Source organism: Medicago sativa, chromosome 6 (genome assembly GCF_051527215.1).
Source record: "Medicago sativa cultivar Bolivia chromosome 6, Bolivia_mono, whole genome shotgun sequence".
NCBI lineage: Eukaryota > Viridiplantae > Streptophyta > Magnoliopsida > Fabales > Fabaceae > Medicago > Medicago sativa.
This window is the reverse complement of record NC_140754.1, coordinates 97,335,391-97,396,338: the sequence shown is the minus strand read 5'-3', so window position 1 is coordinate 97,396,338 and position 60,948 is coordinate 97,335,391. Positions and strand designations below refer to the sequence as shown.

Here is a 60,948-nt window from a genome sequence, read left to right as displayed (position 1 = left end):
ATAGTGAAAAATCATCACATATCAGAAATGTCATTTCAAATGTGTTGACACTTTAAAACTATCACATATCATTTATCATACCTAAACAATAATTATTGATTTATTAAATAAGCGAATCAAATTTTTTTTTTACATATTATCTTTGATATATGTTATATTTTTTTTATAATTCTCTTGTTCAAATTTTCTTAGGAACAGTCAAAAATGATCTTTCATGTCTACTTTTTTGAAAAATAATTATACCATCTTTTTTCATACGCTTTATATATTTTTAAACAAAATAAATAAAGTTTCATACATATAATTATTATATCAAACTAGTGTGCAGACATAAACTTTGTAAATACTTATCCGCTCTTTTTGTTTCACTATTATGATAATATGTGTATATATTTTAACCTAAAGATCTCCGGTGTAATTTAACCTATATTTTATTATGTTTCTTTAACGTAATTTTGTTTGCAATCAATTATCTATTTAAGAAAATTACATACAACGTAAATAATCAAATTAATCAAATTTAATAATTAACACATGAATAAAATCAAGGATGATTTTGTTTAAAGTAATTGAACTAGAGCTATATTTATTATTTTTATTCCATTAAACAAGTATAATATTTCGTATTTGAATTCTTCTCATTTTTTGGAACAAACATCTTTTTATTTTTAATTAAACTGCTGCATATTTTATTTTCCTCTCTCCTTCACATTCTCTCTTTATCTCTCTCTCACCCCTAACTTTTTCTCTTTCTCTCTTTCACATTCCATTTTTTCGCACTTCTCATTCTTTATTAATTAAGAATACATCTCTGTTGTCAAAAAAAAAATTAAGAATACCTCTCTCTCTCACACACATGTTCTCTCTTTCTCTAACTTCTTTTTCACTCACTTTGACTGTATTTTATTTTACTCCTATTAGAAAAACATGAGATATATCAACCGTTACTACATAAAAAATACCAAATAAAATTTTGTTTGTGATAAATATAAAAATATGGGATAAATATTTGTCACTGTTACATAAAAAATTGTATTAATAATTGCTACTAATAAATATAAGAAAATTGGACAAATATTTGTCACTAATATATAAAAGAAACACGAGAAGAGGTGCTCCCCTTTCAAAAAAAAAAGAGAAAGAAACATGAGAAAAATATTTATCACCGATCATTAAGTTAAATTTATTAATTTTAATATCTTCTAAAAAAATAATTATAATATAATAATTTAATAAAACACATTTATTTATTTTTCTTCAAAAAAATTTGTTTTTTTGTTTTTGTTTTTTAGTTGCACCCAAATTTTTATTAATGTTTATTATTTTACCGACATAGTCCTTAGTTCATAGTTTACAAAGCATATATTTTAATCATCCAACAAAATAAAAATGTATTTTTATCATTGTAAAGAAATAAATCAATCCTTCAACGATTAGTATCCTCAATCATATTTTTTTTTTATTAGTCGTAGACAAGTGTTATTTGTTGTAGATCAAGCAACTAAAACACAAACATCAACTTTGTAAATTGCTCTTTAATTGCTCACAAGGAATATAGTCTAACAAACTCACTTATTATAACAACATTCTTGTAGAAGTTTATCCGAAAGAGCACTTTGTATATTGAAATAAGAAGTTTATCGGAAAGAGCATTTTGTATATTGAAATAAACAAGGTAAAATATTCAGAGTATCTACTCCCCTCAACGAATCTACGGTCATTCAGAGAAGCATAAAGATGATATATCTTGATTCTGCGCAACTGATTACAGTCGAGTACTGATCATTAACATCAACAAATCTTTCAAACTCATTTAAATGCGAGAAGCATGCAGAGGCTACACAACCATATGAAGAGGAATGTCTGGAGCAACAACACCGCCATCAACGAGTCTTCTATGCTTCGACTTCAATTGGAATGATATTATATCAATTGTATTCAATGATATTTTAAAATAAATTTTTACACAATTTTTAGCTTAATATATTGTTGATCTTAATTATCAAACAAAAATCAGCAGACCCATATATATGCACAATTATTTTGCTAATTTTTCTAGTTTAAATTTATTGCAAGTATTTAGGATAAATTGTAGTCATGTATTTTCGTATATTGTCTTCAATTTATTTTTATATTTGAAAGAAAATTAGTATAGAGCGAATGGATTTCCTAAATTATGACCCTTTTGGTGACTTAGGTCATGCTCCTCTGGAGTGTATTCCCATTCATAAAGGAAAAACTAGTGTTTGGAGTGAATCATGCAACATGAGAGCTTGTCCTAAAAAAGAGTAGAGATCCACAATATTTGGGTTTGTTGGGTTTGTTCTAACATCAATGGTTGTAATAGCAATCACAATCTTACAAAATGAATTTTTTAGTACTCTTGAATCCATTAAAAAAATGTAAGTAACATATGGTGTATAGAATGCATTATCTTTTTACAAATTCAAACATTCTCATACTTTGATACCTCAAACCACAGAGGAAGTAACGACCAAAAAGAGGAAGATGACAACTTATGGAACAATCTCAGAAGCCGAAGCGACCCCATCAAGTCCAAACTTACATTATATGTTACAGAGGCAAAAGAGCGCTTCCAAGCCAATATAGGCGTAACAAGACCATGGAAAGAAATGATCCAATTTTCTCATTTCAAACTTCCATCTTCTTTCTACGACACAATTCAAAGAATCAACACCAACGCCAAACATTTTCGCGCAAATTACGTTATCACCATGTTGCTTACTATTTTCCTTAGCTTACTAGAACACCCTATATCATTGATCATATTAATTGTGATGATGATTGCATGGTTGTATTTATATTTCTTAAGAGTTACGCCTTTGGTGATTTTTGGGTATCAGATTGATGAGAGATATGTGGTTATATCTTTGTTGTCGATCACCACCGGATTACTTGTTCTAACGGATGTAACACATAATGTGGAAGTTGGTATGTGTTTTGCCCTAGGTGTTGTGTTGATTCATGCGGTGTTGAGAGAAACAGAAGATTTGTTCACGTTGGATGAAGATTTAGGGATTGTAAGAGGTGTTAGAGAAGTTGTCAAAGTCCCTCTTAGACAACCTGGTTCCGATTCTTTTACCATGCCTCCTTAATTAGATTATAATTTTTGTATTAATTTCCTTGTTACTATATAAGATCAATCAATATATATTGTCAATTCCCTTCTTGATTGGTTGGTTGATTCATTATCAATATTATTATAATATATGTTCATTATTCAAATTGGATTCACTTTGTTATCATTAATCTCTCCACACTTGTTTTAATCCCTCACAATGTAGTCTCTTGGATAGTGAAGAAAATTGTTTTTTACATTCATTGTGATAAAAACAATAATTCAATTACCATTGATGGTGCCCACTATGGAATTTGCATATATACATAAATGTTATTTATAAAGTGAGGATAAGAAATGAGTATACCACCAAAATAGTCTTTGTAGAGCGTGTTCAATTAGTCCCAGAGATAATGAATATTTCAATTTGGTCCTCGACTATGTACACCATTTTTCAAATTTGTTCCTCCGTGAATGATTGTTACTAAACTTTTCCGCTAAGTTGAATGTTAACAATTAAAACGGTCCCTGACTTTATAGAGCGCTCATAATTTAGTCCTTAAGAATATGAATATGTCTCCAAAACGTTTCTCAAATTCATCCTTCTATGAATGTTGCTTACTAATTAAAGAGAAGAATTAAAAATATTAAAACTGTAAAATAAAGAGGAGAATTATGTGTCATAACCTTTGTGAGTTTATTATTCTCTTTGTTGACACTTTATCTTCTTCTCTACAACATTATGCATTGTGAAGAAAGTACTCGTTCCTCTTTGCTGACACTTTATCTCATTGTGCGTTTATTAATCTCATTGTTCACTCTTCATCTTTCATTCCATTATTTTATAAAAATATTTCTTTAAATATAGCAATGATAACAATTTAAATTGATTTGATTGGTGTGGAGACATGTGTAGTGATGATTGTAAGATGAAGAATTGTCGTTTTCTTCATAGCACACAAATGTTGTAGAGAAGAACATAAAGTATCGGTAAAAAGAAAAGGGGCACGAGGGTTAACAGGATAACTGAATAACCTAATACTTCCTCTCAGTACCATTATAAGCAAAAAACAATTTTTTAAATTTATTAAATAATTAATGTATTTAGTCTATAATGAAACATAAAAAAGGTTTTTTTTTTTTTTTTTTTCCTTTTTTCTTATAACCAGGACCAAAGGGAGTGTAATTTCAAATAGTAGCTCAAGACATGTAGTGGGAGCTCCACCTTTATGTTTGATATTTCCCTCGTGCTCAGTGATTTGGAGTGATTTGAAAGGTCGGTTTGTCTAGCAACAATCCGTCGAGATGCGGAGTGGGGTACTGTTAGACTCTAATGCTCAATTTAATAGAAAGCAAAAGTGAGAGGTATTGAAAGGATAGAAATTGTGTACCTTAATTTGACGGTGAATGATGCCTTTTATAGGCATTGGCAAAGTGCCATTATGGAATTGATGAGAGGCCATTGCGATATGGAGAAATCCAATGGTTAACCATTAAAGCTTGACGAGTCGAAAATGACTTGGAACATTTTGGGTCGGATCCCTCTCTTGTTTTTCAGTTCATTGTATTTGGGCTAGAGCGCCTTTTGAGTCTTTGGTCGATCCAAAATATTTAATTACATTAATTCATTCAAAAGAAAATAAAATGTCAGGACAAGTTAAATTTAATTTTGAATATTTTTTGGTTATGGTTTCTTAGTTAAAATATTTTGCAAGTGAAACAATGAGATGATAAAACTTACCAAGACTAAACATGGACATGCGAAGGCCTACATGTAATGGCAAGCAACTCAATATTGCACCTGAAAAGAATGGAATCAATAATGAAGGGTACACCATTTTTAAATAAGATTTACATGAATGAAATAAGAGACTAATATTTAAGGCCAGATAGCTTGGGCAACAAGACATCTAAAAAACGAAAACGCATTTATTCGGAGGAGAAACTATCTCGTACGTGAAGAGGAAAAGAAAGAGGAATCATAAGATTTTGGTGAAGATGTGGTATCCAAATCACTTGTATGGTTACTCTTAGCTCATCTAACCCAATTAGACCCTTCCTCATAACTCAATAGTGGTATCAGCAAGGCTGACTCAAAGGCCGTCAAGGCGGGACTAAAGCAAAGGGCCCCAAAATTTTGGTGTCACGAAATTTAATAATTCATTCAGGCCCATCTTTAAGTATAATGGTTAATTAACAAAAAGAAATTGACTAGAAAGTTGGCTTGATTTAGTGGTTTCACGCTTCACCGATGTTCATGAGGTAGCGAGTTCGAGTCTTTTACGAACTATTTTCTACGAACTATTTTCTATTGAGAACTCGCTACATATTACATAAATAGGTGCATCATTTGTTCTACGAACTATTTTCTGTTGAGAACTCGCTACATATTACATAAATAGGTGCATCATTTGACATTGAGGCAATCATTTTATTGTGTCAACAAAAGGATGTTAATTATATGGAGAGAGATGTTGTGACGTGTCAAGTGTGAGTTATCCCACATTTGATAGTTGAGGTTGAAAAACATATAAGTGAGAGGATCCTTAAATTCAAAACTTTAAAATTTTGGGTGAAGATATAGTGTCTAACTCACACTCGCTACATATTACATAAATAGGTGCATCATTTGACATTGAGGCAATCATTTTATTGTGTCAACAAAAGGATGTTAATTATATGGAGAGAGATGTTGTGATGTGTCAAGTGTGAGTTATCCCACATTTGATAGTTGAGGTTGAAAAACATATAAGTGAGAGGATCCTTAAATCCAAAACTTTAAAATTTTGGGTGAAGATATAGTGTCTAACTCACTTGTGTTGTTGGGTCGTAGGCCAATGTAATGATCTAATCCAATGAGACTCGCCCAACATTAAAAGGTTACTACCATAATCCAAAGAATTAGCATTTTGAATTTGAGGTGGCTTTTTTATATGAGTTTCAAGGTCATAATAATGATAACTAATTTCATTTTGTGAGTAGAAGGTTGTTTTTGTCTTGCTATATCTTTTTCTATGAAATTTCATATACATGAAATGTTCACCTAAACTCTCATCTACAAAAGCTACATGAATATGATTTTGCTGGCCTTATACATGCAATACTTTCTCTTTGTATTCAACATAACATTGATTGTGCTCCATTGAGACAAAACATAACCAAAACTATGGTGGTGCAATACTTTGGATTTTTTTATTTTGTTTTTTTGTCTAGTAAGTTTTTATTATTTGTTATGTTTTTAAATTTTTTTGGATAGGTGAAAAAAAGTTGGCACCAAATTTGAAGGATCCGAAATGAATGCTGAAAAAAAGGATCCCATAAAATTTGAAACAATAATTATTATCAATATTATTATGGTAATATATTATTATTGTAGTAATTTTTGTTATGACCATTATTATTGTAGTAATTTGTAACATCAATAAGGAAACAATTTGTGTCCATAAGCATGCAGTATGCCATGCCTTACTTCCCGGTCATCAATCCTACGTACTTCCACCTCTCTAGGGAACCCCTTTAGACCATTTCCATCATTCTTCTTCATTCATCTGCTGCATTTCTATTTTCTATTTTCAGTTTCAGTTTCTCTCTCTATTTTCAATCAATACTTACAATTCAAGAAAAAGAAGAAGAAAAAGAAGAAAGAAGCTATCATGGATGACCGAAATATTGACGACGATGAGAAGGAGTCTTTGGCCGGGTTGAGTTCTGTTCCACCTCGTCGCAAAACACATTCGTATAGCCAACAGCTACGAGACACGTCCACACACAAACGGCATCATCAAGTCCGTAAGCACAGTCTTGATGATAGCCTTATATCGAATAACATCGTCGAGTCTTCTTCTTTTTACGAGGAGTCTGACACGGATGATGATGACTTTTTCGCTCATTCAAATTCTGTTGGTGCTGAGGACTTCATTGAAAGTGGCGGGATTTCTGATGATTTGTCTCATTATCAGCCATTGCAGGAATTTATTGGGAGCGGTGGCGGAACTGGAGTCTTTAGGGCTCCTATTAGAGCGGCCGTTCATCCTGGGAGACCGCCATGTCTTGAGTTAAGGCCTCATCCGTTAAGGGAGACTCAGGTGGGGAAATTCCTCAGAAACATTGCATGTACCGAAACACAGTTGTGGGCTGGACAGGAATGTGGGGTGAGGGTGTGGGAGTTTCAAAAGGCCTATGAACACGGTTGCGGTCTGGGTGGAAGGGTTAGGAGGGGAGATGAGGACGCTGCGCCTTTTTATGAATCAGGTGATACCTCTCCTACATTTTGTTTGACCGTCGACAACGGGAATAAGATGGTCTGGACTGGCCATAAGGATGGCAAGATTAGGTCATGGAAAGTGGATCAACAATTTTCTACCCCCTTTAAGGAAGGTCTTTCTTGGCAAGCACACAGAGGTCCCGTTCTTGCCATGGTCATAAGTAGCTATGGTAGGCCTCTCCCTCTAGTAGTATTTTCAAAATTAAGTGTATGTTTGGCGTTGACAAAAATTGATTTTGACTGAATTGATTCTATAAAATTGATTCTGGCTTAAAGTGAGTTAAAGGTAAAATGATTTATGTTTGGATACATTCGTGTTAAAGTGAGTTGAACAATAAATTTGAGTGTAAAAATCAATTCTAGAATAAAAAACTTCAATTTCTAACTTCAAGTAAAATCAATTCTCACCACTTACTTGCTAACTTGCTTACTGTTTCTTCGTCTAGGCGATCTCTGGTCAGGTTCCGAAGGGGGTATTATTAAGATTTGGCCTTGGGAATCAATAGAAAAATCGCTTTCTATGTCTCCAGAAGAAAAGCACATGGCAGCCTTACTTGTGGAGAGGTCATTCGTTGATCTCAGAGCTCAAGTCACCGTCAATGGTGTCTGCAGTATATCTTCTCAAGAGGTTAAGTGTTTTCTGTCTGATCATATTAGAGGTCGTGTTTGGTGTGCTACCGCTCTATCCTTTTCACTCTGGTTAGTATGACTCTTCCTGTTCTTATATTGTATTCAGATTTAATGTTGTAATTACATCTCCGTTCGGTTGCATCAACCCATTTTAGTATCGTGTTTTTACTTCGTTAACTTTTGTTGTTACTAGTGTACTGTTTGTGTTTCCTTCTACTCGCATCAACTCCAAATGAATTCGAATAACTTGGAATCTATAATTGTATAGGGATGCGCGTACGAAGGACCTTCTGAAAGTATTTAACATTGATGGTCAGGCAGAAAATCGAGTTGACATGTCATCCGTGCAGCAGGATCAAGCAGTAGAAGACGAAATGAAGGTAAAGTTTGTTTCCAACTCAAAAAAGGAAAAGTCCCAGAGTACTAGCTTTCTGCAGAGGTCGCGTAATGCAATCATGGGAGCAGCAGATGCTGTCCGTCGAGTTGCAACCAAGGGAGCTGGAGCATTCGTTGATGATACTAAAAGAACTGAAGCCCTTGTGCAAACAAACGATGGTGTAATTTGGAGTGGATGTACAAATGGCTTACTTGTGCAATGGGATGGTAGTGGAAACCGTTTGCAGGATTTTAATCGCCACCCTTGTGCCGTCCAATGCTTCTGCACTTTTGGAACACGGATATATGTAGGCTATGTGAGTGGTATTATCCAAATACTGGACTTGGAAGGAAATATAATTGCAGGATGGGTGGCTCATAATAGTCCTGTGCTTAAATTGGCTGTTGGCAACGGTTCTGTTTATAGCTTGGCAACTCACGGTGGCATACGTGGATGGAATATTGCATCTCCAGGTCCCGTTGACAACATAATTAGAACTGAGCTAGCCTCAAAGGAACTTACTTATACAAGAAGGCACAGTATCAGAATTTTGATTGGCACATGGAATGTTGGTCAAGGTAGAGCTTCTCAAGAAGCACTTTTGTCGTGGCTTGGGTCCGTTGTATCAGATGTTGGCATTGTTGTGGTTGGTTTGCAAGAAGTGGAGATGGGTGCCGGTTTTCTTGCAATGTCCGCGGCAAAAGAAACTGTAAGACTTTATTCACATTCTTAATCATATATTTAAACATTAAATATTTTGTGAAGCCTTGTTTGCTTTATAAGTTAAGCTACCTTATTGATTGAAGATTTTTTTTATATCTTTAATAAACAAGTTGATCATCGATGAATATTTATCGTTATAGTAAAATAGGAAAATCTCAGTAACAATCTTGTGTAATGTGTACATTTTATCCATGCATTTACTACCTATATTACAATTGTAGGTAGGTCTAGAAGGAAGTGCAATGGGACAGTGGTGGCTGGATACAATAGGAAAGGCCTTGGAAGAAGGAAAAGCTTTCGAGCGTATGGGCTCTAGGCAGCTTGCTGGCTTGCTTATATCTCTTTGGTGAGTGAGTGTAAACTGACTAGTCCTGCTTCTATTCTGTTCTTCATGGAAAGGCTTCTTAGTTCTTCGTATAAGTACGTACTCTAGATTTCTATCTTTCATAATGTTTCCATGCTTATATTATGAATTGATATTCCTCAATTAGGGTAAGAAAGAATCTTAGAAAACATGTTGGAGATATTGATGCTGGAGCAGTCCCATGTGGTTTTGGACGTGCCATCGGTAACAAGGTTTGTTTCAATTTCCATGAATACTTGATATTTGTTTGATAAGAATATAATACTCTAATTCTGCCATTGTTATCTAGCATTCGCCTGTTATTTGTATATACTCTACGTTGAGATTAATATACAAAAAAATGAATTGATAAATTTGTTTAACTTATGAACTTTTTCCCTCTTGATTGAAATGAACACTTACATCGCAAAAATTGATCATGCAGGGAGGAGTGGGTTTGAGAATCAGAGTCTACGATAGGATAATGTGCTTTGTGAATTGTCACTTGGCCGCACATTTGGAAGCTGTTAATCGGCGAAACGCTGATTTTGATCACATTTATAAGAACATGGTCTTCAGCCGATCATCCACTCTACTTAATACTGCAGCTGGTATGCTACCATACCTGTTCTTGTATTGCTCTCTTGCCTTCTCCACATATTTATTTTGGCTACTTTACTCTTGTGGCTTGCCATTCATCCTGTCTGTTGCAGCTGGTGTCTCTACTTCCGCTCACATGCTTCGCAGTACAAATGTGAGTCCATCCTTAATTAGTTTCTTACAGTTTTAGACTATCTCCTTGCCTCTCCATCAATATGATTACCAAACAGTTACATGGTCTTCATTGTATCATAGGCTATGGGTTCCAGCTCAGAAGATGCAAAACCCGAGTTATCTGATGCAGATATGGTGGTATTTTTTGGTGATTTCAACTATCGGCTTTTTGGTATATCGTATGATGAAGCCAGGGACTTTGTTTCTCAAAGATGCTTTGATTGGCTTAGAGAAAAAGATCAGCTCAGGGAGGAGATGAAAAACGGAAAAGTTTTCCAGGGAATGCGCGAGGCGGTAATTAAATTTCCTCCAACATATAAGTTTGAGAGGCACCTACCAGGTTTAGGAGGTAAATAAATTATCAACTCAATGAACATGGCAGTTTCAATTTTGCCTTTTGTCTATATGGATTTAACAGATTGTTTCTTGGTTAAAGTGACTAGATGACAATAGCGTAACCTCCGTACAATCTTGCAGGGTATGATTCTGGGGAGAAAAAGCGAATTCCTGCTTGGTGTGACAGAATAATATATCGTGATACTCGACCAGCTGCAGTTTCTGATTGCAATTTAGACTGCCCTGTCGTGTCATCAATTTTACAGTATGTTGCATCGTTAAAATAGGTTTTTATTTTCCATTTTATCTACTATTAGGTACAATTTGTTATCATTGAAACCATTTAACAGGTATGATGCTTGCATGGACGTGACTGAAAGCGATCACAAACCAGTTCGATGTAAGTTCAACGTGAGAATTTCTCATGCTGATAGATCAATTAGGAGAAAAGAATTTGGTGAGATTATGACATCAAATGAGAAAATCAGATCTATGCTTGAAGAATCGCGTTATGTTCCAGAATGCAACGTCAGCCCGGACAATTTAGTCCTTGAAAACCAGGAGGCTTCATTTTTGCTTATTACAAACAGAAGTACAAAGGATAAGGCTGTATACAAGATCACTTGTGATGGCCAGTCTACAGTCAAGAATGACGGCGAAGCACCTGATTATATCCCAAGAGGTGCCTTTGGCTTTCCTAGATGGCTTGAGGTACTATACCTTTATTTAAACACTCATGTTTTTTTTGGCTTATCTTATTCTTTCAAAATAGATAGTGTATTACAATTTTTCTCTCTCACAGAATGCATAATTTTTAACATGTTCAGTTTTACATTATAACATAAACTAGCATGTTTTTTCTGTATGTGAAAAAGAAAATGACCTACTTGTTAAAATTGCTGAGAATAGTTTTATGTCCTTTTGTAAATATAGTGTATGTTTCATGCTTACTTTACTTCAAGATGAAGATAACTGCAGTTATCAATGAAGAAAATTTAGAATAGTTTTTTTCCTAGAGTGTGCTTTTTGAGATCTTATGAAAAAACCTACATGCTGTCCCGCGTCCTTTCCGACGGCATTATATAATAGAAAAACTAATTAACTTTGCTTTATGTTGCTTCCAAAGTTATAAACTTCCCTTCCGTGATGTTTCGTTTTTGGAAACTCGGTATCCGGTCTTAGTACTGACTAATCCTACACTGATGCCTATTTTAAAATGTCTTAAACTAGGTGTCTCCATCGATCGGTATAATTAAACCCGAGCAAACTTTAGAGGTTTCGGTACGTCATGAAGATGTGCATGCCTCTGAAGAATTAGTAGATGGGATACCACAGACCTGGTGGAGTGAAGACACTAGAGATAAGGAAGTGATTTTAGTTGTTCATGTTCAAGGCAGTTCATCAGTCCAAACTAGCAGTCATAAGATTCATGTGCGCCATTGCTTCTCAGGAAAGCCGACTCGAACTGACTCAAAATCCAACAGTGCAAGAAGAAGTCATGTAAGCTAATTGCATAGAATAGTTTAAGAAATTTTGTTTAACAAAGAAGGAGAGAAATGTTAATAGCATATATGCAAAAGATTAGAAGCATTGTTGAAGAAACAAAAACAAATGTTATAAGTCTCAGTACAAGTTAGTTAGACTGAGGGTCTTAAATCCTTCTTTGTGTAAATTTGGTGAAGAAATTTTGTGAAATGCATAATATACTATTTTGCTGCTTTTAATTATTAATTTTTGGTGGTTTTATTCTTCTAGTTTTATTAACATTTTTCGGGTTGAGAGGTGTTCGACGAAGCAACATCTCAAGAACTAATATCTTTGCCTTCACATTTGCTTCACTTTGTCGCGGGGTGCTTAGATTTTTGTGTGTTAGTGTCACCGTGATTATAACAAAATTAAACTTCAGAATTTCAAAAAAATCACCATGTGACTGTGATTTCGTTAAACTCAACACAAGTCATGATCCGTTGATATCAACTATTTCCCAAAACATGGTCCAAAAAGTAACATACTAGAAGATAAAAGCATCAACTTTAAATATGATGACATTGATATCAACTATTTCTCAAAAGTAACATAAAAAGGCATTTAAAGAAAGACACTCCACTCCACACTTCTTTTACGTAGGACAAACATGTTTTGCACCATATATGATTGTGCTGACAAGGAAGAGAATGGATCCATTCTTGGTTTCCAAGTAGATTTCATTCTACTGTTGTTACTATGTCTATTTAATTATCTAGATTGTTAATAAGGTTTGAATGATTAAGATTTTCATTCTATATTTTGTCGAATTTTATTAGTGTTTACGGTGATTTTTGGTTAACAAAGTGTGTCAAACCAATCACAAATAAATGTTTAGTTTGTGCAATCACGAGATTTTGGACGAGTTTATTAGTAACTCGGGAGACTTTATGTCCGTGTGTGTTTCTAGGAAGTTTTACGGAGAAAAAGAGAAGATAAAATTTCTAGAGATTAAAGACAATAACGTCCCCACTCCGACGTTCACGTCTGAGCTTTTGTTTTCACTTTCTTCACTGGAGATCCCTTCCACAATCCCGTACATCGTCCCTTCCTCGTCGGAGTCCACTGACGACTCCACCCAACTTTCCAAATCGCGTCTTCGTCTGCCTCCTATACTTCACTCTTGCATCAAACATTTTGAGTTGAACTTTTACTTCACAGAGAGAAGATTCAAGCCAAAACTCTTCAAGTTTTGCATATTCCTTCTTTTGAGCAAACAACTGACTTGCTCCCCAAGGCAAACTCAATTCCTTCATGGGGTGTATAAGATAACCATATCTAAGGGATTTGATTTAGTCTAAGTTAGTTATAAACCATTCATGCAATTTTCTATTTCTATGCTAGTGACTGTTAGTTAGTTATGTTAGTTACCAATAGTCATAGCCCTTATCCTATCTATATATAGATCATTCTATCAGGCTATCACTCTTGTAATTCATTCAATACAATACAATCAATAAATAAAGTATTATTCAGTTCATAGCAGTTTTCCTAATAAATTGTACTCTACCTTGACTGCTAGATTCTAAAGGGTGCACAACGGTGAGGCGACGACGACAAAGGACATCGGGCACAATGGGGTAGGTGATGGGGTGTGCAACGACGATATTATTATTATTTTTAAAAAGTCAAACTAGTCTATCGAAACTGACACCGGAGAGAACCGAATCACAACGCCGATATTGTTCCGTACAGCTGAGGGTGAGCAGGGCCATATCTGAGGCAGAGCGAAGAGGGTGACCATCCTAGGCCCCAAAAAATAAGTATGAAATTTGGGCCCCAAATTTTTTTTTAGGGGTCTATTAGACCCTAAAAAAAGTTGCTTAGTTTTTTGTATCAAGTTTGATGTTTGTATATATATATTAGTTAGGATCCAAATATTGTAGGTTCACCCTAGGCCACAAAAATCTCAGAAACGGCCCTGAGGGTGAGCGAGCAACTACGGCAAAGGGTTCGTTTTTTAAAAACAAATTTTCTTTTTATTCATTTTTTAAAAGCAAATATTCTTTTTATTCATTTTTTAATAACAAATTTTCTTTTTATTCATTTTTAAAAGCAAATTTTTTAAGAGCAACGTAAGAAACGTATTGAGATAATGACAACAAGCTTGTGTTCAGATCAAAATTTATTAAAAGCATATTTTCTTTTTATTCATATTTTTTTACCTATTTTCGATTACCAGATTGAGAGGTGTGTTCGACAAAGCAGCATCTCAAGAATTAATATCTTTTAAAAAAAATTTTTTTATAGATTGTATGTCTTTAATAAAAAAAATCAGAGGAAGTATTTATTAGTGTGTGATAAACTAGATTTTTTTTAAATAATCCAGGAAAAAAAAATAGAGTTAAAATATAATTTTTTTTGGGGGGGGAATGAGTTAAAATAACATATCAAACCATATGGGACCACATTTTGACAATGGACACTAAGATTACTAATAATAGAATTCATTTTTGCTTAACAAATGCATATATATCTAAGAGTAATGATATTTTGACATCCATTTCATGACAACTTTGTTGACAATCTTGTTTTTCTCACTTTTTATTGGTCAAAAACAATGGAGAGAGAAAAAGGAAGAGAGAGGATAACAACATCATGTGAGTATGAGAGAGAAAGTTATCAAAAAGTTGTCAAAAAAGTGGTTGTTAAAATATCATTTCTCTATATCTAAATATAGGTGCCTTGTAAAGATTATAATTTTTAATTTCACCGCATCATTCTTCATAAGATAGCAATTGCCAATTGGTGTGTGAGAAGAGATAAAAAGAGAGGTGGTCCAAAAAGTACTGATGCCACGTATCTTTTATGTCCATACTAGAAGATAAAAACATCATCTTTAAAAAGGATGACATTGATATCAACTAGTTCCCAAAAAGTAACATGAAAAGGCTTTTAAAGAATGGCACCCCACCCTTCTTTTAAGCTGGACAAACATATTTTACACATGACTATCAATCTATCATGATTGTGCTCACAAGAATATGGATCCATCCTTTAGTCGGAAATAGATTCCATTATGTTGTTTTTACCATGCAGATGGTGGATGATTAACCCTTCAGATTATTCGGTTTTTGAGTCGGATATATAGTTTTAAAAAATGAATGATAAGATGATTTCGTGGTTTGTTAAAAAAGTGTAATAGTTAACACTTGTTTGGTTCTACGGCAAGGCAATGAAAATCACAAATAGAATTTCTGCTAACACATAAGCTAAATTTTATCGATTCTCAAAATCGGGGCAATATTCACATTGAAACGCGATAATTATAGTGTGTACGTATAATCAAACACGCGCCTAAAGTGATAAAAAAAAGTCATGAGTTCAACTTTTCTCGTTAACAAAATTAAAAATAGGCTTAATTACACCACAGGTCCTTTAAGTTTGACGTTTGTAACATATAGGTCCTTTAAGTTTGTTTTGTAACAGATAGGTCCTTTAAGTTTGATGTTTGTAACATATAGGTCCTTTAAGTTTGTTTTGTAACAGATAGGTCATTTAACTCTGTAACAGTGTGCAACTAAGTCCTTCTGTTAACTCACCGTAAAAAAAAAAACGCTGACGTGACTGTGAAGTCTGTCAATTTCATCTCCTTTACTACACCCAGTTTTTTTTGAAGAATCAGGAGAAGATAACCGAAGGAAAGAAGACAACAGTTCTACCACACGAAATCTAATTGTTGGACTTTATAAGTTCTTGTCCAAGATTACCAAGTACATTGCAAAGGCAATAACTGAGATGATGAAACCGATGATAAATATACTCAACTCTCTATATAAGAAATTGTTATCATCTATCCTGCGTTCTTCCCCTGCAATAATGCTGGTATTACACTTGGAAGCCATTGATTTGACGAATTCAAGCTTTGGTATGAATAAAAATGGAGTCAGGGTTTGAGAATTGGGGAAATGTAAGGGTAAAGGAGACGAAATTGACAGACTTCACAGCCACGTCAGCGTTTTTTTTACGATGAGTTAACAGAATGACTTAGTTGCACACTGTTACAAAGTTAAAGGACCTATCTGTTACAAAACAAACTTAAAGGACCTGTATGTTACAAACGTCAAACTTAAAGGACCTATCTGTTACAAAACAAACTTAAAGGACCTATATGTTACAAACGTCAAACTTAAAGGACCTGTGGTGTAATTAAGCCTTAAAAATAATACGTTTATCAAGTTTAGATCAACTAATATTATTGTAAGACGATATTAATACCATGGACATTAAAATGGGATCATATCATATCAAATCTTTTATGATTAATATTATACATCATACTATCCATGATGATAACTCCTTGTTGGATTGCAATAATCAATTACACATATCCACTCAAATAATAAAATAAAAAATAACAAAATCAATTAGATTTATTATTAGAAGTGCAAAGAACCACATTGAAGCTACATTGAGGTGCGATGGACCTAAGAAACAGCCTTGCCGTATCCTCCTGTTTCACCACCGCATCCTCTTTCTCCACCAACACCGCTTCCACCAATTCTCCATACTCCGCCGCACCGTCTCCGGCACCGACAATAAAAGCCACCAAAGCAGCCTGAACCGGTCCCATGCTAGGATTATAAGCTGCAGATTCCATATAACTACCTTTATAAACATTCCCACGTGAATCCAGTAAAGCCACACCTGAAGGCGAGTCACTGTACGGCGCATGTGATTCATTCGCCGCTTTCAGTGCTGCATCCTTCAGGTGTGGCTTTATTGAATTTGTGATCGAACCTTCTATTTCTATAAAACACAAATCATTGTGACGTGGTTCCAAGAGAAGAGGAACATGTTTAGGAAGAAGATCATGAGGACCAAAGGGATGAGAAAGGAATTCAGAAAGAGATGTAAACTCATTTTTCGCAGTTTTCTTCGAATCAGATGTTATGAGGAGAGGAATATCTCCGACGCCACGGATTTCTTGAAGAAACTGGCGGCAATGGCCACAAGGTGCAGCGGATACAGCAAGGTATTGAATTTGAGTTTCTTTGTTATGAAAAAGGTTTGTTAAGAGAAACTGTTCAGCATGGATGGTATGGTGGAAAGGAAGGTTAGGGAATTCGACGTTGACGCCGATGAAGATTCGACCGGAGATTCCAACAGCGACGGCGGCAACGTGAAATTTGGAGATAGGGACACGGGCTAATGGTTGGGATGATTTGACAATGATGGGAAGGAGTTGGGTTAGGGTTAGGTTTGTTGATTGGGTTAATGATTTTGCTTCTGATGCTTCTATTATGAATTTAGGTTCTTCCATTTTTTTTCTTCTCTTCTTCACACTTTTTTTAGAACTATTTTGAGTTATGGTGTGTGAGTGTTTAGAGAAATGAGGAGTGGAGGGGGAAGAGAAATGATGGTTTTAGATGCTAATTTATAGTGGATGAAGGGGTGATATGCAAGCTCCTCCTATTATCCAATAATTTGAGAAATTAATTTAAAAAAATGAAAATGACAAACAAATACATTTTGTTTAAGAAGTATGAGAGAAGAAATCCAAGCTAATGAGTATGGGTGGGAACAGGTCAGACCGTCCAACATGGACGTATAGTCTAACCTATTTAAGACGTAGTTCGGCCCAACTCGTTTAATAAGAATGCTAAACTCATTCTTTTTATAAAAAATTATTTAATTAAATAGACTACGATAAAGATTGTACTAGAATTTGATACCCTCCAAATTGAATTACATTCAATGGATTGTACTAAGAAAAAAAAAGAATTACGTTCAATGATAGCACATGAAAAAAATAATTAACAATCTTGAAATTACTTAGTAAGCTAGACTTTAGATAGAGTTACTTGATTTTTACATGTGCATTTTCTCATATATATGCAAAGTGCTTTGTATACCGTAGAATTTTTCTTATACAAATTTGTGTTTAATAGTATATTGCAAGATCTACTTCTAATTGTTAATGATGATTATTATTATGTATTATGTATATGTATGATGTATCTTTATCTATCAAATTTAAAATGTCACTTTCTTCTTGACTCATATCTTTGTCTCACACGACAAAAAGATATGTCGAGTGAATGATAAACTAAACTTTGTGGGACATCCTCATCCCTAATAATTGAAAAATGTCATATAGATGTGTTCGGAATTGGTAGAGAAGGATGCTAGTGACTCTTACTTGCTATCTTTGCACGCAATTATATAATAAACAAATAAATGTAAACCACATTCAATCTATCGTTTTGTTATAAATAATAGCAACTTTACGTGTTGTCGTGTAAGAACAACTCAAATGGTAGATGCGAAGATATTTAATATGCAAGAAGAGCTTCGGTTGCATTTGCGTGAATTTCTCTTTAAATTTTTTTAAAACAAAACAAGTAAACAGTTCTAGCTCGAATTAGGTTTGAGAGAGTGGTTTATCATTTCCATGATTTAATGTAATAACATGTTTGATATGTCGTTAAAATAATCATTATCCAGAATTACTTTTTTTTTTGTATTATCAAGGCCCTTTATGCTAAGCACATAACGATTAAAGCAAAAATATATATCCAAAAACACTTGGATTATTTGATAATAAATTTATTTCAACTTCACTGAAGATTTACACTTCACATCTAACCTTGAGAATGTAACAATGTCCAATTCAAAAAATGATATTTGATTAATAAATACATAGCTGGACGAATATTTTGGTTGGTTAGCTAAGAGTCTTTACAAGAGTAGTTAGTTACCAAGAAGTCTAAGATTATTTAAACTTTGAAAAAAAATATTACTTACAAAAAAAACCTGCTAGTTCTATGGCATATTAATTACGTTTGTCTATAAAATAAATAATATTTTATTTTATAATTATTTTATATTTTTAAATTATTTGTAAACCTTTTTTTTTTGGGGGGGAAAATGAGGGCTTAACGCCCAAGAAAGGAAAGCTACAAACAACCTACAACTCTAGATGTAGTAACATCTATAAAATCTGTTGGTGATTTCCAAAATAATGGAATCACTTTAAATCAAAAGTTGTAACTCTTCATGGGAATCATTCATATACATTGGAACTTTTCGCAAAGAGATGCTTAATGAACCTTTGCATTGATTCAAGTGTATATGATTATAACCTTTGACAAAGGGATGTTTAATGAACCATAACATTGTTTCAAATCAAATGGGTGTTTTCTCTCATATGAAGGGTCATATAATGCACTATAAATGCTTGGCATTTGGGCATTAGTTGGACACACAAAAAAGAACAACAACATAATTCTCCATCATTCTCTTACTCTAAATCATCCATCAATTCTCTAATGCATGAGTGAATTGCTGGAACCATAAATCTGTAAAATACTGTTAGGAGATACGCTTGGTGTGGTTGTGCAATACACGTCAAGGAACTCATAGTATCCTGAAGGGGATTCGCCGGTCATTCCTTATTGCATCCAATATACAGTTATTGGTGGGGGCGAATCGAACCTAAAGGTTAGTATGGCAACCCCATACGCTTTGAGTTTGCATGCATAACCATTAATCTTTTCAGGTTTCAAGTACAGCAGCATCTTCCCAACAATCAAGATATACAACAAATCTTTGGAATTTATGTGCACACTTCATCATAGTCATCTTCATCATCTTCTTGGTCAAGTTATTGCAGCAGACCCCCAACTCAAGTTCCAACAAAATCAGCATAATACATAACACTAAGTACGTTGCACAGGAAACTGCTCATAAAATATCATATATGTTCCTTGATCATAACCAATGTTCGTCAATACATTTGAACATATATTAGTTTCGTGGAACGAATCACAAACTTTTAAAGATGATCTTGCAACAAGTCTTATATGAAAACATACAATGTTCGTCAATACATTTGAACATATACTAGTTTCGCAAAACGAATAACAAACTTTCAAACATGATCTTGCTAGTCTTGTATGAAAACATATCATGTAAAAAAAGAAAATTAAAATATTTATTTTTCTTAAGTTTATCTCTCTCAAAAAACATTGAAAGAATAAACAGTCATTTAATATTTCAATAAAAAATATATAATATTTAGCTTCTTCAAAAAAAAAATATTTCAATAAAAAATTTAAAAACACGCCCACCGTGGGGCTCGAACCCACGACCACAAGGTTAAGAGCCTTGCGCTCTACCAACTGAGCTAGACGGGCAATTGTCTTGAACATTTCATTTAAGTGAATAAGTGAATTTGTGCCAACAGCTGATACTATTTAGTTTATTTATTATAGATAAAGTACATTCAGGGATCTTTAGTATAACGTTATACCAGATTAATCATTTAAATTTCTTAAATACAAAATTGTCCCTTTTTTCATACAATGTTTGCAACATTGTCTTTAAATGTTGATGTTGTATATATGTCCAACTCAGATAAAAAATATTTTTTTCAAAGTACAAACATTAAACTTAAAGACTCCTTTAAAGTTTTAGATATGATTTGTGCTTTCATTAAAAAAAAAAAAAAAAAAGTGCTGCAGCACACATTATATTGTGTGTTGATTCGTCATTATCTTTTAGATAATAGTCCTGTTATATCCATGATGATAAACATTAGAACTTTGTTCAATATTTTTTGTTACACAAAGCATATACTTCTAATTGTATTTTTTTTTTTATATATGAAGGGATATATAGTTGTAATTTTTTTATGATATAAGATACTTTTTTTTAAGAAGCTAATCAAAATTATATTAAAGAAACAGACAGTTCCTCAAGCACAAGGTGTGCTTATGAGAAACTGTTAAAAATCAATTACACCAATGTTAAGCCAGAACCAGCCAAAAAACCGAAAAAAATTACATTAATGCTTGCATACAACATAAAGGGTTTAGCCTCCAAAAAGAATAGTCAAAATCGAACAAGGCATAATGCGATTTCAGCCACCAGAACGTTTGGAGTTTCACCTTTTCTGCAAGAGTCTCAAGCTTATCTGGCCTGTTTTGGAAAATCCTGTTATTACGGTCTTTCCAAACAACAAAAAGCACCGAACTCCATAAAATAGCAAACACCGTCCTTGAATTTTTGGAAAAGTCTCCAAGACCACAAAACTGATAAACATGCGTACAAGTTGTGGCATTAAAAGCCGATTCAAATCCTAACCATTTTGAAATCAATAGCCAAATACGTCCGTATACATCACACCGAAAGAACAAGTGATCTCTGTCTTCTAATTCACCACACAGGGCCGCACATGATAATTGAGCAGCATCAATCGCACCTCACCTAAAGAGATTATCCTTGGTGGGTAGTCTGTTTAAGAAAAGTCGCCAAACAAAAAGATTCACCTTCAAAGGAACTGCTTTAAGCCACAAGAAACTATCAAAAACTTCATTTAATTTGGTATCAGACGCCGTCAAAAAAGAGTATGCTGATTTCAAACACAGACGTGACATTTATATATTTACTTATGGTTATATGTATGGTATTAATTAAAATGTATTTTTTAAAAAAACAAATAATTAAAATAAAATAAAATACGGTTGATGTAAGCTTGCAAGCAATAATATTATATGTCCCGTTTGATATGTTTCTTGTGATTAAATACTTGTAACCACATGTAACCAAAAAAAATACTTGTAACCACATGGTCCACAATCCCAAGAATGAAATATAAAATGTTACATCCCGATAGACCCACCTTACCTAATCACCCACAATAATCACCACATTCAAGAGTTCACTCATACTTGATTTGATTGTAACAAATTAGTTCTAGTTCTCTACACACATTTCTCTTTCTAAATTCTACATATCCTGTAGTTTTAAACGAGTAGAACTTGTTTTGTTTTGTGGTGGTATATTAAAGTTGGAATTTGAGATAACTGATTAGGACGGGTGGCACTTTGGTGACATTAATGTCACCGTGCCATTGCATCTGGACCACACATTGCCATTGCCATTGCATCTGGACCACACAACACATCTAATGTCACCCAATATGTGGCCCAGATTTAATGTCACCGTGACATTAATGTCACACAAGTATTTCCCGATTAGGACCCAGCTGCTCCTCTCAACATTGGGTGATTGCTCTATAAGTCAAAGTTGCTCAACTCTCCAAAATAAGTCGATTTAAAATTACGCTCCAATTCAGAAAATAACGATTGTGTCCTAATTTTTGATAGATTTTATGCGATCGAGACCAACGAATGATAAATTCAAAAGAATTTTGAGCAATGTAAGGAATCTATAGAGCGATCACTTTTACTCGGTCTTAAGCTTCAAGAACCAATATTTAAAGAAAGTAATGCTACGAACACTTATTTTATAAGATCTTAATATATATAAATGTTAAACAGTTCTGAAAGGTTTGCCCTAATTCTGATCCCGCCTTTTTCGGTGGGTCTGAGTAATATTTATGAAAAAAAGAGTTTGCAAGGAATCGAACCAGGTACCATATGCTTACATTTTACGACTATAGCCACTATGCCATTTCTCTTTTTGTTGAAATATTGTTGCTTCCAAAAATGAAATACATGACTAAAATATTTTTTTTAAAGCCCCAACCGCCCTAGCGGTTACCTCTCTCATAGCAGTTATTTTTTAGTAACTTTATTGATAGTAGTTCTTTTTCATTTTTTTTTTGGTGTACGCTAACTACGTGTTACGATATTAAAGTTGCATCTTTAAAATTGTAGATAATTTGACTGATCCATATGATAAATTTTTTCATTAGAAACTTCACTTTTTCCTGCATTATATTACATGAAGTTTTTGTTCAGAGTTTTTATTTGCAAAAATCACTACTGTAGACTATAACATTACTCTGTTTTGGCAAAGTAACGACTTTGATTTTATATTCATTTTTGTTGATTTCCATATTCATTTTTGTTGATGCAAACTAAATGTTGTTAATTTTCTTCTTTGAGATTGTGTATGTCGATCACTCTCAATTGTCATTTAGTTTGATTGTTTATGAGTTTAAATGTAACTCTACGATTAATAGTATAGCCAATTTGATATTTTATATATGAAACTCTACAAAAACCCGTGCATCGCATGTTGACCACCAAGCCACTTGCTGTTTTTGTGTTATCATTTGCCTTCCACTACATGATATCCAATATTAAACTCCCTTTTCAAATTTTTTTTTTCTTTCTTTCCAAACGGTTTTGAACCATTTTTTCTCCTTCGCAATCTAAACCCAAAAGTCGGCGGTTTTCATCCATTTCTTCCCCTTTATACAGTAACTTTTTTTTTTCTTCCTTTGATGTGTATTTTGAACTATTTAATTTGCTCATTGTAGTCTTTATTGAAATGTTATACATAATAATATAATCTTTGCTAAAAAAAAACTAATAATATAATCAATCTGATGTTTATATATGAAAATCGAAATAAACCCGTGCATCGCACGGGTCAGGGTCTAGTTTTTTCTAACACTTAGATAAAATGTTTGTGAGTTCCACCACTTTGAAAATGGATCTATGTAGGCTCTGTTTGGTAAAAACAGCGGATAGCTGATAAGCTAGCTGATAGCTTATAGCTGATGACTGATAGCTTATAGCTGATGACAGATAGCTGATAAGCTAATTGAAGTGTTTGGTAAAATTAGCGGTTCAACTAGCTGATAAATGTAAAATGACATAAAAGGGTATTTTTAATTTATAATAAAATTTATATCAATTAATATTTAAGTATTTGAAAATTCTTTATTTAAATATTTTTTGAAAAAATACTTTAAATTTATTAACTTAATATATCCTTTATATTATATAAATATTTTCATTTAAGTGTTTATACTTTATAAAACAATTAAGTGTAATAATAGACGGTTATTGGAATGTATTATTATTATTATTATTATTATTATTATTATTATTATTATTATTATTATTATTATTATTATTATATTATATGTATTATTAACAATAATTGATAGTTACACTAAATATAATCTTCTTGAAGAAAATGTTTAATAATTATCATATGCATGCTAAATAGATGTAAAATATTTTTATTTAGTTGAAAATAACAAAAGGTATATTTTCATCAATTGTAAAATACAGCTGAAGGTATATTGATTTGCACGTTAAAAAAAGTATATTTGGTTTGTAAAAAAAAACTAACAAAACCGACGGTATGCCGTATAAAGAAAAGAAAAAAAAAACAAGGAAAGACAAGTGCTTATTTTTTTTTTTTTTTGAAAAAGAATTGGATATTTGTTCGCAAGAGACACAGTAGTATTTATGAGGAAGTTATATTAATAAATTGTAATGGGTAAAAATGGAATTTAGTTAGAATAATAAGGGTAGAAATGGAATTAAAAGTGAGAAGCTATAAGCTATAAGCTCAAACGCTACTTGGAATAGCTTCTGAAAAATAGCTTATAATCTCGTGAAATAAGCTATAAGCTCATGATGAAAAAGTGTTACCAAACAGAGTTTCTTTTGTCAAACGAGCTTATAAGCTATAAGCTATGAGCTATATGCTCATTTAAGGGGCTTACCAAACAGACCCAAGTAGTAAGACCCATATATATTTTATCCAATGAAAAAATAAATTTTAGAAAGAGGAAATGAGTGCATTAAAATGACTCTTTTTTAATGATTAGGAAAAGTAAGAGGTGCAAATAGCAATATATGTATGGCAATGAGATGGAAAGAGGATAAGAAGCCACGTAATATGCATGTAAATCACAAACTCACTCATGTATGATCCTTTGTCTAAGGAAAATCCAACGGTGACAGTATTACCATGTTCCTAGATAGACTAGACTAGACTAGACTAGATTTTGTAGGTAGCAAAAAAAGGTAACAGTAGCATCATCATGATCATTCATGTCTGCTAAGTGACTGAAGATGACCAATTTTGTTGGACTAAGGTTACCAGTTGTGGCATGTTATTGGGCCACACCCACACCACATCCTCGTACTGTTTCTTCTTCATGTTCTTCTCTTTTAAACAAGACATTTAAGAATGCTCCTCGTCGCATGTTATTAGGCTTTGGAGCATCTTCATTCTTGTCTCACTTTATCACTAACATGTCTGCTTCTGGTTTCAAATCCTTCATTGCTTCTGCAAAAATAACCGCTGGTCCCTCTGTTGATCAGGTATGTCTATGATAACAATATCACCTTCTTTTCATTGCATATTTCAATATTCTATACGCACGTGTCTACACCGATAGTAATTTAAGATGAAAATGACATAATTGAATGTAATTACATGCGTAGTCGGTGTGGTGTCTGAGACACCTTTGATAAGATGTGTAGGTGCTTCATATATATGTAGTGTATATTTAGTTCGACTTCTAAAGGGGCCAGCATTGATTTTGAAGTGTAGAATTGATTATGATGTGTTAGTTTGCTTTCTAGTAGAATTGATTCTGCCTCAATAAGTGATTCTTGAAGCTAGGATTTGTAGCTTTTGGTTCTAGAATTGATTTTTACATACAAATTTATGGTTCAACTCACTTTTATTATATGAATGTATACAAACACAAATCATTTTACATTCAACTCATTTTTAGTCAAAACTCAAAATCAAATTTACAGAATCAATTCATCCTAAATCAATTCTTGTCAACGCAAATTCAAACATAAAGGTAGAATTGAAAATTGGCAAAAATTCAATCATTTTTGTTTTTCTAATCCTTTGTCCCATCCCACTATACCTTTTTGTAGATATTGAAGAATGTGGAATGGCCAGAGCAATTCCCCTTTAAGGAGGAGGATTTCCAACGTTATGATGAGTAAGTTCAAACATGTTGGAGATTGATATTTTTCTGTCATTAATTAATTGTGTGCTGCTGTTTTTTCTGTCATAATTAAATGTTGCTTGTTTAATTTAGTGTCATAATTATATTGTTGCTTATTAAGAAAGTAAACCAGTCCTTAGGTAATGATGTCTAGTATTCTTAGGTAATGATGACTAGTGCTTAAGAGTAGATTTAGTGTACTCCCTCCGTCCCGGAATAACTGACCTATTTTCTAAAAAAAAGTGTCCCAAAATAACTGACCCATTTCAATTTTCAATACAACTTTCATCATTCCCAATACAATATAACACTAAATAATACTACTTTTATCATTCCCAATACAATATATTTCACTTTCCCCTTTATTTATACATTTTTCTTAATCTGTGTGAAATGAGCCAATGGGTCAAATAAATTGGGACGGAGGGAGTAGATTTTATGTTGAGTCTTACAAGCAAGCTTATGGCTTGGCTCTATATATTTGTAGTGTATGCTTAAGTTTAATGTATCAAAGTATCTTAGCTTTTAGTACTTTGTTCTCAAAACTTTATTATCTTTTGATTTTCTGGTTTTTTCTTCTTTCTTCTCCACCATTTTGAACCTTAATTTTCTGTCTTGAGCTTATCGCTTCTGCTGCCTTTGCAAAAGCTAACAAAACAACTATACTTTGGTTATGTTTGGATAAACAACTTATAGCACAATCACAAATGCTTATCATGATAAAATTAACTTAAATTGTTTTCATATAATAAGCTATAAGCTGCTTCCATAAGCTATCTTGAAGAACTTATGAAAATAAGCCGAAAACAACTTATGAACAAATTCATAAGTTCTTCCAAACAATCTAACAAAAATTATACCATAGATAAGTTGAAATAAGTCAATCCAAACAGGATCTTACATTTAAGTACAAAGCTAAACCATTTCATAAATCTTACCCCAATTACCCCCTTAATTTTTGTTAGTTTTTACGTATAATTATCAGAAAATTTTCCCTTTAGGTCATCAGATTCTGCATTCTATGAGTCACCTCGATTCGTAACACACATCGATGACCCTGCAATTGCTGCTCTGACTAAGTATTACTCCAAAGTTTTCCCACCTAGCAATACTCCTGGAGTAAGCATTTTGGATATGTGTAGCAGTTGGGTAAGAAATTTTGTATTGTTACTCATTTTCTTTTCTCTAGCTTAGCATAGACATATTGTCATAACTCATAAATCTTCACTTTGCATTAGGTCAGCCATTTTCCACCCGGATACAAGCAAGAACGAGTTGTAGGATTAGGCCTGAATGAAGAAGAATTGAAGAGGAACCCGGTAAGACAACCCGCTTTCTGTGCTATGTGGCAATGTTGTCAAACGCGGAAAGTGCAAAATATATACTTATTTAAAATTTGCTATGCTACAATGTCATAAAGCCACAGTAGACGCTATTTGACAAGACTTTGTACTAAATAGCGTATTGTGGAACGATAATGATTTGTTCATACTCCGCTATGTTATAGTGCTGTTGTGTGGTAGTAGCCATTTTGAAATTGGTATCCTAAGATTACTTTTCTAGATTGGTTTTTCATATATGTTCAAGATCATATCTCAACATAATTATCTAGCCAATACTTAAATTTAATTAAAAATTAATGACTTGGCTACATCTCAAGATTTTTAATGTCTAGAAACATGGCCTTATTGATAGAAACCGTTGCTTCTGTAGGTCCTCACGGAGTATACTGTACAAGACTTAAATGTGAACCCTAAACTCTCATTTGAAGATAACTCTTTCGATGTCATCACTAATGTGGTAAGAATATCTCTTCATATATTTTAACTTCGGTATTGGAAACTGGTACAAGTGATGCATGCTATTGGCTGATATTTGTATTGTATGATGCGTATTTTTGCAGTAACTTCTTTGAATTTTATCTTGAAATTTGCAACTTTGTAAATGAAATGATGAATTTCTTGGTTGTTTACTAAATTAAATTGTGTTTATGTTCTTGCTTAGCATATAAGTCAGTCATTCAAAACTTGAAAACTCTATATCTTGCAGGTCAGTGTTGACTACCTGACAAAGCCTCTTGACATTTTCAAGGAGATGAATAGGATACTCAAGCCAGGTGGATTGGCCATAATGAGGTGACAATCTTGTCCGCTATCATTTTGGAATTACTTCGTTATAGCATTTCTGTAAAATCTAATAATTGAAAGAAAATTTTACGCGAAGCACTTCCTACAAAATTGTCACCTTCTTTGATAGTCAAGCATGTTCATCTGTGTACAATGAAAATATCCATCCTCAGAAATTCTGGACCCTTCTTACAAATCGTGCCTAGTGTCAATGTACTATTCTAGGTTAAGAAATTATCGATATAAATGAAATGTTACATTTTGATTTCGTATTAATCTTAATATTCAAAACCAGTGAACTTAACATTTTTAAAGCAATCTGCAAGCAATTTCAAACTGATAAGATTACAATTTCAATTGTGGTTCAGAATTTTATACCATATGCGATTTCATTCTAAAACGGACATAATTTCAACAGTGTTTCTCGGTTTTATATCACTTTATTGAAGTGACTGTTTCATTCATTTTATACCATGTTACTCTTTGGGCACTCAGACTTATTTCCACACATATCAGAATGCAGACAAACCTTCTTTGCTTCATATAATTGCATTAAAACAAGCACGTCATCTTTTTAGTAATACCATTTATCTGTTTTTGATGTTATTGTATCTATTATTGGTCTTGTACATCTTATGGTCCTATTCAACTAACTATGACTTCATCGATGATTTCAGCTTTTCAAACAGATGCTTCTTTACAAAAGCCATTTCTATATGGACATCAACCGGGGATGCTGATCATGTTATGATAGTTGGATCCTATTTTCATTATGCAGGAGGATTTGAACCTCCTCAGGTAACTCCCTCACTGATATTTTCCCATTTTGTTAGGACAAGCTTCAAGTAGCATGAGTCTTTAAAGACCTCTTTCTAAAATCTAACTACCTCTCTCCCTTTGTGCATATTTTACTTCTTATTTCTCTCACACACATCTCATGTATTATATCTGAATCATAATTCTTGTATTGATAACTGCTCTGTAGGGAAACTTGTGATGATATTGTGTCACATGATATATGTGCAGTTTTTGTGAGACTTCTATTCTTATTATTCGGCATTTCCCTTTTTGTAATGACTAATGTTTTGACAAAGATTAGTTATTAACATATTGAGGCCAATGGTATGGTTTAAAATAAAGCAGAAGGTTAACTACTTCAACTGCTTTTTTCCCCTATATAAAACAGAATTTTCTTTTAGTAGTAGTAGTCATGAAACAAATATGAAAGTCTCTACAATGTTGTATATGATGTGATCATGTGACAGTGTTACCAATGCTGAGGCTCATGTAACTTCTTTTTTTTGTAGGCTGTGGATATATCTCCAAATCCTGGACGCTCGGATCCCATGTACATTGTGTACTCTAGGAAGCTGGCTACCGCATAAGAGAAATACGAACTTGGAATTTTTAGCAGTGCCTTTACCTATCAGCAGTTACTGTGATGGGGAATTCGTTCAATTGTATGCCAATGATTTAGTTCTGAGAAATGAAAACACCAATGTAGTCCTCCTATTTTGTGTTATCACATTGGCAAGCTGATTTTGATTGCTTATTATTAGTGTTACACTTGTACCATGTAGTACATTAATCATAGAAGACAATGCCATAAACCCAAATAAATAAAAAACTAAGAGAAAAGAATGGATAAAGAAAAGCTTCACTTATAATTTTTCCCTTTATGGAATCAAAGAAAAAACACATATTTCTTTGTTATTCATTCATATAACAACATGAAAAAAGAAAATAAAAGAAAAAGGACACTTGCTGTTACATTTCCTTTCTTGGCTATTTTGTAACATCAAGTAGAAATTAAGGGTATTAGGATACATTTTTTCAAGTTACACAAGATTGTAGTAGTACTAGTTCCCATTGGCCTTATTCTTGATGGATTCAAATCTAGGACCCTTATCACCAAACTTAGTTTTTCCATAAAGCTCCAAATAGTCACCATAGCAATAATTACTTGGATACAAGAGTTTAGGGGATGGAGAAATAATAGCTTCACCAACTGGATTATAGAAACTTGCAATAGAGAGTCTACTTCCATTCTTATCAGGCATGACCCTATGCACAACACTTTTGTAAAAACCATTGCTCAACACTTCGATTTGGTCACCTGTTAAGATTATTTAGAAAATGATCAAACTTTGACACTGACACGGTGACACTGATAATTAAAATATTAATTAATTGAATGTAATCACATGTGTGAGACACCAGACACACGTTCGATCAGAAGCGTCAGTGCTACATAGATAAGTTATTTACAATAACGCAAATACCTGTGTTGACAAAGATTGCATTGTTTTTTGAAGGTGGTATCTCAATCCATTTTCCATCTTTGAAGAACTCAAGTCCAGGTACTTTGTCATCTTGAAGCAATAGGATGATTCCACCAGCATCTGTATGTTCTCTTAGTCCTCTAACCAATTCTGGATATGGACATTCAGGGTACTTTGCCACTTTTGTTCCCATAGCTGGTCCATTATTATTACTTCCTGAAAATGCTGTCTTTATGTAATCTTTCTCCAAACCAAGATTTTCACTCATCATCTGAGATAATGTCTCTGCCACTTGAACTAATTTTTCAATGTACTCGTCCATTGTTTCGCTGCATTTACACACATATTGTTAGAACAACAGCTCCGGTTTAAAATAGAGAAACACACGATGTTTGGTAACGTTAACAGATGTTAGAATTTGAATAGACTAACCAAAGCTCCTCAGAGAGGTTTGGAATTTTCCTAATGTTAGACGTCGGACGATGCCAAATGAAGAATGAACTTTCCCAGTCAACATCACAGGTGTTCTGCTTTTTCTCCAACCGCTTGGCTATCTCAGATTGGTAAAAACTTTCCTTCAGATTTTCTTCATAGTAACTATTAATTACCTTCTTCACCTTCTCCATCAGCTTCCCCTCAATGTCATGGTTCTCAATCTGCACAAGTAACATGTTATGTTACATTAAAAGCACCAAAAAAATACTATATGTTACATTAAAAGCACCAAAAGAAAAATGTAACATTAATAAACCAACATAAATGTTTATTCACTTTACCAGAAAGCAACCCCATTTTTGACAAGCTTCATGCAAAAGAGCCATAGTTTCACCTCTTTTGTCACCATTGAGAGTGCTAAAATCTATCACAGGAATTGCCATATCTATGATAAGTATTTGTTTATGTTAATATGATATGATAAGTATTTGTTTGATGAATTGATATAACTGGATGAGGTATATATAGTGCTACAAAAAAGAGATAAAAACTGTCCTAACAGAATAACAAGGACTAATCAATGAAATAATGTTGAGTCTAAATTTAGTAAAGACTTAAAATGAGTGGACATTTTTTATAGTATTTTTTGATTCCTTAGATTTGATGGTCAATCAGATTTTCTCTTGTAAATCAAGTCTTGATTCTTTATTCTATTGTTGTACAAAGATATTTCAAGTAGCCTTGGTTGTTTATTCAACAAAAATCCACTTTGGATTGGGTCAAATAATTCAACATTTTCAACTATACAACAACAAATAGGTTCATCTCATTAACTCATTAAGTGGGGCCCGCTACATGGATCAAACGTGTCTTAATGTTTTACGATTTTTTTTTTAAGTCAAACTAGCCCACCAAAATAGACACCGGTGAGAATTTAATCTGAGACCTTGAGAGAAGCATACTCTAAGGTCTAAAAATCAACATCATCGTGTCAACTCAAGTCGGTTAATGTTCTATCATATATTTATCCAACTCATTAACCTATAAATTCTTAGTTATAGTTTTCTAGGTTTTCCCTTGCCTCAACATTTTCAACTATAATGTAAGTAAAAAACAACAATCATTCAAGTAGTAAGCACAATCATGGCCATTGGATCGAGATATAATTATTTAGATTTCAATTCAAACTTTCATTCTTTTAAAAAAAAAAAATTTACCGAACTTAAAATTTAAACTCTTTGATCTATCGATCCAACGACCACAAATGTATTGACCGCATGAATGTATCGCCGGCTGTCCTGGTTCAAAAAACAAGGGGCAGTGGCACAGACATAAAGATTTCATTGAATAAAAATCCAGAAAGAGGTGGGCGATTTTGGCTGGATGCTGTTGAACACATGTAGTAGTAAGAATCAAATCTTTCATTCACGTCCATATGCTTTATTTTATTGACCATTTTTGTGCTAAAACATAGATAACTGTAACTGGATAAGACATTATAATTGTTGAATCAATCATTAATCATTAGTTTATACCAAACCGCACATAGAATGTGAAAAGTCCTAGAAATTGAAACCGGGTTTTACATTTCAATGAATAGAAAAATGGAATACTACAACAATAGTATAGTTTGATTTTGAGTGGTAAAAACCAAATTTGTCTCTAAAATTGTTTAAAATGCTGCAACTAATTAGTGCCTGACATTAACAAAAATACTCCTTTACCATAAACAAAAGCGTCAAGTACATAATTGTTAGTTTGTTTATTTTCTTATGGCCTCCTAATCTTCAAATTTATGATCTTTCATCTATGTTTGCATATAAATATTAAATTTGAAGATTGAAAATCCATATGCAAATGGATAAAAAGGACGAAATTGAAATGAAAAAATAAAAATAAATGACCAAACTATTACCTGAAATTAAGTTTAAGAGACTAAAAATATAATTTTGTCTGAAATATGAGTTGTAAGAAAATGTTGGATGGATTCAACCAATCTGTTGACAATTTTATTATATAGTTGATGAATATATAGTTAAATGGGTTGGATGGATGATGGATAAATCGACTTTATTGCCACTTATAAGTTATACTTTTTTGATTTATTAGTAAGTGTCATAAGGTTACATGTTTGGGTCTGTTTGTTTCAAGGATTAAATTTACAATCCTGGAAACAACATTAAAATTTCCTTGAACATTATTCTTAAGAATCTTAATCATATTTTGTCAAAAAAAAGAATCTTAATCATATTAAAGTGTTTGATAATTAATTTTAGTTTCCCAGAAATATTTTTAAATATATGTAATTTATAATTTAAAACAAAAAAATAAAAGAGATAAAATAGTGTGAGAGTGAGAAGTTATGGGTGGTTTTACCTCTTATTCTCATGGGAATAAAAGATTCACATACTTTAACATTAAAATAAAATGTGGAAATGTCATGTATAAATTTTATTCTTAGGAGTAAAATATACTTAAGCATAATTTATGAAAACTTAAAACAAACATGGGAACCAAGGATTCCCAATATCACATTCTTGAGAATAAATCCGCAATCCATTAGAGAAACAAACCAAAAAAAGAAGAGAATGTTTTAATCATTTCCGCAATTGGAAACTTACCTTTTAATTCATTAAGTAACCTACAAAAACTATTAGGGAGACTTGTATAAAAACTAACCAACAATGATATTTGAACATTTTTCATTTTCATACACTTATTTAACATCTTATATTCTTTCTATCTCTCTCTGACTATCATCATATCATTAACATATCACATCATTTTCTCTATTCCTTTCTCGCTCAAGGTTTAGTATGGATATCCATGAAATATTTTCCGAAACAAAATGTTAGGGAGACAAACAAGAAAAGAGAGAATGTCTGAATTACTTCCACGATTGGAGACAATAAGGTTTAAGGAAAGGTGGCCAATTAAAACCAAAATATGGTGATTCGGACAGACCAACTTAATTATTTTGTGGATGAAAACAATTGATTCATTTCTCCTCCAAAATTTAATTAGTCAACAACGTGCTTTTCAGTAGCTTCAAACTTCATTTAACAATTATACAATGAACCTGTTTTCCGTCTTCCTAAGTTTGCATGATACTCTATTATCACGAAGGAAAAAGAGAAAACATCATAATATCGTAAAGCGTTAATGCAAACTGAAACTGCAATCTAACGAGGAAGTCAATTTCACGTATAATGAAAATCACTTCAATAAAAAAAAATTATCAAAAATGATATTTTATAACTCATCATCATATCATATGGAGGTTTTTATAAAGTTTATACGGTACTCTGACTCTATTCATATGGTACAGTTGATAATGAAGGAGACTATGAGGTTCCACCATTATGCAAATCTTTTGAAACTCATCTACGTCAATCTTACTGAGAATTGGTCTATTTCTATTCATCATATGATCATATCCTTTTTTGGGGGAGAAATTTTTGTGCTGATATCCTTGCTAAGATGAGAGCTAATAGTTAAGATCATCTTATTGCTTTTAGAGTTAAATATGTTTTTGCTCCCTATATTTATATCAACTTTTCGTTTTAGTCCCTCTAAAAATTTCCTTCAATTTTTAGTCCCTATAAAATTTTCATTCACTACTTTTGGTCTCTATTTTTAAGTTAATTATTGTATTATTTAATGAAATTGTCCATAAATGTGAAAAATATTGTAAAAAAAATTCCCAAGAAAAAAATTAGAATTTTTTAACAAACCACAAATTTAATAAAAAATTTAACCGTCAAAAATATAAAAATTCATATTAAATTTATATTTTATTAAAAAAAATCTTTTTTTTTTGGAGAGATTCTTATAATATTATGAACTTTTCTGCAAAATTTTATTCAAAAATATGAATTATACATATGAGTTTACTTTAAAAGAGAGACCAAAAGTGAAGATGGAAAATTTTTTGGGACTAAAAGTTGAAGAAATTTTTTAGAAGGACTAAAACAAAAAGTTAAAATATTTATAAGGATGAAAAACATATTTAACCCTTACTTTTAATGAACCCCTACCATGTTTATTATATGTTTTACTAGGCAGTGATTTAGGTGTGTCCTTTTTAAAAACTTAGTTTATTAGTTTATTTTTGTTTTTTCTTCCCTTTTCTTTTATTTTTTTCCTCATGTAACCGGAAAAAATGGAAGTTTTTAGTATTTGTAGAGACTTTATTTGTTTTGTAGAGTCTTTATTTGTTTTAATTAGTGTAGGTTTAAGCCAATTATAAGAGTTAGTTAAATAAATGGTTGTTTTATAGTATTTATTCGATTAGATGTTTTTTTTTTTTGTGTGTGTCAATTAATTTTCAATTCAATTTAAAGTAATGTTTTTATTTGGTAAGTACGATAAATCCCCGTGCTTTGCACGGGTATCATACTACTTCCATGCAATATACAACCTTGTCTAATTCACGTAATCAAACAAAAAATATTTTTATTTATAATATTAATCATAATTCCTAAAAAAAATGTCATCATGAGTTATAAAAATGTGAGATGTTCAAATACCCAAATCAATGTATAAAAGAATTTTAAAAGAAACTAAATACAAGACTAAATTTGAGAGAACAACTTTCATGTAAAGACCATGAACAAACTAATTCCAAAAATACATCACACCGAAAAAAAATTCAACTATTTATAAAAGGATTTTCAATAATAAATCATGACAAAAAATACTTTGATTCAACTATAAAAAAGGCCATCAACAAATAGTTGTGAAACGGAAGAAAATTATTCAAATAAATTAATATATATAAAAATACATCTTAAAAATTCATAAGACATATATAGACACGCATAATTGAAAGTTTTTGGAAAAGAACTCATGATGCATATGTAGACACCCTCCTTAACATACATAGCTTCAAGGTTTACAATAAGATACTCCCTCCGGTCCTATTTACAAGAAACATTTCAGTCAACAAAATTTAATGTATCTGGTCTAATTTTTTAACCAGATACATCAACTTTTGTTTAATGTATCTGGTCTAATTTTTTAACCAGATACATCAATTTTTGTTGACCCAAATTTTTCTTATATATAGAACCGGAGGGAGTACATGTTCTGTGTCAATAATACTTGGTATTTAGAAACCCGTGTAAGAGTACTATCATAATTTTATTTTTCAATGTTAAATGGCCGAGTTAAAATATGAAACAGATACATGACTAACATGTTTCTCACCAAATTTGCGATTCAGTGTTTGGTTTTCCAGTTTGATTCAAGAGTCCAAAAATTACTAGAAAAAGAGTGGTTGAACTTTTGGAGAGAGATCGAGCCATATTCAATCATCAGTTATGCTAATTGTTGTTACTAAACATCAATATCAATCAAAATCAAAATCTAATTCCAATATATGGAGTCAAAAATAAATAATTTGAGAAGAAAAAATTAATTTGGAGATTTCTGAGTTTGGAATGACAGATGATGAAAAATGGGATGAATGTATTTCTGGCTATGAAGAAGAAAGAGGTTGAAGACAAAGATGAACATGTAGAAGGTTGATGAACGTTAAGATTTTTTATATTCAATAAAAATTAATTAAAAAATATATAATTTGCTTATTTGAATTTAATTAAATTAAGGTTAACGTGATTTTTTTGACAAATAAAAAAACATGTTTTCTAGAGAAGAGTTTAAGCATATTTAAATAAGATGAAAAAACAGTTTGACAATGTTCACCAAAAAAAAAAAAAAACAGTTTGACAATATTGTAAAAATGATTAATAAAGTGGGATGAGAAATAATTTGGTACATGTGGCCTACCATATTACTATAAGACATAGATCTATCACCATCCCAAAAAAATTGTCCTTCATGGTCCATGATAAAACATATTGAGTAAGTGGTCCATGGAAGAAGCCGTCTATAATATAATAGATAGATAGAGACCCATACAGATGAACACCTTCATTTATAAAGGCTCATTTGAAACAATAAGTAATATTAGAAGTAGATTTTATAAAAATAATTAGAAAATACTTTTTTTATGGAAATTAAAAAATATTGCTTATTTTTTTGTATTAAAATAAATTAAAAAAATATTTGATTATTTATTTGAAAATAAAATATAATAGCATAAAATGCTATTATAAAATGAACTAGCAAAAAAAAAAAAAAAAAAAACACCGTAACACTTTTCAGATAATCCGCATGAATAGTTCTACCCAAGTAAGGTGAAATGTTCGTTTTATGTTTTTGTTTGTTCAAACACACTAAACAAACCTCACAATAAACAAACCTTCTACCAACACCAAAGAAACCTTTCACCAACCTGTCCTTAAAAGAGCTCACCACTACTTCAACCCAAAACCCAAAACCATAAACTAACAATTTCAACAAAAAAAAACATCATCATTCAACAATGTACACGAACAAGCTTTAAGAACTATGTCAAAAAAACTCATACCCTCTTCCCGAATACCAAACAACCCATGAAGGACCACTGCACAATCCTCTTTTCTCATCAACCGTTACCGTTAAGTCCATTTCCTTCACTTCACCAGAACCAGCAAGCACCCTTAAGGCATCTCAAGAGTTTGCTGCGATGGTTGCTTTTCATCATTTCCTGCAAAATGAAAACAACAGTTAAGTCTTGCAATCCATGATGTTTCTTTCCTCAACTGATTTATAAATGCATCTCAAGATTTACAATAAGATATGTTCTGTGTCACTGTCAATAATACTTGGTATTTAGAAAATCCTAATTTTATTTTTCAATGTTAAATGGCCTTATCAAGTTAAAATATGAAACAGATACATGACTTACATGTTTACTCAGTGCATTGGAACGGTTTTCATGTCAGTGTGTGTCCCTTGCTTTCTAAAATATAGCATGTGTTATGTTATGTGCCATAAAACAATGGCTAATATATATCTATCAACTACCTTTAGTTTACTACGGAGGCATCAGTTCTATTTCATAATCAAAATCCTAATACATGCCGTTTGTTTTTGAAATTCTCGTCTTTGCATTATCATTTCATCTCAACCATATATTTATTTCATCTCAACCATATTTTTTGGTTTTTGAAAGAAGTCTCAACCATATATAGTGTTAATTAATTTTTTCTATCAATAATCTATGAAAGACATAAGCCATGGTAGAAAAAAGTGCTAATTGAAGTTCTTGTGGGCCGCAAAGCGTCACCTTACTTCCTAGCTTATTTGAGAATAGGAGTATTCAGTATTCAGTCTGGTTGTCAAAATTTTTGTGACAAATTTAAATAAAGTATCAAAATAATTTTAAATTTTATGTACAACAATATGAGTTGTGTACATTAAAAGAATTAAACAAAGGACTCGTGTGCACCCTATAATTGTTTTCTTTTAAGCTTAGTTACTAACATGTTTTCCGTACTTTATGTTCGTAGGAAAAATGCAGAACATTCATAAGCTTGTTAAGAAATCTAGCAGGAAGTTGGCCGGCTGAGGCGGCGGTAGGAGGATAGACATCCACAGCGTCAACACAATGATTGTTGGGGTAGGACTGGACTCTTCTTCTCAGCAGGTAGTGGAGGTGGCCGATGACGACCATATGGAGGTAGAGGTGAGCAACTCTCTCAAGGGGAATAGGGTGGAGCATGTTGACAAAGGGAAGAATGTGCCCGTCAAAGTTGTGCCTCTTCAGTCTGAGGGAGAGGATCTGCTCCAACTGCTGAACGTGTGGTCCGATCCTGATCGATATGGCCCCCACTCGACCATTTGCCGCAGTGATCTAAAGCTGAAGGTTATTCAAGACCTGGGAACCGCTGGCCAGAGCAAAACTGCAATGACTGAAGGTTATTCAAAGTGGCTAGATATGCATCATGAGTTATTTTCCTGAAATTTTCAATTATATGTGTGTGCTATTTACCATGTCCTACAGTTTTTTATTTTGACGTTTCTCCGTGCCTATTTTATCACATGTCAAAGTCAACATCAATGCTTCGCAGGTTATAGTAAGTATATATTCAAACAAGAATCAAATATCATAATCATAACGATAAAACACAAGATGGAGCACAGAGACAATGAAAAATGCATTTATAAATCAGTTAAGGAAAGAAACATCATGGATTGCAAGACTTAACTGTTGTTTTCATTTTGCAGGAAATGATGAAAAGCAACCATCGCAGCAAACTCTTGAGATGTCTTAAGGGTGCTTGTTGGTTCTGGTGAAGTGAAGGAAATGGACTTAACGGTAACGGTTGATGAGAAAAGAGGATTGTGCAGTGGTCCTTCATGGGTTGTTTGGTATTCGGGAAGAGGGTATGAGTTTTTTTGACATAGTTCTTGAAGCTTGTTCTTGTACATTGTTGAATGATGATGTTTTTTTGTTGAAATTGTTAGTTTATGTTTTTGGTGAAAGGTTTCTTTGGTGTTGGTAGAAGGTTTGTTTATTGTGAGGTTTGTTTAGTGTGTTTGAACAAACAAAAACATAAAACGGCCGTTTCACCTTATTTGGATAGAACTATTCATGCGGATTATCTGAAAAGTGTTATGGTGTCTGTTTTTTTTTTTTTTTTGGTTTTGCTAGTTCATTTTATAATAGCATTTTATGCTATTATATTTTATTTTCAAATAAATAATAAAATATTTTTTTAATTTATTTTAATACAAAAAAATAAGCAATATTTTTTAATTTCCATAAAAAAATTATTTTCTAATTATTTTTATAAAATCTACTTCTAATATTACTTATTGTTTCAAATGTGCCTTTAGAAATGAATGTGTTCATCTGTATGGGTCAATCTATCTATCTATCTATTTATCTATTATATTATAGACGGCTTCTTCCATGGACCACTTACTCAATATGTTTTATCATGGACCATGATGGACAAATTTCTTGGATGGTAGTAGATCTATGTCTTATAGTAATATGGTAGCCATATGTACCAAATTATTTCTCATCCCACTTTATTAATTATTTTTACAATATTGTCAAACTGTTTTTTCATCTTATTTAAATATGCTTAACTCTTCTCTAGAAAACATGTTTTTTTAATTGTCAAAAAAATCACGTTAACCAAAAAAATTACCTCTGTTTTGTAGATTATGTGAGTTATGATTACAAATATTGATTTGGTTATTTCACCTGTTGTTGTCTGGTCATAGAAAATAAATAAATTAAATTATATCAAACAAAATACCTCAAACCGAAGTCATTTTTTTTTTTGTTTACATAAACCAAAGTCATTTACAAAGACATGAATACAATTTTTTTTAATTACAAATATTGGCAGTTAAGTCAGTGAGATGAGTTGAGCTCGTAATTACATAAACATCTTCATTTCTCAAACTCAAACAAAATCATCCATCTTACAAGTTTTGATAGACAATCATCACGAGAATAACCTCAATCCAAAAATTAATGAGCATGGAATCCTGACACATGTGGTTGCGTATAATCACTACTATTTTCTCAAATCATTATCAGTGTTTGTGTGTCGACATCAATGTCGTATCCAGTGTGAGGGATACATAGCACATGACATGATCCCTTCACATGACTTCCTCTTATACTTGCATGTGGAGTTTGGTGAAGAAATTGGTGAAATTTGATGGAAATGAGAGAAGAGAGGGTGAGACCGTGTTTGAGAAGAGAGAGGGAGGAGAGTTCACGTTTTGGATTTTTAGAGAGAGAATAAAGCCACTAAAATGGAGAAAATGCTAATAAATAACCAAATATATAGTCCAAAAACAATAAGGTGTCAACAATTTAAATCCACTAATTAGGAAATGACGAAAATGCCCCTAAATCAAGGGCAAAATTGGAAAAACTGGAGGAATTTTTTTTCTTGTATAGTAAGTAGATAGATAGATCATACAATTATTGTAGTTGTTTTATCTATTTAGCTTAACTCGTTTGAATTTGAATGTTACTACATAAGTTATTGAGTTGTTGATAGATAGACTAATAATAGAAAATGTCAAGATAACATAACATATACACTCTTCTAAACCACCGAGCTATTATAATTTGATAGGAACTAATATATTTTCTTGACATCTCATAATAAAAAGGAGTATCAAGAAAGTATATAGAGTAAAAACTATCTTGTCATTTATACCACTCAATTATTGAGAGGAACAATTCCCAAACAACGACCACCATTCAAGATAACATTTTTCTTATAAAATGCAGAACATGAACCAATTGTTTGTCATACATGAAATTTTATAAACACCTTTCCAATTGAAAACATTAACTAGTCTTCATATCTCATACTCCCTCCGTTTCAAAATGAGTGTCGCTTTAGCCAATTGCATCCAGATTAAGGAGTGCAATAATGTTGTCCAAAGATATGATACTTTTACTAAAATAGCCTCGCTAGTTATTGATGCATTTGTCATCATTATAAATTAAAGTACAAAATAATACTTTGGAAGTTGTGTGGATAGTAATAATTAAGGGTACTATTGGAAAAAAGTAATTAATAGTACATTGAAAAGTGAGAGTGACATTCATTTTGAAACAAATTATTTTTGCTAAAGCGACACTCATTTTGAAACGGAGGGAATATGAATGAGTAGCTAAATGTATTAGACTATGGTTTTATAAGCCTCCTTTTCTTCAATTTTCTTTGCATGACAATGAAGTGTAATTTACAACAAGGTATTCAACTCAGTCTCAACTGATGAAGCACTCAACTCGTCAAATGAGTAGTTATCATTTTTTCGGACACTGAGAGCTTATGAAAGACACGAAGACACTACGAAGCATTTGAGTTTGAAGATTCATATGCTCCTGAAAATTACTCGATCTTTTTTAGTTCAGTTCAAAAACGAAACTAAATTGATTCATTTCTCGATTTTCAAATTTGATATGTTAAAAACAAAAGTTGCAACAAACACAAAAGAATCAATCAATTTAGTTTGGTCTGATTCCACTTTTAAAAAATTAATTAGTTTTATCCGGTTCCAATATAATTTGATATATTAATTTTTTTAATTGCATTTTCAAGTGAATCAATTAACTAAACAAATCCAAAATGTATATCATCAATTTAGTTTGGTCAATTCAACTTTTAAAAAATGATGAAAATTGAACAAAATCAATGTAAATTTAATTGATTTTTGACATAAATAAAATGATAAATAATCATTAAAACTTACAAAAAAAAGACATCGAATTTAAACCTTGATCACAATGTTTAATCTAAACTAGATTATCGACCCGTGCGCCGCACGGGTCTTATGAGCTGAAAAACATTCACTAACAACTAAAATGCCATAATTTAAAAAAAAAATGAACATTACATTATATATTATTGTATGAAATACTAAAATGCAACAAATAGTCGATGTAGTCAAATAATCACCTAAGTGATATTGTTTATATCAAACATTATAGAATATTTTCTCATAAACAACGTTGGATGTAAAAGCAAAATCTTCAACATCTTCATTAGTGATCAATATTTTCAACCCTTCTTTTGAAGTAACTCTCGATATAGCAATATACAACTGTCCACGTGAAAATACAGGCGTTGGAAGATATATGCCAACAATTTTAAGTGACTGACCTTGACTCTTGTTAATAGTCATTGCAAATGATACGGGCAAAGGAAATTGCCTTCTTTGAAACTTCAAAGGAATTCTCATGTCCGATGGCGTTAGAGATAATCTGGGTATAAACTTTCCCCTCGACTTACGGTAATTAACTATATAAAATTTATATTAGTAATATTATTAATGTTTTTTTTAAGAATATTATTAAATTATCTATAATAATATAGTGATTTCATTAATTATTTATGTATATGCAAAAATTTGTTAAATATTTGTACCTCGCTTGTTGTAGAATTTATATGCTTATATCAGCAAAAATAAGTTTTTATGTCCCAGTATTAGAAAGTTGATATGAATTTTTTTGAAAACTCTTGACTATTATCGAAATACCAACATTAATGTAATGTTTATATTAAATATTTTTTACTTTATATAAAAATGTACTCGTTGTGGATTTTACACGCTTATATTCGTGTAAACAAATATCTTAGCTATGTTTATATTTTACATTCACGAATATGTGTCCCGTATTTGTTTTTTATATTTATCTCTTTGTGAATAAACAACATAATAAAAACTCATGTAATAAACTTCAATGACATGAAAATAATGATTTACGATTTAGCTCTAGTTTTCAGCTCTAGTTTTATGATTTAGAAACCTTTTGGCTACTGTATTTTTATAGAAGTTCTGAAGTATATTTTCCTAATCACAAATTCCTAGTTTTCTTTATCATCCCCTTTTATCCCAATTGAATTCGGTGCCGTTTTACAAATCTGTTTTGCTAAGTATTTTAATTTGAATTGCTTTCTTGTTGCTGCACTTATTTATTTAATTCCATTGATGCCTTGTTTCTTTATCATATATTCAATTCCATGTGATATTTAACAAATACTTTAGTTACAACCAAATAGATCATTTTTACACCAAATTCCATGTGATATAAAGGCAAAAGATTGAGCCACACCAAATTTATATTTTTTTTAAGTACAATTTTCCTGATTCTTATTCTCAAGGTATAAATTACATATTTTAGTCATACAAACTCTCAATTTAGCAGCACTACACACAATCCTTGACTACTTCTATCAGTTCATTTCTTTTGAGTTTCTAATACCACTTGTCAATTGCCAAACATTATCTCTTAGGACAAAGTCTGCTGCCACACTCTTGGAACTTTGATCAAAATTCAACCGCATTTTTCACTCGAGATAAAAGGCTTGTTGAATTGTTTCTCATTGTCATTTTTATGCAACGTCATTTTTACATGTGCCCTGCAGCTTTGCATAAAACATGGTTGCTAACACAAGCTACTCCACAGTCAATCCATCCTTAAAGTATTCCTCCCAACTCCTAAGAAAAGTATTCCTCCCAACTTGAAACACCTTAAATCCATCCTTTAATTATACCCACAACCATGGTGCCTATTTGAAGTTGTTAGCATATGTAAAGTAATAAGCCTCACAACAATAAAAACATTAGGTAATGAAACTGACAACAATAAATCATTGTAAAGAAGGCTAGGCTCTAAATGCTGAAATTAATAGTTAGGAAGTTCTATACAGTAGCACAAATTTTCTGAAAAAATTATAATGGCTAGGCATGCTTTCATAGTTGAATCCATCACAAAAAGAAATTCTTCTTGTATTTGCTCTATTCTTCATGTTTACTTCACATAGTCTTGTTACATAAAACTAACATTATTTCTAAATAGTTAATAGGACAAAAAAGAAAAATCATGCCTACTACCCACAATCACTTTTTTCTAGAGAAATACCTAGTCAAGCCTACTCCTTCATAAGTTCATAGAAAATATGTCTTAAAATGGGGACATTAAAAGGGTTTGTTTTAGTCAAGTTGAAAGATAATTAACCTATACAATTTGAGATATATTTATCAATTACTTCAATAAAAATTAAAGTTTCATCTGAAGAGAAACGAAAAATCTATTAAATAATTTATCTTTAACACACTTAAGAAAGAAACAGTGAGAATGGCTTTTATAAATCAGACATAAGTTTATAAGTGAATGAAAGACCATGGTCACACCATATATCCGTGTAGAGAAAAAAAATCCTTAAGCCGTCACAATTTTGAATGAAACTACATACCTAGATAATGCCAGCACAATCAACTTTGAAAAAAAGCAATCATTTCTGCCAAAACAATATCCATAAGCGAAACATTCAGATCGATTTATCAGAAGAAGTAATCATTTTGATGGCAAACATGTTGGGTATGGAAGATTAAATGAATATGTAAGGATGTGTTTCAATTCATTCTGATTTGTATGTATATATAGCAGAAAGGGAAGGGTGAAGAGTGCTACGTTGAATTGCTTTGGAAATAGCTAAACCTTTGTTGAGTGGTTATTATACGTGTTATGTGCATGGGGAATAAAAGCAGATTTTGTTTTGAAATTCAAATTGGAAGCTAACAGTGCTAAAACCATGCCTTAATAAATGCATAGGAAGTGGAATGAACCTAACAAATGGCCGGCATAATTTGAATTTCAAATTTAAGATATTGAAGGAGGGAAATATTTTAGGGTTTAGAGGATTAGCATTAAATGATAGGTAATTAGAGGGAAATTTTTAGGTTTAGTTGTAGCTAGACCTAATAAGCTTTAAGAATAAGTGAAGTTTTCAGAATTTGTTGACCAAGTTAGACTTTACCTTTTATCTAAAAAGGAAAATGATAATTAACTGTTAGAATTTATTGAGAAGCTTCTCTCATAAGCTACCGAAAACACGTGAAATTGTGAAACGGTCAACACACTGCAACTCGCGAACCCTAGCAGCACCGTGTCTCTCCTCTTTTCCATCTTCCTTCTTCAACTCATCGCGGTTATTTTTTCTAGTTCTTCATCTTTGTTGTGATTTTTTATTGTTCTTGATTATGCTTCTTTTGATGGGATTATTGTGAGGTTGGTGAGTTACTGAGAAAACGATAATGTAGCATAATGTTTTGAATTCGAACCAAATCTCACACCAATTATGAAGCACGGACACCGGACACGATACAGAGAAAACGATAATGTAGCATAATTTTTTATTCTCGTGTCCGTGTCAGATACAACATGTGTCTGACACCTGGACACGTGTAATCCGAAGAGTGTTCGTGCTTCATCGCACACCAATAAAATTAGATGTGTCGAGCAAGAAGAAAGTAGTAACCAATAATCAAATAACCTCAAACAACAACTATAGAACTAGATAAAATCTAGTAACCAAATGTAAAATAAAGAGAGAAGAGAAACACACACCAAGATTTGGTCGGTTAGTTCGTTCTAGCAATGATACACGGCTGGAGGAGAAAGATCTCTCCACTTTATTGTCAATGAGTTTCTTTACAAATGATACAAAAGGGGTTACAAGAAATTAGTTTCCATAAACTTTCCATGAAAAAATTGAATTTCTACTCATTTACCAATTTTTTCCCATCGGTGTCCAAAGACACTCAACCCTTAGCATCTATGTTCCCTAGAAGTTCACTCATTTGGTTTGCATTGTAGCCAATTTCCAAAATTTCATTAAATCATCAATTTTGAGTCACATTTTCAACAAATAATGTAAAAGAAGAAACACAAGAGTGATTAGGGTTAGGGTGTATAAAACTCAAAAAACACCGACATTGACATGTCGACACTGATAAAATTTTGAGAAAATAACATAATTCAATGTAATCACATTTGTCGATGTCATGAAATTTAGACATGTCGGGTATCGGGAGACGCCTTCGATTAGAAGAGTCGGTGCTACATAGATAAGGGCTAGTTTGAAATGCCATGTGAGTTGTGTTTTGTATAACATATTTGTGTTTTGGAAATACATACTTAGAGAAAAAATGTGTCAGGTGCTACATAGCATTTATGTGTAGGGGGTGGTGTTATGGTTGGTCAAGCTTGATAAGGCCAGAATCAAGTTTGGATTTGGCAACTTTGAAACTGAAGCTGAGTTATGTATCTAAAATGATTTTGGGGTGGTCTGTGTTAAACTGAATCGAGGAAAGAATCAGTTAAATCACCCTGTTAATCTGCAATGTTTCAGTTGAGCTTTGATTTTTGAGGTTGTATATTGTTTTCACTCAGATAACACCTAAATAATCCTTAAAATCTCATGCCATATAGAGAAATATGTCATTGTTCGAATGTAATAATCCATTCAGTAACATTTTTGTATATTGATGCAATTATACTTAGTTGAAAGTCGCATTGCCTTGTTATAGTAAATTGATTTCAGTGTTTACTCTTGTTTATTACATTTTGAAGTTTATAACTATCTGTAGGCAAAGCAAATGATGGAGAGGGTTCAGATATATTCCGCAGTGCACCAGTAGGCAATTCAACTGACTATGTGGAGCTTTTAGCAGCAACCCTTGCAGAGCATCTGCAACAATTGTCAAGCATTCAGGTGAATAGGTGATGCATTAGAACATGTCTTAAAATATGCAAAATCCTGTCAAGGTTGAATTGCTTCTAAAGGCAGAATCATTTTATATTTGTCATGTTGTTTTTGATAAAGTTTTTAGGCAACTCCTAACCAACTTCGCTGATCTTGTTGAAGGGATTAATGTCCTTAATGATTTTGACATTAATTAGGTGATTGGTCTACTTTGAACTTGTATATGCAGAAAGTTACCTTGATTTGGTGGAACCTTTACTTTTGTTTTGGGGTGTTGTTTATGTGAGTATACAAATAGTTTTGTTTTTAGATCTTTTATGCATGTGTTTCCTGAGGGATTGGAAATTTTTGCTTTATATGTCTTGTCTCAGTGTTTGTCGACAGTACCTTCTTTTAAGTTGCAAACAGACTTTATTTACCCTTTGTTAGCAGATGGTCGTATATAATTGTTATTATTACTACTAGGCGTTTAGGTAAACTACTTAATTAAGCATTTACGCAAAAAAAACAATGCTTATCATTTAAGCACTTATGTATTGTAGAATGAAAGAGGTGATGTGTTTAAACTGCTTATTGTGGAGGTTACTGAAATAAGGTAAAAACAACTTGTTGAGAGTCCCACGACATATAGTAATATGGCCAAAGTAGTGCTTACAAGTTGGTGGATATCCATGACTTTACAAACTGATTTTGTAGGGTTGAGTTAGAGCCAATCCAAATTTTAAGATAAGCATTTAAACAAGTTATAAGCTATTCCAAACACTCCCTTAGTGTTATTTATATGTGGCTTATTTGTTAATGCAAGTAGATAAGTAAAATGCTGATAGGGACTTTGGTGTTATCGGAGGCCTAAATCTAACATCATATGAGATTCTTGCTATAGCATTTAAGTGGCTTGGTTCTTCTTGACAGCTGGCTTTTAGGGAGATTTCTCTTAAGTGCTCTTGACTACTTATCAAATGGTATCAGAGAGACTGGTTTCCAATGTCTCACAAAGGGCTACCTCCAGAAGGGCTAACTGGAAAGCTCAAGTAAAGCTTCGTTGTGCAGCCGGATTTGCAAGTGCTTGAATACTTGTCAAATAACTAGTTAACTTTTTCCTATGAGATATGTATAAAGCAATTAAACCTTGTGCTATGCAGGAGTTACATTGCTTTTATCAATTACCTGCTGGTTCTACAGATAAATATTCATATATAGTTGAATGTGTCTTTTGCTCTAATCACAGTAGCGGTTTAGTATCTTATACAGAGTAGACCATTAGTAACGATTATATACTCGAAAGATTGATTGATTCAGATCTTGGAATTTCACATTGTTGCATTTTTTATTTGCAGGTGTTTATTAACCAACTCAAAGACATTGTGCCAACAAGTCAGAAGTCCATATCATAGTGTACAGAAAAGGTGAGCTGCTTGGCCTTCAGACAAAGAATCTTTCTGATAGGAAATCTTTGGAGGCTCCTTCAAGTAACAAAGTGTCAAGTTCAGAAAGTGATTAAAGAGTGAGTAAATATTTGATGCCCCTCCTGCTTTTCAATAAAAATTTGGGATATTTGTTGCTATGTTTGTTTGCCTCCCTATTTGCATTGATAGCAGTATATTTACATTTCATATCAGTTTTTATTGTATTCAATGCATATGATGATGATAATGATAGAAATCATTCAATTTTTTCAATAATTTTCATTTTGGTGCAGGCTATTGAAATCGTATGATCTTCATGGTGTATTCAATGTTATGCAAAAATATCTCGTGGATTCCTTATATGTAAATATAAATTATTCAAAAAAGAAAAGAACGGGCAAAGTGGCAGCAGGGACAGATGACGGAGACTTGAAGAAAAAGTGTGTGATGATGGATGATAACACGATTGACTGGCTAAATCTTCCTCAAGAATTATGGTTAGTTATTATATCCAAGAATTTGAATACATTCGATGTTCTTCGGTTCCATAGTGTCTGTGCTTTATTGTGCTCTATTCTTCCCCCTCCTTTTCCTTCTCCTTCTCATACACTTCGCATTCAAGATAGTAAGTTTTTGTTGTTCACCGAAACCAAAATATTTCGCCTACAACCATTATCGCCAACTTGTTCTTCTAATAAAGGGTGGATCGTAAAGGTTGAAAAATCAAAATCTGGCAAACTTCGTCACTTAGATGTTGTCACTAACACTCATATCTCACACACATTCCCTTCTAATGTGTTAGATTTCATGAACTTGCGAGTTAAGGAATTGTTTCAAGCATATACTCTCAATTTTTCTAGAGATGGAGGTGATTTAATTGCATTTGAGCCCCTTAATGATGTTTATAAAGTAGTGTTGTTTTCTGTTGAGGGTCTCGGTCAGATGGTCTTTGCTCTTTATAAAGATGGAAAATTGCGAGTTTCCAATATTGGATATAACAATTTGATTATAGTGGATGATGGGAATAGAATCTATAATGATATAATCCTTTATATGGGGAAGGTTTATGTTGTGGATAAGAGTGGAATTATTTTCTGGATCAATTGTTCATCCTTTAAGTTGGTTCAGTGTTCACCCTCCTCAAGTAATGATCGTAGCAAGAAGCGTTTGGTGGAGTCGCGTGGAAGTCTTTTTGTGGTTGAAATGTATTCTAGAAGAACTAGTGTGAATGCCTGCAAATTACTCATGGAAATCAGTGTTTTAAACGTTGATGGAGAATCAAGTAGATGGCTTCGTGTAACAAATTTGGGTGATGTTATGTTTGTTTTGGGCAAAAACTTAAACTTTTCATTGTCTGCTACGATTATTATGGATTGGAAAGAAATTGCATCTACTTCTGTCTTATAGGCAGGACTGCTCGTTACAGCTTGAATAATTTCGGATTTAAGTACGTTGATGACATTTTTTGGCCTTGTCCAACTTTGTTCCATTCTGACAGTGTGTATCAGATCCAGTGAATATCGAGTGTGATGAAGATCATGAGCCCTAGTGCGTAAGGTGGATATGACCAACTCTGCATCCTCTGGCATCCGTTCTTAGTCAGTTGTGATCTATCCTTGGACTGCAAGTAATTTATGTATTTTACAGTTGTGCATAGGATGATTTGGGTCTTATAGAAAACCCACTTTATTTTCTTGTACTGTGTTGTGACTTTGTGCACATTGACTGATTAGTGGAATATATTTTTTTTTGATTTTATGATTCCACTATTTGTTTGTTTAGCATAATCATATACCTTAACCAAAAATTGGGATTAGACTTCGTTGATATGACATTGAGCAATTGAAATGTGAGGTACTTTTATCTTAGTTTTATTATCCATACAATATATTTCTTGATATGAGTTGAAAGTTGTCAATTAATGGTAGACACGTAAATGAGTTATAAGGTTTTCAGTTAAGGCTATTTCATAATGAGGGTTTAAAATTTAATTAAATACAGATAGTTAATAAATTATTTATGATATGATTTCATTTATATAGCTGATTTTAGTGAGAAAAGGATTACTCCGAAAAAGAAAGGATTATATAGTTAATAATAATATTTAATAAACAATATAATGATTAAAACCCTATTATTTTTGGATTGGTATAGGTTACTCCATTTAAGTAATCTTATTTGAAATTTTGTCGGACACTAAGTATGAACAATTCTCTCATCCATGATTCAAACTTTAGTTTTCCATGTGGTAGTAGACTAGCTCCTTAGATCCAAAGCTCTTTTGGAAGATTAAAAATCCACTTTAATTTGGAGCATTATATAAAGAAATAGATAAAAATTAGTAAATTCAATCTGCATTGAGTCTAGGAGAAAGAGTTAATCTCTTATTATGTGGTGAATCAAACATCAAGTTCCACTTTAGAGATGTCCCAAGATTTAGTCCTTCTAATAAGCTCGGATTTATGAAGGTTTATGCAGGGGCGGATCTGGGATGAAATTACTAGTGTGGCAAATTATCTTAGACGTAATTTACGTTAAAAATAACTTTTAATATATGTCGATGTTGCAACTAATAAAACATACCAAACATTATAGTCTAGTGGTTACGGCTGGGATTTTTTTTATTTTCTTGTTTTAGCCTTGTACACCAAAAAAAATATGTTGACGTTGCAACTAACAAAACATACCAACCATTATAGTCTATTGGTTGATGAATTATTAAATGTAAAAAAAATATGGCAAAAACAATAGCCAAGACTTCAACCAAGGACCGTGAGTTAGAATAGCCTGCACTTTACCACTAGACCAATGCAACATATGTCAATATATATCCAAATTAAAGATATATAATATAAAGTTTAGGCTTAAATATAAATAAAAAAAATGGGCTGGTTTGGTGTGGCAATAGCCACACTCAGCCATGAACAAATCCGCCCCTGGGTTTATGGCTTGTTCCGAGGCTTCTTCGTAAGTTTCCAAGATATTTCTCATTGCCTCAGCTTATTGTTCACGAGCTATGAAAAGGAGAAAACAGTCGTCCGCGAAAAAGGAGTTGAGATATAACTAGTGCTCTGATAAAAATGTTAGTGCCCTCTGATATCATTACGGCTTTAAGCTTCTTTGATTAGTGACGTCAAGCCTTCCGCACATAAGATAAAAAGATAGGGGGAGAGGGGATCCCCTAGTCTGAGACCTTTACCATCGACTACCGGACCCATTTGTGCCCCATTGATCAACATCGAGTAGTCTATCGTTTCAACACAGAGAATAATCCAATTGATCAATTGTGTTGAGAAAACCCATTTTTACCATTACGTCTCGCAAATACTCCCAGTTCAACCTGTCATAGGCTTTAATAACATCTAACTTCAAAGCTACATCCCCTTGCTTTCCTTTTGCCTTTGCCTTCATATAATGGATAATCTCAATTGCCACCATTGCATTGTCTATAATGGACCGGCCCGAAACTAGAGCTTACTTATTGATGGAAAAGCATTTATCTAGCACCAGCTTGAGTCTATTTGCAAAGACTTTCGCCGCCATTTTATATACCACATTGCATAAAGCTATCGCCCTCCAATCTCTTATAGATATCTAAACATCTTCTTTAGGGATGAGGGTAATGTTGGTAGAGTTTAAATGAGGAGGAAAAAAATCAATTTTCGAACCATTCACAACCATCTTAAAAAACTTATTGGGCACACATATCCCAAAAATGTTGATAGAAGCTTGAGTTAAAACTGTCAAGACCGGGACATTTATCTGCTTGCATAGAGAAAGTTGTGGTTTTGAGTTCTTCCAAAGTAAAAGGTTCTCTCAACGAAGCATTATCTTGTCCGTTGATTGTTGTTGTGATAAGATTAATGACATTACCTCTCACATTTTGCTTTTTTTGGAACAATTGTGTAAAATACATGCGCTCTATATGTTTATAAAGACTCGTTAGGAGAATTTATAAAACAACTTATGACAATTTTAGTAAGCTTTTTTTTTCAACTTATTTTCACAATTTATTCAATATAGTTATGAAAATTATACATAAGCACTTATTACAACTACAAATTTAACAACACCTCCTTCTCCATCTCAAAACCCTCTCTATTCATTCTTCTCCAACTCAAAGTCCTAACTCGCTCTCTCGATTGTGTTTCACCGTTCCAATCCAACAATGGATGCTCCGCCGCCGCCGCCGTCATCGGTTGTGATTCCCGCCGATCTCATCGCCGTAATCCTATCATTCCTTCCGGTGAAAACCATCACGCAATTCAAGCTTGTATCAAAATCATGGAACACTCTCATTTCCAATCCATCTTTCATCAAAATCCACCTCTACAAATCCTCACAAAACCCTAACTTCATTCTCACACCTTCTCGAAAACAATACTCCATCAACAATGTTGTATCTTTACCCGTTCCTCGTTTACTCCTCAATCCATGTCGTTGGTTCTTGCAACGGATTACTCTGTTTGCGTTTCAAATCTGAATTCATTACACATGTGAAATTCAGGTTCCGTATCTGGAACCCTGCAACGAGGACAATGTCCCAAGAATTAGGGTTTTTCCGCGAAAATAAACCTCTATTTGGTGGCACTTTCAGATTCACTTTTGGTTGTGATTCTTTAACAGGAACTTACAAGATTATATCGCTTTATATGGTCGCGAATCGAGGTTTATGGAAAACCAATGTGAAAGTTTTCAATTTAGGTTATGATGATGATGATAACCATGGTTGGAGAAATATCTCGTCTCCGTTTGTATGTGGTGATGGTGTGCATTTGAATGGTACTGTTAATTGGTTGACTCTTCGCGAAGATATAAGTTCCATTGGAGGATCGCTAAAACCTTCGGCTCCTCATGTTGACCATTTCCTGATTGCTTCACTCGATCTTTCCACCGAGACATTCACTAAGTTGTTGCTTCCGAAGGGTTTTAAGGAGGTGCCATGTGCCGAGTCAAATCTTCGGGTTCTTTTGGATTGTCTTTGCTTTTCGCATGATTTTAGGAAAACTGAGTTTGTTATATGGCAAATGAAGGAGTTTGGAGTTCGAGAGTCTTGGACTCAGTTGTTTAGAATTCGATTTGTTGATCTTCAAATGCATAACCTTCCGATTGATGTTCATTACTTGGATGAATCTCCACTGGTGCCGCTATACATTTCTAAGAATGGAGATACGGTGATATTAACAAATGAGGAAGATGACGCAGCTATTATCTATAATCAAAGGGAAAAGAGAGTAGATAGAGCTAGAATTTCCAACGAAATTCATTGGTTCTCTGCCATGGATTACGTTGAAAGCTTAGTTCCGACTCCTTGGAAGTAAGTTCTCTTCTACAGTTGCTTACAATCGTTTAAATATTTGGCAATTTATGTATGTAGTGTGAATACTTCATACTTCATAGGATGCCTTAGGTTGATTATTATATTGGAGAATGATTATCTATTGGTCCTTCAATCTACTGGATTGAATGAATGTGTTTTGATTGTATATTAATTATAAGCTAGAAGATGATTTGTTCCCTCTTGCATATTACACAACACAAATGAAATAGACAATGGCATTGATTTTAGGGGAAATTACATTAACCTCCCATGAGGTTTTCTTAAACAACACATAGATCCCCTCTATTTTAATAAAAACACTAACCTCCCCTCTATGAATTAACGGTTAACACCGTTTAGACTTTAGACATCAATCTTTCAAATTTCTTTATTAACAATTCTAATGTCCTTACATCATGGCACAAATCTGCTTTAGTGCGACCATTGTGCTTCAATATTCACTTTACCCTGGTTCTCCGCTGCCAATATATATGCATCTTCTCCTTTTTCAACATTCCCTGTAATATACTCCATGGCCAATCTTTTAAAATGTTGAGACTGTTATTTTGAGCAAGGATTATACTATAGTATCATAGAATTTTTTTCATATATCTGATTTATAAGGAATTAGTTATTGATAATTGGGGATAATGTAACATGCCTGTGTCAAATTTTGTGTGTTTTTTATTTGCGCCTATAGAACAATTTTGGTGCATCTTGTACTAATTCATCACATAATGAATCTTTCTTTTCTTTAAAGAATAAAGCAGCATGATTCCATCATAATCCATAATAACAAATATATATACACGTTATCCATTCACATTTATTTTAAAAGATAAATAATCTTTCTCTCTATTATGGATACCTCTTCAAACATAAAGACCACAATCTAATTTCATGGAGGAACCAAATCCCTATTGTAAATAGCAGTCTTGAACCTCAAGGGAGTTATGTATGCTGACGGTAGAAGAAGGAGCAATCCGACTTATTCAAACTTCCGTTAAAAAGAAACTAACAGTGTTAACTTATAAGGGAGGTGTGTGTCAATTATAGAAATAAATAAGGGAGGTTGGTGTTCATTTTTAAACTAGAGGGGGGGTTTATTTGTTGTTTAAGCAAACCTCAAGGGAGGTTAATGCAATTTCCCCTTGATTTTATAAGAAAAAGCCATAATAAAACAAAGTAGAAGGAGGTTTTCGAGCAGGTGACAGACTTGTACAAAACCATTGCACCTATAGATGTATATGGCTGCACTTTTAATCATAATCATTATGTATTCATTTTTTCATTTATGTTTTGTTGCTTCATTTTTAGTCTGATGGATAATTTTTTAATTATAGGTCTGGAGATATAGAGGCAAAGACAGAGGAAGAGGAAGAGGAAGAGGAAGAGGAAGAGGAAGAGGAAGATGAAGATGAAGATGAAGAGGAAGATGAGGATGAAGAGGAAGATGAAGATGAAGAGGTAGCGGGCGGGTTTTTCTTTATGATGATCAAGTAAGCGTGGCATTGATCTTGAAGTTGATGGATGGGGGATGATTTGTTATCTGAAAATGGGGGTAGACTAAGTGACACTGATCTTGATATCGATGAATAGGATGATTTGTACCAGATTATGATTTTGCACTAGTATCATCAAAGCATAGGAAAGAAGTAGGAATTCGTTATCTTTACCTTTTCAACTATGTGATTTTTTTTTATATATGACTTGGATCGTTAGTAATTTTGAAGTTGATATACTATGTCATATGAACTTATATATTAGCTTATGAAAGTTGTTGCTCACTTGTTTGACTAATTTTTTTTATTAATTTTATATGACTTGGATCTTTAGTTATGTTGAAGTTCATATATGACATATGAACTTATATTTTAGTTTACTCAAATTGTTGTGCACTTGAGTGACTCAAAAATGATAATATTTTTGTTTGAAAGTGGATGCTAGATTTAGGGTGCAGGGAAATATATGATGAAGCTTATATGTGTATGTTGATGTGTGTGTGTGTGTGTGTAATTGATCCTGGTAGTAGATAATTCAAAGAGTGGTATTTGGAATTTTTCTTAATCCTAGTGGTAGATAATTTTGTTTGTACTAATATTATTGTAATGAATGTCATTCATTATAAGCATCTTATATTTCCAAGTCATTGGTTTTGTCTATGCTTAAAACTGAGATCATATTTCGGAAGCTGGAATGGACTATAATTATAGGTTCCTTCTCATGTGCCGATGGTAGCGCTACTTTTCCCGTTACTCCACTTGGGGATGCTTGTAGAAATCCGTAGGATCTATCGTCTTTTACGTGTAGGTGCATATCTGAAACTCACCAGCTGTATGTTACTCCAACGGAGTCCAACACAAGCACATTCGTAATCAGCAAAGTTGACAGAATTTAGATAAATTGTTGTAGGTTTGAGAATTAAACAAACTGGTAGAGGTTCATAGCTCATACATAGGAAGCTAGATGTGTTTAAAAATCCTTATTGCTCGTCTTCTGTGTTTCTTCTGGAAAAGTCCTGGAAAAGTAGAAGATGGAAGCCACTTCAATAACACAATTGTTGAAGGGCTTTTATGATACTATCTATGCACTGACAGTATTCTTTTGGAAGCTTAACCACTTTTCTCCAAAATAAGTTTCTATGCTCAAGATAGTTATATGATTGTCTTTCTATGAATTTGGTTGCAAATATTCTATGACAACATTTTTTTTTTTTGTTTTATTAGTGAGATTTAATGATATTCTGGGAAGAAATTCTTCCCATTTTAACTATGACTTGCATAGTTGCCTTATATATGATTGGATTATTAGATAAGTTTTGTCTACAAGCTTTCTATGTCCATTAAAACTAGTATTCAATTATAGCAGTTTTAAAACAAGTTCAAAAAACAAAATTCTGTCATTTTTAAAATTAAGTTTTTAAAGTAATTAACTGAAAACAGGTTTCTTAACCAACTTTTAAAACATGACAATGAAAACCGGTTCGGAGCCCAATTTGAAAATAAGCCGGTTTGAAATAAAAAATGGTTTGAACAAGAAATTAGTTTTTAATCAGGTTAAGTTAATGTATGTTACTGTAATTTGTTTTATATTCTAAATTGGGTTTGAACCGGATTCAACCTGAATTAAAATCAATTCTACTCCTGACCAAAAAAAAAAAAAAATCAATTCTACAAATTATTCGTTTTTACTTAAATGGATTTTAGGAATGAATTTATTTATTTATTTATTTTACAAAAGGAATGAAATTGAATTGTACTCTCAAATTCGAGTTTTTTAAATAAATTTTACTCGCAAACTCATACGTACTCATTTAAACTGTATTATTCAGATATATCCATCTGGACAACAATTTGGCATGATTTTCATGTTGTTGGATTAGGATAGGCACAATTGATTGGAGATCATATTATATCACAAGTTATGCGGTTTAAATATCTTGGGTTCATACTACAAAATGGAGAAGAAATAAGAAGAGATGCAAACCATCAAAGCCAAGTTGAATGGTTGAAATGGAGAACCTCAGGTGTTTTATGTGACACAAAAGTTAAGTTGAAGGAAAACTTTTATCAAACACTTGTAACACCGACGATGCTCTATGTGGCAGAGTGTTAGGTTGTTAATAACCAACACAAGAATAAATTAAGTGTAGCAGAAATGATGATGTTGTGTTGGATGTGTGACAAGATTCGACGAGATAGAATTAGAAACAACAACATTAAAAAGAGAGTTGGAGTAGCACCTATAGTAAAAAGGATTGTGGAAGATTTTAGTGGTTTGAAAATATAGAAAAAAAGGCTTGTAAATTATATAGTAAGGAGTTTTCAAACCTAAAAAAACATAAGAGATATTATTGAGGAAGATACATAGATTAATGAGTTTGATAGAATATAGCATATGTTATGGCGTTGTTTCATCAATGTAGCCGATGTCATTTAATGGGATAAAATTTGGTTGTTGTTGTGTGCACAATTTGTCATAATTGATTACGGTTAAGTTTTTTATTTCTAAAAGTGTAGCGATAAAAATTACGCTCACTAAGAACTTTGAACATAGAAAAGTGGAGAATTGTGTCGTGTATCAAGTCTGAGTTAAAAGTCTCATATTTAATGAAAAGCAAATGTTAAATATCTTATAAGTGAAAATACTTATAAACTCAATAACATAAAGATTGTAAATAATAATGTAATGTTAAAATTTTCTTTCTAATTATTTTTAACCAATGTTCTTCATGACTCCCTTATGAGATATTAAAAATGTACTATTGTAAAACCGTGTTGCCAAAGTGATGACCTCATTAGCGACAATTTGTAAATAGTTAAGCTCTATTTGAGCTTTGAGATATGCCCTATATAATTACTTGTGGTTTTTTGCAGTAATAATTAAAATCTTAGTTATTCAACAATATAATTAGTCAACCATTGTACTTATTGAACTAAGGATGAGCTGGGCAATATACCCACCATATGTTAAGAGTGAAAAACTTTTCTACAACTAATTATCATTCAAAAAACTGAAAATTAAAACTTTGTTTGGTGAGTAAACTAAAAATGTGAGCATGTGGAGACTTATCGTGTCATAAAAAGAACGAAAGGTGAGGTTGGTCTCAACTCTCTGACAAATCCAATTAATATTAAGCCCAGCTAATTCCTATTTTTGTTTTATTCATAAATCAACATCAGCAAAAAGAGCTTATTGAAAATATCACATCTTAAAATGGTCCACATTTTTTCAATGAATTTGTATATCATGTATGTGGATATATGGCTAGCCAACATTTCCCTTGCATAATCAATGAATGCCACCCTTTGTGTGCATGATTTCTGCCATTCAACTTGGCATTGGCCCCCTCAAAACCTAAATCTCTTTCATATTCTCTTTTTCTACACACTTGTAGTTTTGTTTCTTTGTGTACGTCTCCCATATGCTTTAAAGACAACAACTTCATGCAACATGGACAAGTTATAAATCCTAATATAGATGTTTAATTTATAAGATTAAGGATATAGTTACTAAATTAACAACTTTTAAATTGAGAAATAGTTTTCTTTCAAGTCCGAACTTTTTTTTTACAAACCTTCAAGTCTCACCTACATTTGTGTGTGTAAATCTCACTAATTAAGATGGTGGCAACTAATTGATCCTCAGTGAATAATGTTAAGTCACATGTCCTACCTTAACAAGTAAAAATATCGAAATTACTATGTCAGACACCATGACCGAGATTCAAACTTCGTCTTCTCCACTTGCATATGAGTTCTCAAGTGGCTATATCCATTTTTTCTATATAAAAAAGAAGGAATATAATGTTAAGAGACTGAGAATTAGGCTCAATTCTCTTCAACAAAAATTATATTAATATTTGTTATTTCGAAAAGGAAAAAAAAAGACAAAAAGTAAATGATGAATCTTATAAAAAGAGAAGGTAAATGATGAATGAAGGAAAAATGATTGGTACATTTTCTAGAGCAAGAAGTCGCACATTTTTCATGCCATATAATATAAATATATATGATATGAATATGATTAGAGTTAAAGCAACCAAACATTAAAGAAACTGCAAGACCAGCTAAAAATACATTAATGTATAGGCCAGATTAATGTATCTCTAGCTACTATTATCAGCTTCATTTTTATTTGGATTATAGTATATCCATAAATAGCATATCTTCTCATTAATTATAGTACTCATAAGAAAACAAAGTTATATCATCCACAATTTTCATGTGAACATTAATAGAACATGTATGCAAAAGCTGTTTGAGGGAAAGATCCAAATTATTGGACACCTAAAAATGGTCACATGTAATAAAAACACGACACAGACCGTTGGTTGAGAGGTCATATATCTTTAAAAAGTGCTCATAAATATGACATATCATATTCATTTAATTATGCAAACAAATAAGATCTATATGTTTAGACAAATTCTAATATATATCATCTTCCAAAAAAATTATTCCAATATATCATGTGGACCGGCATTTAAAATTTGTCTGAAATTCTAACAACGGTCGATATCGTTTTAAAAGTAGAATTTCACGGTCTTTCTTATTGTAAAGTTTAAGATAGTAAATACTTATCATTAGGTTGAAAAAGTATAAAGAAAACAATTATGCGTTTTTCAAAATTTAACTCATATTTGTTTTATTTTATCAATCGAATAATTCTCTCTATTATGACGAGAACAAAAAAGATCGTGAACTTCTATTTTTAAATTGAAAAGCAATATCTATCAATGCTGAACCACTTGTCAAGATAGTGTATCATACAACTTGTTTGTTTATTAGCCATCATATTTAAATAAGCAATCATATTAGAAGCAATCATAATAAAGCAATCATATTAAAGCAATCATATTTAAATTTGATTGATAAATTGATGAATTCTAAAATCTAAAAAGAGTAGTACATGAATAGAATATGAGAAGATATGTACACCACACATAGTTATTTGGTACTCTAGGCATTTGACTGTATATAAATATGAAGATAAGGATATAATGGAAATGAAGCTTAACCAAAGAGTTTGAAAAAGGAATATGCCAAATTCAGTAGGGTCATTCTATCATGAAAGTAGCTATCATTTTTCGTCTGAATTAAGTTAAAATCATTCATAAGGAGTGATATATAAACTTTTTATTAACAGGGTTATTTTTTGAAAACAAAATATTTGATTTAAGGATCGACTAATCTGACACGATCATTTCCGTCGTTCACTACTAGCTTTGAAACTTCATTTAAAATATTTTGTTTTAGAAATTACACATGTTGCTTTTTATTTTTATTAATAGGAAGGAATTCTACGACCTCTTTATCACTCCAATTCTATGTCTCTCCCTGGACTACTAAGTCACCTTAACACTCTAATTATCTTCTATGGATATATATTGATCTTTCTGTAAGAGATTAATGCACGAGAATTCAACCGAAATAATATTTGAATTGTATCATTGAAATAAAAAGTTCACATTTTTTTTTTTTTTTTTATGTAGGAAGCCACCATAATTAAGATATTTGGCAACCAAGTGGCTGTACAAAATATCTTTCATAAGCTTCAGTCATTTAAACCAGAATCTTCATTGTGATATTTAAGTTGCGCGTCTTAAAGCTCTTCACATGCATTAAAAATAGAAGAAATAATTTATGAAATACTATGTTATTTGAAGAATCATTTTTAAGACAACTTATGGGACAACCAAAGATATACAAAGAAATATATGTATTAACACGAAAATTAAAACAATAAAGAGTAAGAACATGGACGGTTTCAAGGCCCGGCTAGTCTGGGCGGTTGCCCGGGCTCTAGTCGAAAATTTTTGCAATTTCTTATATAAATCCCTCTGAATTTCTTATATAAACCCTTATAAATTTGGCAATTTTTTAAGATTTTTTTATTATCTGCTTGCAATTTCTTATGTAAACCCTTATAAATGTGTTGCAAATTTTTTTTTTACCCAAGCTTTATAATAATCCTGGTTCCGCCATTGAATAAGAACATAACGAGAGTATCAGAGATAGTTGTTTCAAAAGCTGTTATAAAATGATTGTATAAATATTATTGTTCATAATCTATAGACAACTCAAGTATGCATACAAGTGGTTCTATTTATACCGCAGGTGTCTACTTGATGAGAAGAGACAACTCTTCATAAAGACATACGGTTCTTGTATTGATTCATATTCAATCATGAAGGAATATACTCTCTTAATTTCACTAC

General features: G+C 32.4%; 4 protein-coding genes, 1 non-coding gene and 4 pseudogenes across 9 annotated transcripts; 6 read left to right on the top strand and 3 right to left on the bottom strand.

Moving 5' to 3' along the window:
* Positions 1-2,376: 2,376 nt before the first annotated feature.
* Positions 2,377-3,193, top strand: LOC146918701 (PRA1 family protein F2 pseudogene; annotated as a pseudogene).
* Positions 3,194-6,337: 3,144 nt separating this feature from the next.
* 5PTASE13 (Endonuclease/exonuclease/phosphatase family protein) lies at positions 6,338-12,256 on the top strand. Of its 2 annotated transcripts, XM_085720308.1 has the most exons (11): positions 6,338-7,513; positions 7,790-8,042; positions 8,242-9,058; positions 9,294-9,418; positions 9,564-9,648; positions 9,861-10,026; positions 10,129-10,169; positions 10,271-10,538; positions 10,667-10,790; positions 10,876-11,236; positions 11,756-12,256. In XM_085720308.1, exons 1-11 carry the CDS (start codon positions 6,535-6,537, stop codon positions 12,032-12,034), a joined length of 3,498 nt encoding a protein of 1,165 aa, XP_085576434.1. In that variant the 5' UTR covers positions 6,338-6,534; the 3' UTR covers positions 12,035-12,256. The 2 variants fall into 2 exon arrangements, with proteins under 2 accessions (XP_085576434.1, XP_085576433.1); XM_085720307.1 differs by having other exon boundaries at positions 9,861-10,169.
* A 4,015-nt stretch (positions 12,257-16,271) lies between these two features.
* LOC146918699 (cytidine deaminase 1 pseudogene) lies at positions 16,272-17,809 on the bottom strand (annotated as a pseudogene). The gene has a single exon (XR_015016339.1). The product of XR_015016339.1 is annotated as a cytidine deaminase 1 pseudogene (transcript).
* Positions 17,810-20,114: 2,305 nt separating this feature from the next.
* Positions 20,115-20,187, bottom strand: TRNAK-CUU (transfer RNA lysine (anticodon CUU)). The gene has a single exon. It is a non-coding gene; the product is annotated as a tRNA-Lys (tRNA).
* Positions 20,188-24,774: 4,587 nt separating this feature from the next.
* Positions 24,775-29,500, top strand: LOC146918697 (S-adenosyl-L-methionine-dependent methyltransferases superfamily protein). Its single transcript, XM_085720315.1, has 8 exons — positions 24,775-25,089; positions 25,663-25,730; positions 26,738-26,885; positions 26,975-27,055; positions 27,450-27,536; positions 27,786-27,871; positions 28,540-28,660; positions 29,170-29,500. The coding sequence occupies exons 1-8, from the start codon at positions 24,838-24,840 to the stop codon at positions 29,245-29,247; spliced, it is 921 nt and encodes a 306-aa protein (XP_085576441.1). The 5' UTR covers positions 24,775-24,837; the 3' UTR covers positions 29,248-29,500.
* Positions 29,501-29,503: 3 nt separating this feature from the next.
* Positions 29,504-31,076, bottom strand: LOC146918696 (ACC oxidase 1). The gene is made up of 4 exons (XM_085720316.1): positions 30,921-31,076; positions 30,577-30,800; positions 30,145-30,473; positions 29,504-29,978 (listed from the first exon to the last, which is right to left on the bottom strand). The coding sequence occupies exons 1-4, from the start codon at positions 31,020-31,022 to the stop codon at positions 29,722-29,724; spliced, it is 912 nt and encodes a 303-aa protein (XP_085576442.1). The 5' UTR covers positions 31,023-31,076; the 3' UTR covers positions 29,504-29,721.
* A 5,410-nt stretch (positions 31,077-36,486) lies between these two features.
* On the top strand, positions 36,487-39,307 carry LOC146918695 (uncharacterized). The gene is made up of 2 exons (XM_085720314.1): positions 36,487-38,384; positions 38,695-39,307. The coding sequence occupies exons 1-2, from the start codon at positions 38,075-38,077 to the stop codon at positions 38,739-38,741; spliced, it is 357 nt and encodes a 118-aa protein (XP_085576440.1). The 5' UTR covers positions 36,487-38,074; the 3' UTR covers positions 38,742-39,307.
* Positions 39,308-48,042: 8,735 nt separating this feature from the next.
* Positions 48,043-49,674, top strand: LOC146918694 (F-box protein At2g26160-like; annotated as a pseudogene). Its single transcript, XR_015016338.1, has 2 exons — positions 48,043-48,099; positions 48,202-49,674. The product of XR_015016338.1 is annotated as an F-box protein At2g26160-like (transcript).
* Positions 49,675-51,937: 2,263 nt separating this feature from the next.
* LOC146918693 (F-box protein At1g11270-like) lies at positions 51,938-55,028 on the top strand (annotated as a pseudogene). Its single transcript, XR_015016337.1, has 2 exons — positions 51,938-53,225; positions 54,572-55,028. The product of XR_015016337.1 is annotated as an F-box protein At1g11270-like (transcript).
* Positions 55,029-60,948: the final 5,920 nt, after the last annotated feature.

Bases quoted from the DNA above. Each gene is read 5' to 3' on its own strand.
- LOC146918696 (XM_085720316.1), bottom strand. From the start codon at position 31,022: ATGGCAATTCCTGTGATAGATTTTAGCACTCTCAATGGTGACAAAAGA. The intron at 30,801-30,920 runs GTAAAGTGAATA...TTACTTGTGCAG, and splicing joins AAAAATGGGGTTGCTTTCTG to ATTGAGAACCATGACATTGA. The intron at 30,474-30,576 runs GTTAGTCTATTC...GTGTAAATGCAG, and splicing joins AACCTCTCTGAGGAGCTTTG to CGAAACAATGGACGAGTACA.
- LOC146918695 (XM_085720314.1), top strand. From the start codon at position 38,075: ATGATTGTTGGGGTAGGACTGGACTCTTCTTCTCAGCAGGTAGTGGAG. The intron at 38,385-38,694 runs GTTATTCAAAGT...TTCATTTTGCAG, and splicing joins CAAAACTGCAATGACTGAAG to GAAATGATGAAAAGCAACCA.
- 5PTASE13 (XM_085720307.1), top strand. From the start codon at position 6,535: ATGCCATGCCTTACTTCCCGGTCATCAATCCTACGTACTTCCACCTCT. The intron at 10,539-10,666 runs GTAAATAAATTA...ACAATCTTGCAG, and splicing joins GCACCTACCAGGTTTAGGAG to GGTATGATTCTGGGGAGAAA. The intron at 11,237-11,755 runs GTACTATACCTT...GTCTTAAACTAG, and splicing joins GCTTTCCTAGATGGCTTGAG to GTGTCTCCATCGATCGGTAT.
- LOC146918697 (XM_085720315.1), top strand. From the start codon at position 24,838: ATGACCAATTTTGTTGGACTAAGGTTACCAGTTGTGGCATGTTATTGG. The intron at 25,731-26,737 runs GTAAGTTCAAAC...TTTTCCCTTTAG, and splicing joins GATTTCCAACGTTATGATGA to GTCATCAGATTCTGCATTCT. The intron at 27,872-28,539 runs GTGACAATCTTG...CGATGATTTCAG, and splicing joins GGTGGATTGGCCATAATGAG to CTTTTCAAACAGATGCTTCT.